The sequence below is a fragment of the Anastrepha obliqua genome, chromosome 3 (assembly GCF_027943255.1).
Source record: "Anastrepha obliqua isolate idAnaObli1 chromosome 3, idAnaObli1_1.0, whole genome shotgun sequence".
NCBI lineage: Eukaryota > Metazoa > Arthropoda > Insecta > Diptera > Tephritidae > Anastrepha > Anastrepha obliqua.
In genome coordinates, this window is record NC_072894.1 from 124,627,475 (window position 1) to 124,699,563 (window position 72,089).

Genomic DNA, 72,089 nt, shown 5'->3' on the forward strand with positions numbered 1-72,089 from the left:
AAAAACATAGCATTCGATCATACCCTACGAATCCCGCATGCATGGGCGACCGCTTTTTGTGCCGCCCTAACTTGATGTTGATTTCTAGCACCGAATGCGCTTTTAGCTCCTTCAATTTATCCCTTAGTGTAAGCACCGCTTTGCCCAACATTCGTCCCACAAATTCGAATAGGCGTCTCTAGGTCACTCAAAGCTTAGATGACACAAACATCTAAAAAGGCATTAATATAAAATAAAATTTTATTTTAATATTATAACATATTTCGCCCTCGCTCCATGATGATCCAAATGCGAGCTCCATACGTAAATTCTGATGGCGCTCCTTCTTTGCCGTGGTCCAAGGATTACTTGTGGGTGGCCCATCCACTAAATTGCCGTCACTGGTAACGCACACTTGTGGACTTTTTACGCACTTTTTATACAGCCTTTATTCACACGCAAAACCGGAATGCCAACAAACTACCACCTAACACTTGTGTAATTAATCTAAAGCCCGACCTGAAAATTTTTTTTTGCGCGACAATTTCTCACTGGGCAGAAGAACGACAAGTTCTAACACTACTCACTCGCACATTTGTCACTTTTTTTTCCTTTTCACATATATAATATTAATTTTCATTTACTTATCACTATGCATTTTGATCAATATTTATTTAATTTTATTATATTATGTGCCAGCTGCCTCCATGGGCCTCAAATTCTCTCCACCTTTTCGGCCACTCCGGTTACTTTAAAGCCTGGATGATCGCGTGCATTGTTGAGACACAACATATATGCGGCAAGAGGACGCTTTGGTTGGCCAGACATTTAAATTTTTTTCAATTTTTTTTAACAAACACCTTGTTAACTTGTCACTTAAAAAATTTTTTTTACACGCACGCACTTGTCACACGCCGTCGACACATGTGAAAAGGAAATGGGTCGAGGTCAGCCATTAAGGAAATTAGGGATTAAGAAACAAAAACAAAAATACCCTACAGGAATGATATAAATGGGTTCGACATTCCAGGGATAGTTTGCGTAAAGTAACGCAAACTATTAGTTTTTTCTAACATCATGCACTTATGTATGCAAATGCTACGAAAAATTATATCTAAATATACATATATTATAATTTTTTTTCTTCTTTTGCTTATCATTTTGTTCTTATTGTAGCCAAAATATAATAAGAACAAAAAAGAAAAAAAATATATATCATGCACACCACGGGAGGACACCTTGTACTTGGTTACGATCCACACATAGCCAAGACACGATCCTCCCATGCGGCGAATATTGCAATGACCATTAGTATGTACCCACCCCCTCGCGGTGAACATACATATTAAAATCACATTAATATGTGATTGTACCAAATTAGGTACATTTTTTGTTTTGGGTGGCAGGGTGTCTCATAGGGCTATGAAAATTCCTCATCGCCAAATAACAAAAAAAACTACTAAAATGCCTAGTGCATATATGCATAGTGCATAATAAAAATATATATATTATTTTCCTTTGTCTTCTCCTTCGCTGTGATCAGCACTGCACTGACCAGCCAAATGCACCACTACCAATACAATACACTAAAGCTAATTAAGCAACTATGTATAAAGCCGTGTACACACTACACATTTTCAGTTAAAAAAAAAAAACAAATTAAATTCAATTTCCTTTTGTTTGTAAAAAACAAAACAAAGGACTGAGTCTAGAGCGGAAACTAGGCCTTTTCGCCTAGACAAGCAGAGCGGAAACTAGGCCTTTCCGCCTGAACAAGCAGAGCGGAAATAAGGTCTTTTCGCCTCAATGAAGATAGGGGATTGGAGACGAGGCCTCTTCAACCCCAGCTGTAGCATGAACAGTGGCGTGCGCGTGGATCGGAAACCAGGCCTTTTCGACCACATGCGCAACCAACGATAATGCGCCAAAATAAAAGGACGGGCGACAATACACTGGCGACTAGGCCTCGCCAGGTATCACGGCCCTAAATGATTTGAACATAACGAATCAATAAATTTTAATATAATAAATTTTACCTTTTGTGTGCAATAATCCACGTACATAAAATTACATATCTTTGCAGCATTTCAGACGGCACCAGCAGCCTCCGATGTCTCACCAATACCGAACGTTGGCTGACACCTCCGTCCTAAAATAATCATTGCTTATCGCAAGGGGGCCGGCATGTTTAGGCCGCACCCTAATATTAAATATAAATTTTTAGCCACCCTAATGGTAACTGCGCCTACCGTTCCGACTGTTGCTAACCACCGTTTCCAGTCGCTGCAACGTGAAGGCCGTTAACCCTGGCATTTCCCCGCCGAACAGTTAAAACGTTTACCGTGTTAAACGTTGTTCGGCGAGGTTACTTTTACTTTAACTTTACCTATAACTTTCACTTGGATTGTACAACCAGGAGCCACCAGACGTGTCAGCCAACAAAGTAAGTAATACGTTGTAAAATATAAATTAATACTTAATATATTAATACTTAATATATTAATGCGCATCTATGCATATATCTATGTATATATATATTACTGAAATAAACTAAATGAATATATACTGACACTGTGCTTTTCATTTTTATAAAATATTTCATCGGAGCGACCGTGGAGGCCCACATTACAAACCGCCCATTGCGTCGCATCCGATCGATTTACAACAATTAATACAACGAAGTTGGGACTCACTTATGAAAATTTTTTAGTTAAACACTTTATTCATCGACCCATATTTTCACGTTGGGCATTTTAGGAAATATGTAAATTTTAGGATGAGCAGTTTGAAGTTGCAGTGATAACAGTTCTCATCCGAGGCTTTGCGTAATATTTCATTCGGGGAAATTTTTACGTGGCGGATCTCAAACCCAGCGCAAAACCAGCTCACTTTCAAATGGATGTTTGGGAGCTACCTAGAGGATACTTGAGCGAAGCCTGGAAATTGTGAGATGCTTAGACCTTATGCAGAAGAATCATCCGGAGCACGCTCAAGAGAATGGCAATCAAAGTCCGGTCTTACATCAAAGACCTTAACAACCACGCTGTAAGGTCTGCCTTTTTCAAACTGGCTAAAAAAGCAAAGCGAATGGGTCTGGTGGTGAACGAGGACAAAACGAAGTACCTCCAGTCATTGAACAAACAATGGACGCACTCGCGTATCGACACCCACTTCACTGTTGACAGTTATGATTTCGAGGTTGTAAGAGACTTCGTTTATCTTGGAACCAACATTAACACTGATAACAATGTCAGCCTGGAATCCCAACGGAGAATCTTTCTTGACAACAAGTGCTACTTTGGACAAAACTACTACTCTGAATGTATTCGATGCAGTACCAGCTGATGGAAGCAGAGGAAGAGGAAGGCCTGTTTCTGCGTTGTAAGGACCAAATAAAGAAGGACTTGTCTGGTCTGGTTCCCTTTGTTAAACTCGGCCAAAATCGCGTTAGCGGTTATCGCGCCAATCAAGAGAAAGAAGCATACGACATCCACGTCAGACATGTCTTAAGCGTAACCATAGTGGCGGTTTGCGTATGCCCAATATTGGACAGTGAGCTTATCACTTGCTCTTATGGCATGAGAAATGGCATTGCTAGAGTGTCCAGCTTTAAGCGCCAAACTGAATCCCATCAAGGACCTTTAGTTTTAACCAAGCTTTTCTCGACCTAATCCTTCCAATGTAAAGAAGGCCTTTTCCCTCTTCTGCTATTATCAGCAGGTACAGCCTCAAGCACTTTCAGATCCAGAAATTAAGAATCCTTTCTTTAGACAGCTGGAGATTGAAGTCGCCAATACGGAGTTATATGTTGTGCCGAGAATAGCGCTCATAAATACATTCCAAGTACTCATACAAGCGGATTTTAATCGCATCCTCTCCCTCTTACTGCAAAACGTGGGCACAACTAAATGAGATTTTGACGAAAGTACTTTGCGACCAAGTCTTTCTTCAACTACAAATACCGAATTCGCGCTCTTTTATATTGACAGCTGTAGTATACTTTCCACGTCCAAATGTTAATTTTACTTTGCCCAAAATGTATTTCTTGAATAGCTGGGCAGTGCTCTTCCCAAGGGATCGAGCATTCCAGATAGGTGCATAGTCATTTGTTAACGTTTCTCATAGTCCTGATCAAAAAGGATGGGCGGCCGATCCCGAGCATTTGCCGTTGTTTTCATGCGTAGCGGGACCCAATCTTACTCTGTGGGATTTGAATTTAGTAAACACATTTACATATACTCGTATAACGAGTCACTTGCTTTAAGATGCCAGCCTGCTACTGCAACTCCCGGTGGACAGACTCTGCTTAGATAATTTAGTGAAATACTTAAGATTAGCTTCACTAAAGCTCCCTCTCCATGCGGATTAGCTACCGCACCCATAGGTTGCTTACGTTGCCCAGGGTGCAAGTGCAAGGGCGCAGGAATCGGGACTGAATGCAACTGTAACGGCACACATATAATGGTGGGACCCATTGCACATATTAGGTGAAGTAGAAAGTACTCAACGTTTTTTTTTTTGTTTTTTTGCTTTCTCTAAAAAAATGTAACATTATTATTATTATATTTATACAAATGGCTTAAACAGTTTTCTGATTAGTCTTTAATTCCTGGAACAAGTGCTCACATATGATATTATACCTATTTTTTGCATTTATTTTGTGCTGTAACGCACAGCTGGCTCTACTAAACACAAAACTGTCGAAGAACGATTATGGAAGCGTAGGAGCACCTTTAAACCCCATTGAGTATGATCCGATAGAATACATACTTACATCGTGAGATATGATGCACTAAAAACATCTAGTGGAGAGTGTTAAGAATTTTAACTGCATTCAATATTTAGGAAACTGCAATCAAGATAATTTTTATTTACTGGTTTCCCCTGTTTTTCTATTAATTCATACTTAATTGAAATGATTAGTACTTAAACGAGTGTATTTTGTTAAACTTTTCTGTATATAAAGCTTAATTAACGTCCGAGTGGGCAAATAAATAGGCAAACACATTACTTGTTTGCACAACAGTTAAGTTACCAGCTCAATAGATTCGATGATGAGAAGTGAAATACTCGTACTCGATGGGATGTGGAAATGTGTATGAATGTGGTTGTGGCAACTGCTGATGAGTAAACTGCAAAGAATAAGAAGTTAGAAGTTAATGGGCATGGATGATAGTGAGGGGATGTCGGCGGTAGCATGGCAACTTATAGAGCCTCCCAAGCCGGAGCACCGAAGCTTAACCCAATCCACCTAGAAGCGTCTGCCCACAGGTTAGTTACGGCTACAGCTGACGTCTATTTTGCTAAAAAGCGGCTCACGATATAAACGTGTTACTAAGGTATGCCCAAATGCCTGGCAATTGCAGCGTGCCTGGCAAGATAGCAGTCTTACCCTTGGACTAGAAAACTTGGACTAATCTCCCATCTTTTCGAAGCAAACTGATTACAGGAACATTAAATTTGATGTGCATATAATTTTTTTTGTGCTATCAATGCATTTCTGCGGCAAATTTTTAATTTTTCAGAAATATAGGTAAAACATAAGCTAAAGATATTTTTTTGAAGCCTTTGTATATTAAGTTGCTACTTTTGCAAGGAAATTCCGGTGGTAACGCCATGAAAAAATAGGTCTTAGATCCGAAGTTAAAGCTGGTTATAATCCATATCAACCATACCATCTTCTCACTAGTACTGTACCACAAATACTTTCTGAGGTAAGCAACATGAAAAATACAGTTAGCATGGGAGGTGCCATGTCCCCTGGTCTAATCGAGATAAAAGCTATTCTATCGTTCAAGTTAAGGGGGAGCCTGGTTTATAAGGTCAAAAAAATCAATTTTTTTTTTTTCATTTTAAGCGATTCCTAATATATTTCAGAATATTCACACAAAGTTACAGAGCCTAATTCTCAATATTTCCGTAGATACAAAGTCAAAGGTAGGCGAGCGTTAGGTAGTTACGCTGTGACCGGACAGCTAAGGTACAAACTTTATCTTCTTTTCTCGACTTTTCATTTTTATGATTTTTTGAATTGGCGTACATGAATGAAAAAAAACTAATCAACCTTTTGAATGAATCATAGCTGGTTCCTTTCAGTATTAAATTCTCTTCTATTTGAACTAACAAAATAGAAAATGAAAAAATGAATTTTTTTTTTACAGAAAGGCATTTTTTTCTTTAAAACCTCCAAACAGTTGAAATTTTGGAATATCTCTCAGTTTTCTTAGTTCATCTAGAATAAAAAATCATGATAATTAGAAATCCATTTGAATTTTTTGCTTTAGATAAAATTACGAGCTGTATCTTGTACGCCAGTTGGAAACTCCAGCGTTGCAGCGCTCTACTAATTTCTATGTTAAACATTTTTTTCAACTTATTTTAACCAGTACAAAATTTTTTTATACTTTTTAAAAGTTCATTAAAAGAAAGAAAGAACTTTGCAGTGATAAATTAATTTTTTCCTTAAAAAAAAAATCGTAAAGAGATGCAATTTTTAGACCTCATAAACCAGGCTCCCCCCTTAAGTTTAACTACACCAGTGTGCAAGATGTCATGAATATCGGATGAGTAGTTAAAGCATGCAAGCGTAACAGGCAACCAAACTTACTTTCGCTCTTATAATACTAGTACTAGGGTGGATGGGCAAAACAAGTATCATAGACAATTTAGAAGTTAGAGTCTGAGTTATGGAAAATAAAGATATGGAAAATAAGCATCTAAGTTCGCGAGAGATATATAAATACATCGAAATCTTTGTGCTTGGGGATTACCCAATTTCTTTAGGAAATCCGCAATAATTCGAATAAACATTTAAAAAGTGAACTTGTATTTTTAATGCATCAGAAATTAGAAAGTTGTTCGTACCAGGAACTACGCGAAATTCGCTAAGCGAAATAGCCATTTTTTAACCCCTCCAAAAAAGTAGGCTCTGTCGAACTCTTCAATACACGCCTCTGTCTCGGCGATGAGTTCCTCATTTGAACTAATTTTTTTCCTGCGAGCCATTTCTTCATGTTAGGGAACAAGAAACAATCACAGGAAGCCAGATCGGGTGAATACGGAGAGTACGACAGCAGTTTTTAACGCAATTCACGCAGTTTGGCGACGAAAGCTCCGAATGAATGTGTTCGTGCGTTATTGTGGTGAAGCAGCACCTTCTTTTTCGCCAAATATCTCCTTCAATTTTTTGTGAAAGCGGTCCAATAACTCACTGTAGTATTGTCCAGTGATTGTTCTTCCTTTTTCTAAAAAATCCATGTGGATGACGCCTTTAGCGCGCCAAAAAATCAGGACATCCGGCCGGTGGGACTGTCTTCGCCTTCTGGGAGAAATCCATTGTTTTAATTGTTGCTTAGTTTCTGGTGTGTAATGATGAATCCAGGTTTCATCAACGGTGACAACTCGACGCAAAAATTCTCTCGTCGATCAGCGAGAATCATGTTGTGGACTTTTTGAATGATTGCCTCGCTAACCACGTCTGCGAGTGCCCTGGTCGCTCCTCATCAAACACGGATATTCACCCACATTTAAGTTCGTTGAACCAATATCTAACTGTGGTCATAGATGCCGAAGCGACCCCTTAGACAGCATCCAACTATGCTTTTATCTCCTCGCATTTTTCCCCCATCCATAAACAAAAAGCGAATTACCGAATTATAAATTACAATAATGTTTCCGTCTTAGCGAAAATCACGAAACTAACCATCAATCAGTCTGAAATTTTTTTTTTTTGCCGTCATTTGATAGATGGCAACACACGATGCTAATACCAACTTCTCCCAGGAACGCACTCTGTCATTAAACAAGGGTACTTATTGAATCGCCCTCGTAGTTATAAGGGACAAATGCTTTTTTAAGATTTTATTTCTTGTCGCAATTTAAAAGATTCCTTAAAGTGAATTCCTTTTCTTAGTGTTGCGAAGAGAAAAACACAGCAAATTTTGAGTGAAGATTCGATTTTAAAATATCAAGATAGATTGGCTAAATCGAAGCTTACACCACGTCACAAAGCAGCTAGACTCGAATTCGGCGATAACCATAAGATCTGGGACGACGAATGGTAGGGATGAAAACAAATATAACTCCATGGAGCTGATGGTTGTCAGTAAAATGGGAAAGATATTCGCGAGCCACTCCCGAAACTTCCACGGTGGCTCTCATATGACCTGGTCTTGAGATAATGAGATCTTGGATAACGTTTTATTGAATTTTGCCAAAGAATTTCTTTCGTGTCGAAAAATATTCCTGTGCTGAAGTGGCCCATAATTATAATTAGTGCAGACCTCATTGGATTTAGGCATACTTAGAAGCAATAAATAATAAAGGCAAGCCAGTTCATAGCCTTATTCTTACGTTTCTTTCTTCCCTTATTCCGAAAGATAGAAAGATTTAACCTGTGAACCTGTTTATTTTATTACAAAAAAGTGTCCAGTGTCCCATTTTATAAGGCTTAGTGTACTTATGCAAGCCATTGTAAGTTAAATTTTCCTTAAGACGACTCAAATATGATTTGAGTTATTCGTTGAGTTAACAGCCCGATGAACGGAAATCAAAATTTTATTTGCATTGGAGGTGGATATAGTTTTTACCTGATTTGGAAAATTTTCAAAATAGTAGATGATAAGGTCAAATATAGTGCATGTACTGAGTGTGGTACATATCTGGTGTCACCACTTTCAGTCGGCTTTACAAAGAATTTAGTTAAACTTGTTCTTGTGTTCTAGTAGTAAAACGCTATATCTGCGTAAAATTTCTACCTCCCGAATAATAATTAAGATTTAGTATAAGACGTATACAGATATTTCATGTAATTTGTCGCTATAGGTTGTTTTTCGACTGGTTATGGCATTTGGCCGATTTTTCCCATTTTTAGATTTAAATTTTTTTGTATCATAGGTGAGCTAGGGTTCAAAATGCACTTACAGCGGCCATCGCCTACTTCGTTCAGTGATGCGGCAACTAAAACAAACCCTCCTGCTCTTATGGGAAGACTCGCTTATCGGTACTATTTTCTGCACTACTTCAGGAGGACCCGGAACGGCGTAAATAAAATGAACCAGTTCAATTCACCCACTTCTAGGTCCAGCATATATGAGCCAGCTTCATGCTATAGGCTCGTCTTCTTTGTACTGTGTCAAGCTCTATCGCATTCCCATAATACATATTTAATGTAGCTTTTAACGGCATTCCAGCTGTCCTTGAGAGCAAGCATTTTGCTGATTGTATTGATCGGCGCGATGTCAACAAAACTGCTCCTGAAGAGCATCTCTTTCCACGAGCCACCCGTCGGAACTAAAGGATGTGTGTTCGGTGTCATCGCTCGTTCGCAGTATATGTACCTGGAATTGCTTACCTTACCCATGCTGCATAGGTTTTTCCGGATCCGAGAGAAACTGAGTCATGAAATACTTCACTTCCCCGAAATTGATTTCAACCCAATTGCCTATTGTTGGAATGAGTTTCGCCAAACATCTGCTACTTGGTTCAGGGTCCAATCGGCTTTGCCACCATTGCATGTTTTGACATCTCCATTCGGCGCCGCTAGAGGTGTCGTTTTTTTCCTGGCATCCATTCATTCCCGGGCCATGAAGTCGACCGGTATCTTCCCGCTGATCACAAACTCTGCTGCGCCTGAGACAGTACGGTAGGTTGAAGCAACTCTGAGTGCCGCTGCTCGTTGTACAGCCTCCTCTGCTTTGCGCTTGGTTTTGCAGTTTAGTGCATCTCTCCATATTTCGCTGCCGTACAAGAGTATTAAGTTTTTGGCCGTCATAATCAGCCTTCTTTTGTTCTGATTAAGAATTTCAAGATAGAACAAAGATAGAACAAAGTTACTCTAAACTTGAATAATTCTCTCTCTAAATTGAAAAAAAAAATCAAAATGTATTTATTTTTCATAAATCATCACAACAACACTTCAACTCTCGACAGAAGCGAACTATCTTGACGTCAGTCTTAAGAAAACGCTTACGTGGAACTCCCATATTGAGAGAGTTACTTCAAAAGCCACAAGGGCATTCTTTGCCTGCACAAGGCTTTTTGGTAAGACATGGGGACTAAACCCTAGAATGACCTTCTGGACATTTACCACAGTTGTGAAACGCATAGTCACTTATGCATCCTTAGCATGGTGGCCCAAGGTCAAGCAAAGAAAGGCAGCAAACGAATTAAACAAACTGCATCGCCTGATATGTGTTGGTATTAGGTACAGGGGCTATGAAAACATGTCCTACTGATGCTTTGGGTGTGCTCCTGAACATACCACCGCTTCCAATCTTGATTGAAAGGGAAGCTCGCTCGAGTGCCTTAAGATTGAAAGGTATATCTGAACTTAAAAGTGGAGATATGAAAGGACATTTAAAGATCTTAGAAGACTTCCTACATAGTCCCATTCTTCATAGGGATGATATACTATCACCCAAACCAATACTCTTCAGGAACTTCCAAGTTATAATCAATGAACGAACAGACTGGAGAACTAACTCTATCACTTTCAAACCAAGCTCCCAGCTATGGTTTACTGATGAATCCAAATTGGAAAATGGTAGAACAGGGGCAGAAATCAATGGGCCTAAATTCAAAAAATCGATTCCGATGGGACTCTACCCAACAATATTCCAGGCAGAAATACATGCCATTGAAATATGTGTGAGAGAATGCCTTAGCAGGAAAATGATAGGTACTCACATCTACATACTTTCAGATAGCCAAGCGGCTCTAAAAGCCCTTCTATCAACAACTATCACCTCTAAATTGGTAAATGATTGCCTAAACCTAAAGCGCGTTAGGAAACCTCAACATAGTAACACTATGCTGGATTCCGGGACATGAAGGACATAAAGGAAATGAAATGGCTGATGACCTTGCAAAACAAGGAGCAAATATGCAACTTACTGGTCCTGAGCCTTTCAGTGGACTCACAAAAGGCCACATTAATGAATTCCTTAGGAAATGGGAAGAAAGGAGTTTGCTGCACACTGGCTAAACTGTGCCGGTCAGCGTCAAGCCAAACTATTTCTAAGTCCCAACAAAGGAATATCTGACAAGCTACTCTCACTAAGCAGACTTTATCTGCGTCTTTTACAGGATATCTTACAGGTCACTGCAGCCTGAGGTATCATCTAAATAAGATTCGTCTATCTGAGACCAATGTCTGCCGCTTTGCGAAATGGACATGGAAAGCTCAGAACATGTGCTTTGTGAATGTCCTGCGTTGGGCAGACAGAGACTTCACCACCTTGGTGGTATCGTAGTATCTCCATGCAATCTTTGGAACAACAAACCCAAAATTGTGCTAAAATTTTTAAAAAGCCTAAAACTCTAGTTTTACAAAATAGGCTTTTTACAATAGATCAGCTCTGGTCCCAGTGCGTAATGGCCTTCTAATAATAATAAAAATAATATTTATCATATTTATTATTTATTATATTTATTTATAATATTAAGTAGTCTCAACAGTACTCACGGCTTCAACTGCTGATGACAGACACACAGTTAGCTAAGTACGTGGATTTGCTAAGCGATGCTGCTGTGTTGTACTTGACTCCTATAAAAACAAAGTCAAATAGAAATCCATTAAATTTTCTCTCACTCGAAAGTTACGCATTAGTGTAGTACACATAGACGAGGAATTGCTTAAAAACTTACATGCATACATACATATGTAATAAAGTATAATATAATGGAATACATGAATGGATTTACTTGCGCGTCCCCTTCGAGCAGTAAAATTATGCAACGAAGGCAAATATACTTATACTTATACTTAGGTTAAAAATAAATGAATGCTTTTGTGACAACAACAACAAGACGCACATCACAAACTTAAGGAAGAACTCGGCAAAATACCCAACAAAGGCTGCATCCTTTGCGCCAATAATAGATATATTTATTTATTTTTTTTTATTGACAATTGTATCTACAGTTAACTATAAAACACAATAAGCTTATAGCTATGGCTACTGTGGCCTTAAGCTAATATATATTTTTTTTTTTTGGTAAATGAGGTTGTGTCTGTAATACCCAGTTTGTTTTTATTACAAAAGGCTTTAAATTACAAAATTAAAAATCAAATTCTTAAATCTAAGTCTGAAAAGTATTTGAAATCGAAAGAATTAATTTAAAAATTTGTATTAAAACTTAAAATTAAATAAAAGATATTAATAGTCATTACATTTGATTTAACACAAAAACAAAACAGAAAGAAAATGTAACAGAAACAGTGTAAAGACAAAGTTAAATAATTATTTATTACTGCATCACTGCATTAAAGAAAAAACAGCCTTGGTGAGGATAAAAAACGATATTTAGATATAATCAGTAATTGGTGCCTAGAAGACTCAGTTAATTTTAATTTATCATAAAACTATTTCGGCGTTCTGAATTCTATGTACTTATGTATAAAGGGTTTTCCAATAACATGCGTTATTTTCAATACCCCGCTATTTCGTAGATGTCACTCTTGAAGCTGTCATTTTTTGATATTTGACCAGTAGAAACTACGCCATTAATAAAAATGGAACGATGGTTAATGGTTAATGGTTAATGGTAGTAAAGGGTTAAGCACTGCGACCATATTGACCTATTGTGCACCCTATGCTGTCTATTGACTGTTAAGTATGCTTATGAATTGTACCAGCTCCTTCTGAGGGAGTGATTGAAGGTCTTCATCTGTAAGCATGAACTTGTTTAAAAACCATTGCCTTCTATGCGTCAACCCCGGACATTCGATGATGAGATGTTCTATAGACTCCTCATCTTCGCAGCAAAATCTGCAGGTGCTGATGTTAGTTATGCCTAATTTATGTAGGTGTTTGTTGCAGGTGAAGTGACCCGTGAGGGCGCCTGTGAGAGTGCGAATGCTCTTTTTGTTTAACTGAGGGCCATGTTGGCTCTTTTAGCGTTGAAACTTAGGAACTTTTTGGAGTGTCTAAGACCCTCTACATTGTTCCAATGCTGATTTAATAGAGTTTTTTACTTTTTGTTTTAGGTTGTTTTTGTTGAATCCGAACATGGGACTAGGTCCGATGAAGTTTACATCTGCTCCTTTTTTGGCTTGAAAGTCTGCCTTTTCGTTGCCGTCATATCCCTCATGTCCTGGTACCCAAATTAATGAGACATTGTTTTTGGATGACAGGTTATTGAGTGCATTGTGGCATTCTAAGAGAGTTTTTGAGTTGTAGGTATAAGTATCTAAAGCTTTTAGAACTGATTGGCTGTCCGAGAGTATTCTAATCTTTACTCTCTTGTGATTTCTACGTTGCATGATGTTTGCTGCTTCCATTATTGCGTGTAATTCCGCTTGGAAGAAGATGGTGTCCCTGGTGAGAGTGAATGATTTGTGGATTATGGGCCCCACTACACCTGCTCCTACACCATAAGATGTTTTTGATCCATCAGTGTACCATTTTTGTGAATCATCATTCATCCATTTTGGGTTTGTTTTCCACTCAATCCTCTCAGGAAAGGTAACTGGTATCCTTTTGTGAAACAGAGAGTTGGGTCAATGTGGTCTGAGACTTGAGCCATGCTTATGGTGTTTTTGATTTTATTTAGGATACTTAGGTGACCGGTGAGGTTGCCTAATTTGAAATTTTTTTTCATGTGTAGCATGAGTGCTTGCGTAGCTGCTTCCTCTTGTATTGCTATATGAAGTGGTGGGAGATTAAGGAGTGCTTCCATGCAAGGAACGATACACGCTTAAACAACGCATTGAAATTATTAAAGTTCACTATAAAAATGGTGAAAATGTGGCAGAGACGGTTCGTAAAACTCGAACATTTTTGGGTCATCGTGAAGCACCTTATCGGACCGCAATACAGAAATCGGTGAAAAAATTCGAGCTGTTGTGACAAGTTAGTGATGTGGAGAATAACTCCCGTGCACGTCGCTCAAGAACAGCCGAAAATATTGATGTTGTAGCCGAAAGTATTGAAGAAAACCCAAGTTTATCCATTCCTCGTCGTTCCTTGGAATTAGGCATTCCACAAATGTCATTACACCGCATTTTGCATAAAGATTTAGGTCTTAAAGCCTATAAAGTTCAGTTAACACAAGAACCCAAACCGGCCGATCATCAACAACGTCATGTCTTTGCTGATTGGGTCGCTGAAATGCATGAAAATCATCCGGAATTCCATCGCAAAATCATCTTGAGTGATGAGGCCCATTTCCAGCTCGGTGGGTTCGGCAACAAGCAAAATTGTCGGATCTGGGGCTCAGAAAATAAAAGAGTTATTGTTGAAAAGCCTCACTATCCTCAACGTGTGACTGTTTGGTGCGGTTAATGGTCCGGCGGAGTCATTGGAACTTACTTTTTCGAAAATGAAGCTGGAGCAACAGTTACGGTGAATGGATTGCGCTATCGAGAGATGGTTAACGATTTTTTATGGCCTGAATTGGATGGTACTGAACTGTACAACGTTTATTTTCAACAAGATGGCACTACGTGCCACACAAGCAATAGCATTTTTCTTTGAATATCAAAATAACACCTCTTATTGGAATACCCTTTATATGGTATTAGCATGAGCCAAGTTTTATGAAACGACGTTTTTGACATGTATCCTAGCAGATTCAGATTTTGCAAAGAATTCTAGGAAAAAAAGTACATGATGCAGCAGATGTTTTTCATGGTAGAAATATAAGTACACTCGGAGGTTTGCCATTGCCTGCCGAGGGGCGACTGCTATTAGAAAAATCATTTTCTATTATTTGAAGTTTATGTACGGAGACTGGAACCTACGTACTCCCCAATGGTAGTCACGCACCAACCATTCGGCTGCGGAGAGGATAACTTAGACATTAAATCGCAAAATTCGAAGCTCTTGAAAAGCTGGTGGGCCAAATAGACGTATGCGATGAGATCTGACGTGGAGTGCCTGTATTGATGATTACATAATACAGAAATGAAGAATGGGAGAAGTGGCAATAATATCTGGTGTTTTTTAAAAGCTTTAGAGCACGAAACGATAACACAAAACGGTTATATTGTTGGAATGAATTTTGTTTATTATACTCTGATCGATAATTTTATGGCATTTATTTTATAAATATAGATAATTTTTTGAAAGAAAAATTCAGTCAGCATGATTCGATAGCGCTCACCATCCACCGTAACAGCAGCTATCTCCTCATGTTTGAAAGAAATAAGGTCAGAAGATGCTGCCAATGCTCTATGAACTTCGGAATGAGATTTATTATTTTTTCAAAGTAAGTTTCCAAAAAAGTAAGTTTCATGATTACTTACCAAACGTCAAACCCAAAACAGTTACTTTCGCGATTTTGACACGTTTGACGTCAGGTTGCTTACTAATATATTACAAAACAAAGGAGCAAAATAAACCGATGTGAAAATTCAGTGAATGGGTTGATAATATTGCGGTTTGTGGGATTTAAACTAAAGAAACTAATTAAAACGAAGTGCCGCGAGTTAAATTGTGAAACAACAAATTAATATAAAGCCGCCAAATGCAGTTGTTATGCGGAAGACGCCGTGGCAAATCTTGTGTTGGTTGTTGTTGTAGCACTAACTTTTTCATGTCAGTGTAGTGTAATCAACGGTCGTCTTCATCAAGCTCATCTAACGGTAGACCAGGAAACATGCTGTTTCGACGAGTTGGGTCCAGAGGGAGAGGACTGTTAGATGAGTGGGTTTGATGGAGCATGTGAAAAGGTGGTTAGTGTCGTGCGGGGTGCCTTCACATGCCGGACATATGTTTAGTATGCCGGGGTCGATTATGGATAAGTAAGAGTTTAACCTGTTACAGTATCCAGAACGTAGTTGTGCCAATGTTACGCGGCACTCTCGGGGAAGTTGGAGCTCTTCGCCTGCAATGGATGGTGGTTGGACTCCGATGAGGGCATTCGGGGGTCGGGAGCTTAAGAGGGTGGTAAGGGTCTCCCGACGAATGTCGTTGATTGTCTGTCTGTACACTCTCCGATCCAGTAGTTGACGGTATGTTTTGTCCTGGATCTCATCCGCGTAATTAAGGATGTACCTCCTCACATGCCTGGAAGGTGGCTCAGGCTCAAGCAGGTGTCTGCATGGGTGAGGCCTGCGGTAACACCCTAGCAGAAATTGCTTGCTGAGCAGTTTATTATGCTCCTTCACAGGTAGCATATGGGACTCGTCATGGAGATGTTGTATTGGGGACATCAGAAGAAATCCTGCCGCGGTCCTTATGGCAGTGTTTTGGCAGGTCTGCAGCTTCGTCCACTCCAAATCACTGGTTGCAGGCAACCAGACAGGGGCAGCATAGTATAGAACTGGCCGGCCTATTGCCTTGAAAGCAACATTTCTTTCTCTTTGCCCCATGGGCTGCCGGCAAGCGATTTGAGGACCTTGTTGCGATTCTGTATTTTGGTGGCAATAGCGGTTGTGTACGTTGAGAAGGAGAGCAAACTGTCGAAGGTAACTCCCAATATTCTGGGGTTGTTAACAGTTGGAGTTGGTGTGTCATCTACTTTCACCATACGTGGCAATTTGACCTCCTTTCTCCAGGTAGGTAAGAGGATCGCCGTGGATTTAGTGGGGGAAAGTTGTAGGTTCCTCGCAGGGAAGAAGCGAGAAAGCGTAGGAGACCTGACAAAATTCCTCTGGTAGCTGGGGGTGTTTCGAGATATAGAAGTTAAAAAGCAAGGGTAAAAGGACACAACACTCTGGAACTCCTTGCTTTATTTTCTTCTGTTTTGAGATTTGGTCTCGAAATAGCATCGACGAATACCGGCCACTCAGGTAGTTTACGGTCAATCTCTTCAGACTTGGCGGGAGTGTCATCTAGTAGCGTGGCATGGCTGACTGTATCAAAAGCCTTTTTTAGATCCAACGCTACTAGGACAGTCCTCCCGCAGGGGCGGTTTTGGGCTGGGATCAGATGTTTCGTAAAGAGTGGGAGTAAAAGGACTTCAAGAGTCTTCACTACTGGGGAATGGAGAGTTATCAAACGATAACTGGCGGGTTTCTTAGCTTGCAGTAGTGGGTCCACTATCCCTGATTTCCACTTGTCAGGAATTATGAGAGTGGCCATAGACATATTGAAAACCCTAGTAAGGTATCCTACCCCCAATGGACCCAGCTTTTTCAACATCAGCATGTTTAGTCCATCAAGGCCAATAGCTTTAGATGGTTTCATATGGTTGATGGCCCCTGAACCTCATCGCTGGAGAAGGCAAGTGGCGCACTGTTGTACGTCAGTTTGTACAGCCGTCTGGTGGCATCTATGCTTGGATCTGTCGGCCGGAGGATGCAGAATAAATTGCCCCCTAAAAAAGCTTGCGCTTCTCTTCGGATCCGACGAAGTACACCCGTTGAAGGTGATATCCACTTTCTAGTTGTGCTTCGTCGGGTTCGACAAGGACCTTATGGTGGACCAGAGCTTGGTCACACCAGAGGTGAAGTTGCAGGACGACAAGTGCTCTTCCTATTTGGTCCGCTTGTGTTGGGTTACCTGTTGCCATATTTCCAAATTGAGATCCTTTATGCGAGGATTAAAGTTGATGTATAACCGGTGATCCGCGGAAACAAAGTCAGCAGGCTCCTCCATCGAGATGATGATGGGCAAGTGGTCTGATGCAAGCGATAGCATAGGTCACCAGGTTATTCTATTTATCAGACCGGCGCTAGCAATTGTGATGTTAGGCTGAATGTTGAGTCGTCTATCTGCTCTGCTAATTGATGGCCCGGCAGCCGGCATTCCCATGACTCGGATTTTTCCCGACCAAGGGCTACCACCCCAGTAAACTGTCTAGTATACCGTACCCACCCCCAATCTATCTTCTATTGGTAGTTTATTTTGCTTTCGCCTTTGCTTTCCCAAAACGTGATTAATGAAATTCGATAAAAAGAGCCACAATGTTCCACGAAAATTTTAAACAGGCAATTTTACTGAGGGTCACCATAGATGAAAAACTCGAACTAAGATAATTGTCCAAGAAAGTTAATGCTGACACATTTGGTATAGATACATTGAAAATGCATACAACTATGAGCACTATATATGTATATATAATTGGTGCGTAAACCCTTTTTGGGTATTTGGCCGAGCTCCTTCTCCTTGATATTGTTCCACAAATGGAGGGGCCTACAGTTTCGAGCCGACTCCGATATTTTTTATGAGGAGCTTTTTCACAACAGAAATACACTGGGAGGTTTGCCATTGCCTGCCGAGGGGCGACCGCTATTAGAAAAAAATTTTCTTCATTTTGGTCTTTCACCGTGATTCGAACCTACGTTCTCTCTGAATTCCGAATTGTAGTCACGCACCAATCATTCGGCTACGACGGCCGCCACTATGAGCATTGGGAATAAATTATTAGAAATTATTATTTTATTTTATAACAAATTTTTTTACATAAGTTGATACACAAATTAATTTGAAGTGGGACATTTTAAGCCGACATTCGCTACCAATCAGAATAAAGGGCTCCCGATTCCATAATCTACTTTTGTACAGTGAAATACAGTTACGTAGGGGAGAAAGAATCGTTTCTTGTTCTTCATAGTTCTTACAGTATCTGCAGCATCTTCGAGAAAGTACGCCTAGTCTTTCAAAATTGCAACGTTCAGTCAAAGTTCCAGCCACAGTGGGTACATCCCTCATTCTCAAAGAGTGAATGCTTCGTAATCCTTGTAATCCAATCTCGGTAACGTTTGCGTGGATATTCAAGTAGTCGTACTTTTATTGCATATTTCAGCAGCTCGTCTAAATACATTCTCTGTTCTACAACTTTCCACTAGTATATTTCATACTAATGCAAAGAACGGGCGGTAGGCAGATAAAAACGATTAACCAAATTCAAAAGTATTTAGACTAATGGGGCAGCTTTGCAACAATCCCATGCTGAAATTATTTGATGGATTGTAGTTTAATTTAAGGTGTACGAAGTGGCGAAAATTTTTAATTAGAGTAGCCATAAATGTTAAACTGCTGAGCAACGGATGTTCAGCCAGCTAAGAACCACTTCGAATAAAAGTCTACAATAAGCCATGGTTTGGTTATTATCTCGTAAAACAATTTAGATGCGGGTAAACGTTTTTCACTTCTAAACGAGAGACCAAGACTGTACACTTCATTTAAGCGCTTTGTCGACTGGAAAGATGAGAAGCCACACACTTTTAAGTACCTTTTGATCTTTTAAAAGAGTTTGTGACAAATCTACCCAAAATCGTTCTTGCTAACTTTAGGTTGGTCAAGAAAACAATAAATGACGAAAAGGTGTCGACATTCAGCTTGGTGGTACTGTTAATGAATTGAGATGGATTAACTTCGTCTGAGCTTATAATACAGTATATTTGTAAGCAACATCAGGTCCCTGAGTTATATTTGAACTGATATGTTTCAAATATTTTAAAAGAACTTTCTATCGGAGCAACGAAGCAGTATAACACTAATGGATTCCCTATATTTGCAGAACCACAGCCCGTCACGCACTTTTTGTATTGAAACTCGTCTCTCCTTTCAATTGTTGATTTCGCCACGCTTTCATTATTTATCTCCTGAGTACCTCATCAGGCCACTACTGCCGATTTTGGATCAAATGTAGCACTGATTACGATTTTTTTTTTTTCAAGTTTAAAACTCTCTACCTTGATTTACTTAAATACACAATAGGGAACATCCACTAACACTTAGGTAGTACATCTCCGCATCCCAGCATACCATCAAACAACTTAAATTCTAAACTCACATTTACACCAATTTTCCCCAAGGTATTTTAACGTCTGCCTCGTAGCATTTTCATCAGCGATGAGTAGCTGCTGTTTGCTAGAATGGATGTAATAGTTGTGGAAATGACCAATAAGTAAACTTGAAAGGATAAAACGGAAATGAGCGCACAAATGTAAGAAAAGACTCTCACCGAAGCATTGAAGCAACGCAGGAACACGGAGCCAGCAACGACTAAGCGGGCAGAAGCAGCAACAGAACAAAAGGATAAACGAAGTAAAGCACACACAGTCAAGTGTTAGTAGGAAAAAAAAAGAACAAAAAAGAATAATTTCAGCTTCTGAGTGGCGAGCAGAACTCTGAAAGTGAAGTATGAGTATAAAACCAAAGCTAATGTAAAATTCAACACTTTGTTATTTATGCATGGGTATGCTGTGTGGCCATGGAAGCCAGTGAGAAATATTGTTGAGTCAGTGAATTAAAATAATGGTTTATACATATATGTATATGTATGTGCACACTTAAGGATGTAGTTGTGGCTGTTTACAAGGGACTTAGGCCAAGATGCTATTTCAATTTGTGGAATGCACTTTAAATGTTTCAATCCAAATGGAAATGGACAAAATTTAGGAGGACTTTCAGAAAGAAATACAAAAGTATTTTGAAAAGTCCGTGCAAAGTTAGACAGATGGCACTACTGGCGCATATCGAGGTCATGTTTAGAAGTAGTACCTCTTGGAAGAACATACACTAAGTCAGATCGATCTACATATTTCTTTATGTTTCGCATTCGCTTGAATCGAGGAAGTCGCACCAGCTCACACCTCAGCAGTTGTGGTCGCAAAATTAATGGAAGAAGAACTCCAACTCATGTCACATCCCCTCAGACTTGGCTGCTATTTGGACTACTATATGTGCCCCAAATTGAAGAAATGCAGAATGCAATGAATGGTATTTTTTCAGACTAGAACAGTGCTGTATTTTTTTTTTTTGTTTTACATACATTGCCGGCCGCCGTAGTCGAATGGGTTGGTGCGTGATTACCATTCGGAACTCAGAGAGAGAACGTCGGTTCGAATCTCGGGGAAAGTTCAAAATTAAGAAAAAGTTTTTTCTAATAGCGGTCGCCCCTCGTCAGGCAATGGCAAACCTCCGAGTGTATTTCTGTCATGGAAAAGCTCCTCATAAAAAATATCTGCCGTTCAGAGTCGGCTTGAAACTGTAGGTCCCTCCATTTGTGAAACAACATCAAGACGCACACCACAAATGTGAGGAGGAGCTCGACCAAACACCCAAAAAAAAGGATGTACGCGCCAATTATATATATACATATATACATTGACTCGACAGTATCGATAACACGAGTCTATTAATGGTGGAAACATTTCATTTTCATTTGATTGATGACTTGCCAGGTTTTTCATCCACCTCTGAGACTAACGAAAACATCAACAAAAAACCAAGGGACAGGTACTCGAAGATTATGTAGTGCACATCAATCAAATTACAACCGAAGATAATGCTTGGGGATGAAGCACAATGTTTTAGGGCAAAAACACTTTGAAACCTTGAGAACTCAGCTCTGATTATTTTACAAAAACACCATCACACTGCTTTCTGTTAGCAAAAATGTTGTCGAAGGCAACATTACCGGCAACGAGATGTTGGTTTCTGAATATGACATAGGAATGAACCAAAATTCATCAGAATGACATTCCTCAAAAAAGTCAAGATCGAAAAACTACAGCAAAGTCGATTCTAAGTCGAGGTTTTATTGACAGTTCTCTTTGTTTGTCGAGAAGTGCTCCCTACCAATTTTCTTTCCGCTTACCCCGTCTTTCTGCTTGAATAATCCTTATTTCTAATTATTTCAAGTATATCCCTTCTCAACGAATAATTCAAATCCTTTTTCTAATTTTCATGTAACAAAAAAAAGGCGCAAATATTGCAGTCAGAAGTAGATAACTGCCATCATTAGTATATACAAGTAATCCCACCACCACCACCCTTTCTCTACTCCGAAAAACTATACAGGGTGGCACAATCAGTTCATGGAGTAGCGCTGTTCTTAGGCAGCAACAAATTGCCACCCATCATGTAAGATCTACAACGGCATGTAAGATCTACACCTGCTTTATTAAAATATTTGCTTCGATTATAGTAACCCCTACAAGTAGCCTCGGACGTACGAAGCTTTGTAAAGGTCCGATGCTCCTCAAAGTAATAAAAAGAAAACATAGGAGATGCTTATGCCGCTACAGCTACGGGTGACTTCTGCTTACAACCGGGACCTATATTATCACTTCACATAAGGGGTTTTGCAATGAGTGGGATTATTAATGGGAATTCACAGAACGAACAGAAGTAATTTTCGAGAGAAGAGAAAGTAATAATTTTTTTTAAATAATTGGCGCTTACATCCTTTTTTGAGTATTTGGCCGAGCTCCTCCTCGTATTTGTGGCGTGCGTCTTGATGTTGTTCCACAAATGGAGGAGCCTTTAGTTTTAAGCCAACTCCGAATGGCAGGCTTGCCATTGCCTGCCGAGGGGCGACCGCTATTAGAAAAAAACAAAATAATGAAACAAATACGAGGGGTGCCTTTTATATTTCGGCATTTGGCAACCCTGGTGTTGCAATCTGGCAACTGACAGCTGTATCGCAAAGTTTGACATTTTTTGGCTTTTACGTACTCAGAACGTTTTGAAATACCAGCGCTATTTGTGTTGTTTACAGTAACTTAAATGATTCATCTCGGTCCAAAAATGGAATTAAATCGTAAACATTTTCGTGCGATTATTTTTTACAACTTCCGACGTGGATTAACTCAGCAACATTGCATGGATGAACTTAATTCATTTTTTGGCGATGAAGCTCCATCAAGGACCAGTGTTTATCGATGGTATGGTGAATTCAATCGTGGTCGTAGTTCACTCCAAGACGAATTTCGTGAAGGTCGTCCGAAATCAGTTGTTGTTCCGAAAACCATTGATGCTGTGCGCGAACTGATATTGCAAGATCGTCATGTGACCTCTCGTGAGATTGAGACAATCTTAGGCATTAGTGGCATTTGACTGTCAAAAAAATTTGTTCGCGTTGGATCCCACACAATTTGTCAATCGCTCAAAAAAAGGCTCGTGTCGATTGGTCGAAGGAAATGCTCGAAAAATACGATTGCGGGGCTTCGAAACACGTCTATGACATCGTGACAGGTGATGAATTATAGATTTACGCGTATAAGCCCCAAAGTAAATAGCAGTCGACTGTATGTGTGTTTCAAGATGAGCCAAATCCAACAAAAGTTGTTCGCGCACGAAGCACTTCCAAGCAAATGGTCGCCTGTTTTTTCGGAAAAACTGGACATGTCGCAACCGTACCACTGGAACAACGCAGAACAGTAAATTCTGAGTGGTACATAACCATTTGTTTGCCAGTTGTCTTCCAAGAAATTAGGAAAACCAATCGCCAAAGACGGATCACTCTTCACCAGGACAATGCGAGCTCTCACACATCGGCTCAAACAATTGCATTTGTGAGCACCCAAAACATCGAATTAATGGGTTATCCGCTGTATAGTCCTGACTTGGCACCGAATGACTTCTTTTTATTCCCGTACGTAAAAAACAAACTGAGAGGTCAACGTTTTTCGACACCTGAAGAAGCGGTTGCGACATTCAGAATGCATGTTTTGGAGGTACCTCATTCAGAGTGGCAGAAGTGCTTTGACAATTGGTTCAAACGCATGCAAAAGTGTATAGATCTTCATGGAGAATATTTTGAAAAACAATAAAGTGATTTTCGATGATTAAAATTTGTTTTTGCTCTCTAATCCCGACATATAAAAGGCACCCCTCGTAACAATGAATAATTCAACCGTTTTCGTTTACTTGACAAACTCTCAGCTACATTTGGTCATTTGTCCTCTATCATAAATTGTCATTTTACATGAGTTTTTGTTATTTTATGCTTAAAAAGTTGGCATCGAACCTACAGCCGATTTAGTAAATAGTTTCAGTTCTTGCTGCAAATATGGAATATCCAGGAGTTGAGTGCGCGCAAGCAGATACTCGTATTATTGGAATCTTTTGATTTTTCTCGTTTCTTGGACTTTCAATTGCAAACAAACAACTTAGCCACTTGCAAATTCTACTTCACCTTTAATATTAACATAAGAATAATATTCATATCACATCTTACAACTTTTCTCCTTCAACATGGTTTATGCATTACTTCTATGTTAATTTATTTATATCCTATTTCTCACGCACTCCAAGTGTGTATGTATGTATGTGCATACGTAAGCCTGCATACCTGGGAGACTATTTCGAATTATTTTATTGCTGCGCATTGTTCATTTTACTTATTTTCGGCAATTGCGGCTTCTTGGACGGAGTCATTAATATTCATTGTGTTTTACGGCAGCAACTACTGTCACTTAAGCAATATGGTATGTCACAAATACTCGTACATACCGGTCGTAATGCATATGCATAAGTCATGAGAGATAGTTTTGCTTGGTCGTTTAGGTGTAGATATACAGTAGAAACTCGATTCTTGCACATCTCGAAACTGCATTTGCGATACAAAGTTTTTTTCATTGCGTACTCAGTACTTGCATCATTAGAAAATGTTTACCTCGATACTTGCAACATTTTTGTTTCGTCTTTCACTTGTGCCCTTTTTGCGTTGTGTCTTTGAGAATAAAGCTGGGGGAGCACCATCGATGGTCGTTCAGGTGGTGACATTTTTTGAATTGAGTCAGCTGAATGAATTTAGGGGAAGTACCAACTAAATTAATCCGGTCCAGGTGAAAGGGAAAATTCATCCAAAAATGGCAAAGCCAATATTCAATTAGTTTTCAGATTAAAGAACCGAAAGCTTAGCAATTATTAATAGGACTATGAATAAGTTCGTGCGGTTTTTTTTTCGAAATTTGAAACTTTATTGACGTAAAATGGTTACAAATTTAATATTCAAAGTATTGTCCATCGCTTACTACTACTTTTTCCCATCTTTCTGGCAATTCACGGATTCCCTTTGTGAAAAATTCGGTCGGTTTTGCCGCAATCCACGAATCGATCCATTTTTTGACTTCATCGTAATTACGGAAGTGCTGGTCAGCCAGGCCATGTTGCATCGATCGGAAGAGATAGTAATCGGATGGCGCAAGGTCTGGACTATACGGCGGGTGGGGTAGGACATCCCATTTGAGCGTTTCTAAGTATGTTTTGACCACTTGTGCAACATGTGGCCGAGCATTGTCATGTTGCAAAATAACTTTGTCGTGTCTATCGGCGTATTGCGGCCGTTTTTCTCGCAGTGCTCGGCTCAAACGCATCAATTGTCGTCGGTAGACATCCCCCGTAATCGTTTCATTCGGTTTCAGTAGCTCATAATACACAACACCCAGCTGGTCCCACCAGATACACAGCATAACCTTCAGGCCATGAATATTCTGCGCCGACGTCGATGTTGAAGCATGGCCAGGGTATCCATACGTTGCCCGACGTTTTGGATTGTCGTAATGGACCCACTTTTCATCGCCAGTCACAATTCGATGCAAAAAACCCTTTCTTTTGTGCCGTTGAAGCAGTTGTTCGCATGCCATAAAACGGCGTTCAACGTCTCTTGGCTTCAATTCATACGGCACCCAATGGCCTACCTTTCGGATCATTCCCATGGCTTTTAAACGTTTGGAAATGGTTGATTGATCAACTCCCAAAGTTTTTGCAACCTCTTCTTGCGTTTGAGCCGGATCTTGATCGAGCAACTCCTCCAATTCGGTATCCATGAACTTTGGCGGCGCACCCTCGCGTTCTTCGTCTTCCAAGCCAAAATCACCACTTTTAAAGCGTGCAAACCACTTCTGGCACGTTCGCTCAGCTAAAGCATGCTCACCATAAACTTCCACCAAGATACGATGACTTTCGGCTGCTGTTTTCTTCATATTAAAAAATTCCCCGCAAAAACACATTATTTGGCACGAAATTCGACATTTTCAAGTGTGGTAAAAATATTGTTGTTTACGCTTCAAATAAAAAACTTATACTGACGTTTGTGCCTTACGACAGTAGCTCTCCAATGAATGTTTGGAAATGTGGATCGATGGAATAATAATCAAGTTACGCCATCTGTTGTAAAACCGCACGAACTTATTCATAGTCCTATTACTTGCCAAAATCCATGAAAAATTATCAAATAAGAGTGACAATGCGGTTTCCGACGCGGAAAATCAACCCTTGGCGCAATAGAGGAGGTAGTAAGTAGCGCTCAACGCAGACGGCACTACCCGAATCGCATCACAGTCTGGGCTACGCTTGATGTACAAAATGCCTTTAACAGCCCACGATGGGCAGACATTATAAAGGCACTACGAGAAAGGTTTCGAATACCTGCATACCTGATAAGGATTCTCCAGTGCTACTTGAGCGAGGCGCGAAATGCTGTAAAACACACCAGATGGTCAGAAAACAAAAGCAATAACGTCTGGCGCAGCTCAAGGATCTATACTCGGCCCCGATCTCTGGAATCTGAGCTACGATGAGATATTGAGCATAGAAATGCCAGAAGATACTTACCTAGTGGGATACGCGGACGATATAGCGGCGGTCATACCAGCTCGGGACACTGAGTCCCTACAAGGAAGCTGAACCAAGTCATGATAAGGATGCAAATATGGTTTGAGGACCACGGCCTGGAAGTCGCCAAACATAAAACCGAAGTCATCCTTATGACACGAGATCACATGCCACTCGAGGTCAGCATGCAAATAGGCGGCACGTCCATAGTGACCCAAAAAGTAGTAAAATACTTAGGTATTCAACTTGACTGCAGGCTTACTTTCTGGGCCCAGATATGGCATGCGGCTACCAAAGCAGCAAAGGTCACGGGTATGCTAAGTAGATTAATGGCAAACATCGGTGGGCCAACACAGAGTAAAAGAAAGCTAATTTTGGCGGCCACAAGCTTAATTCTCCTGTACGGCAGCGAAGTATGGGCGATTGTGCTAAATTGCAGAGCCAACCGCAAAGCACTGGAGGCTGTGCACCGAACAGCGGCACTCAGAGTTGCCTCAGCCTACCGCACTGTCTCAGGCGCTGCAATTTTCGTGATCAGCGGTCAGATACCCATCAGACTCATGGTCCAGGAATGAATGGATGCGTGGGACACCAAGAATAAACACGTAATCACTAGCTTCCCAGAACGGAGACGCTAAACCATGCTGCGGTAGCAGAGCCGATGGGACACTGAATCGAGTCTCAGATGGACGACGAAACTTATTCCATCAATTGACAAATGGGTCCAAAGGAGCTTCGGAGAAGTGAACTACTTCTTAATCCAGTTCCTCTCGGGCCACGGCTACTTCCGGAGTTACCTATACCGAATGGGCAAGGTAACCGATTCCGAGTGCATATACTGCGAAGCACCGAGCGATGACGCTGGACACACGTTTTTTAGTTGTGACAGATGACTGGCGGAGAGAAATGCTCTGAGGGAGAAAATCGGCGACATCGCACCGAGCAACATAATCAGCAAAATGCTCGAACGCGCGGACAACTGGAACGCGGTAAAGAAATACATCGAGAACGTACTACGAAAGAAAAAGATTGACCTCGACACAGTGCAACAAAGCGAAGCCGCACAGATAGAGACAAAAGAAGACGAGCTAGTAGCATGAAAGCTGGCTACAAATATGGTGGACGTCAGTGAATAGAATTGGTCCTTTATGGATGCCGTTCTGGGCCCTGCCGAAGTAATATAGAAAGCAGTTCCGGGAAGGGTGTCTCCCCAGAAGGAGAGGAGGGATCGTTTTGGTGTGCACACCACACGACGCAGTAGATGACGGTCGCTGTAAATGCGAAGGCATTTTGAACCCTACCTCACCCACCAAAAAAACAAAAAAAAAATGGAAAAATTCCGACGAGTCTGGCTTATTTTGGAAGCTCTTACCGGATAAAACTTAATGCGCTCCAGGATGTAAAATCAGTAGGAAGGGAATAAGCTTCGTTGCTTGTACAAATGCTGCTGAAAATCATAAGGTAAAAATAATGGTTATTGGGAAATCGGCGAATCCGCGCTCTATCTAAATATATCACTATATGCCTGTTGTATACAAAGGAAATAAAAGTGCTTGGGCGACCTTATCTTTATTTGAAGAATGATTTCACTGAAAATTTGTTCCGGAGATATGTTAATGTTTTTTCGAAACAAAGACTCCTGTTTTAATAAAAATTGCTTGAATAAACAAGGTGTTTTTATGCGCAAAATCTTCCACACACAAACAGCAGTTCTTCTTATTGATAAGGCTCCATGCCATTCCAAAGACGGCAAGTTAAGGAGCTATGGCGTCCAAATATCGGTACTGTGTTTCTCCCAACTGTACAGTCCTCTTTTCAACAACTGTTTGAAAAAGCGTCTGATGGGGTTGTACGATATCATTCCCCTTTCGGAGATACGATTCCATATAGCTGATGATGAATCCAATATTCAATTCATAGCACATATTCTTCGGGAAGTAGAACCATTTCAGCAAGTCTCCCAATCTGAAATCGAGCAATGGATTGTTGAACCTCATTAAACCCCCCCGCTTTAAATGAAGCCGACGAAACAGACGATGGAGCAACTACGATGTGATGCTAAATATGAATAAAATTACAAAATTACTTCAGACGAGGCATTCAGAACTCAATATATGTTTGGATTGGACAGAGCAAAACAATGCTAGCTTAAACGATGTTATGTTTCTGCAGAGGCTCAGAAACTGAGGTACTGAACAAACAAGTGCCCACAAAACAAACCTCAATAGAAAATTTCTTTAATTTCAAAGAATCGGTTTAAAGTGTATCTAATTAATGTATTAAAGACAAATGCACTTGGAATTCTGTTAATAAAAAAACTATTTTAATATGTATGGAAAAAAGCTCAGTACTTGCGACAACCTCGAAACTTGCACCGAGCCCGATTTTCATGACGTGCAAGCAGCGAGTTCCTACTGTACTTGTAATTATGATTGCCATGTGAATGCCTACATACTGGTGTATTTCATCTATGCACTCCAGGTATACCCATGCAAGTGTATATCGAGCAATTTGTATGAAAGATTTTCTGATTTATTTTGACTTGAAGTCACAAAGCTGTCTATTTTAATTTAATTTCACTATCACACGTTTTAGGAAATTTATGAGCGTGTATTGGCGATGTTAAACCCCGAATCTTGGTACTTTTAAGTATAGAAAATTGACTTCCAAATTTATTTGACAAAAATCCTCACTGGAGGCCAAGCAGCAGTTTTTCGCGACTTATAACATACTTAAGTATGTTCAAGGAACAGTCCCCTGCATGGTAAAAACCTCATAGCGCTATGAAAATTGGAACAAAAATGTTTCCCCAATATCAGCCTACGCTAAAAATATCAAAAATTTCAATTAGTCTCGCGTGAACACGCAGAATAAGCTATGATAAGTGTTGAGGACATGAGTAAAAACTTTAGCGACCTAAACGGCAATAGAACATTCTTTTTGTACAGCCGCTACTTCTTCAGCAGCAGTCTTAAAACAGCAGAAGGTTATATAAATTTTTTAATAAATTATTAATTTTTGATAAGTTAAGTTAAAAGTAGTAAACGCAATTGTGAGAATTTAGTTTCTATAGTTTTTCGCGCATCGTATTATCAAATATATGATATTGGTTTGTCTTTTAATTTAAACTTATAGTCTCCTTTTATATATACTCGTACACACATAAGCACAAATAAAATTATATAAAGCAATGGAAAAGTTGCACAATAAGCTGTTATGTGAAACAACTCTTTTGCACAAAAACGTGCGGCATGGCGCTGAACGTGTTAATGTGCGAAAAATTGATACGTGTTTACGTGCAAACTCATCTTTTAAATTACTATTAAAAGACTCAGCTTTAAGTGGCTTTGAAGTTTTTGCACATAAATTCTAAATCGAAAACCTTAAGTTTCCAATTTTTGGACTCCTATTAATGTTCTTAACAAAAATAGAAGTTTTCATATATCATCGCTCCTCGGCTGGCAATGGTAAGCCTCCAAGTGTATTTCTGTCATGTACATTCTGTATTGTTCCGCCTTAAAACCGCTAGTAAAAGAGAGTTCCTTACAATAGAATGCACTTTAAGGTCGTGGGGAGTCTCCGACTGTCACTCAAAGTGAGCGGTTGTCTTTTCTTTCGTGTGCTCTGTACTCTCTAGCCATTTATGGTGTAATCCACGTGCTTTGCCAGTACTGTGTTTGTATCCCTACATATTAATTTCATTTACCAAGTGTAATAAATTAAACTTTAAAGCCAATCGTTTTCAGTTATTGTGCAACTATGGCCCCCGGGCACCCCTCCCATGGGACTCTAGGGACTAATCGGTTTACAATGCTGGCCGATAGTTCCAAAATAAAAAAGAAAAAACAAAAGCAAAACAAACAAAAAATAGACATTACTGATATCTTTGACTTCCCAATTTTACCAACAATAATAAAAAATACTAGAGCAAAATAAACCAATTTCACAATTTTCCTGCTTTGCTGTACATAAAGCCATATGTGCAGTCAGTAGCGAAATCAATACAGTGAGTGAGCTTCGTGATGGTAAGATTTTGTTGCTAGTGAAGAATAAAAAAATAGCGGAACGCTTCATTGCTTTAAAACAACTCCCGGGTATTTGTAGCATAAAAGCCAAATATCATGATTATTTGAACTTCACCAAAGGTACAGTGTTTGCCCTTTCTTGAACAACGTCAGTGAAACTGAAATCGTGAGTGAGCTAGGTTCACAAGGCGTAGTTGCTGCCTACAAGTTTCAAAGGAAAAATGAAAGTAATCAACCTACTCCAAACGGAGTTGTGTTGCTAACATTTGACCTATACAATTCACCTGGACAACTCGATATCGCCTGGCGCAAGGTAAACGTCAGACAATACATCCCCAACCCCATGCGCTGCAAAAATTGTCAGGTGCTTGGGCATACCATCAAACATTGCAATCTCCCTAAGCTGCTCGTTTTCGCCAAGGAGAATTTCATAACTCTTTACCGAGCGAAAAGAGTCGTTGAAACTTTCCCTCCCTGGCTCATTAGCCCCAGATCATTCAAAGATGTCTTACTCAGCTTGTCTAAGCAAAACACACCAAACACGGTATATCGAGCTACATTCTCGGAGACATTTGAATGTTATAGAACATCTGGATGGAACTTCATTTTCATTGATGGATCTAAGACTCCGGACTACACCTCTCTGGCCGTAATCAACCAAGATGGAGCCGCAATATCCCAATGGCTTCTTTATCCAATGTGTACAATATTCACTGCTGAAGCCTTGACAATCGAACTAGCCGTTGAGTATACAAGGAAAAACAAAGGGAAATATACGATTTGTTCTGACAGCAAATCAAGTCCAAAGAGACAAACGCCATCCTATCGGGTGAGTCTGACCCCTAATTTTTTGAAGCAGTATACTCGTCTAAGACTGGGTCATACAGTTTTTACCCACTCACACCTTCTAACCAGGAAAAGTCACGGAAAAGTTTACGGGACTTAAATAAATTAACAATTTTTCTATTAAAAAGACGACTGAAAGCCTCGTAGCTAGTGTCGCTTTTCTTAATTTATACTGTAATTTATTATTGTTATAAATAAATATATGAATAAATAAGATCATAGGCGTGAAGTAAAAACTTGACATATGAAAACAGTTTTTTATGTCATTGGTAAACAAGACAAATAGCAAAGGACCCAAAAAAGGCATAAGTGCGTTGCAGTTGATGGGCAGTACTTTGAAGGCGATAATTTCACTTTTAAGGGATAAATTTGCATTTTGAATTTTCTGAATATATACTGGGGCCTTTTTGATCAAGGTGTTATAATTGCCGCGTACATCCTTTTAGAATGTTTAGCCGAGCTCTTCCTCCTATTTGCGGCGTGCGTCATGATATTATTCCACAAATGCTGAAACCTATAATTTTACTCCAACTTCCATTGGAAAGTGATTTATAAGATATGAATAATAAATAATATATATAACATGCGAAGCTTTTTTCATGCTTTTTTGGCACTCATGGGTTTGTCATCGCCTACTTAATTGAGACCGTTTTTAGATGAAACTTTTTCTGCCATTAAGATTTCACGCCCAGAGTTGGTTTCGAACTTGGGTCATGCGCAAGTGCACTCGGCTACGGCCATCCTCAAATTTTGAATATTTAAGGAAAATTTTTTTCATATCATCGATATTCCAAAACTTTAAATAAATGATTTAGAAAATGTATCTATCTGTAAGTCTATTCCTATTTTGATTTTTTTTTATGTTTTGATTTAAATATGCTATAGTTTATTTTAATACAATTACATAGTACACATTGTAAAATGCTTTTAGCTTTTACCAAAAACATGAAAATTTTATTGATATTTTTGCTGAATTGAAGAATTTTGTATTGCGAGACTTATACACAGAAGTTAGATCCTGTTATGGTTCTCGAGATTCCGAAGCTGCATTAAAAAGTTACACCCCGAGATGAGTTCCAAACATCGCTGTCCAAAAATGCACTAAACAAGTTGAATTCCGAGGAAAATCCCGAAATCCCTAAATGAACAATCACCGCTGGTATTTGCATCCCTGGTATGCACGTGTGCACCGAAATATGTATTTATGTACATAAATTTTAATTTTATGTAAAATACCACCATTAAGTATCTATCAACACAATAAGCTAAGGTAATTTAGTGCTTTTGTATAGCAAATATTTATTTAAACACTTGCATGCAATACATATACTGAAGATTTTAAAACACGGATATGCAATTCATATTTCCAATTCAATAAAAAAAAATATATTATAATATTTTACCAAACGCGGACTAGTACTCTTGTTACTAGCCGAAATAAATAAAATAAAGAAAACGTTTTTTCTAATAGCGGACGCCCCTTGTGAGGCAATGGCAAACCTCCGAATGTATTTCTGCCATGAAAAAGCTGCTCATAAAAACCAATTGCCGTGCGGGGTCAGCTTAAAACTGTAGGTCCCCCATTTGTGGAACAACGTCAAGACGCACTCCATAAATAGTAGGAGTAGATCGGGCAAACACCCAAAAAGGGTGTAAGTGCCAATTATATACATATATACATGCTAAGGCAGTTCAAAGCCAGTGAAAGAGGTGAGGAATTTTCATTCACTTGCCTTTATTGTCAACCGTTCTTTTGTACTAACTGCTTCTTCTTCTTCTTAGCTTCACAGTCTGTGGTGGACCATACATAGCTTCAATTTCCCACTTACCAACATGGGGTACAAAAGACCATGAGGTCAAAGTGCAAACCTCATAAAGAATCTAAGTCTGCTTCGACTTCATCAGGCCATCTCTTTCTTGGTCCGCTGCTCTTTCTGCCTATTCTATTGGGTGTAAGGTAACACTTTTTTTGAATTCTTTCATTTTGCATTCTTATAATGTGGCCAGTCCGTCTAATCCGCTGCGCTTTAATAAAACGAATTACATTCGCACCTCCAATAAGGTTTTCAATTTCGTTGCTTATATCATTCACTTCGGTTTATATCATTCACTTTCATTGCCCAGATTTCAGACCAATAAGTAAAAACCGGACGTATTAAAGTTTTATACATTTTAACTATGTTCACATAACAGTGAGGAATCGATATGCATTTAGACATATCTACAACAAAATGCTCAGAATGATGAGACAAGGCAACTTAGCCGTGTCTCTCCGCCCGTTCGTCCGTCCGTTTGACCGATAACTCGAACGAAAATTAATATATTTCAATGCAACGTGATACAGATATTGGAAAATGGGCTAAATCGGTCAATAACCACGCCCATCATACGACGGTTATTTTCAAAAAAACAAAAGCGGTATCTCTTTCATAAATAACAAATGTTGAGTGCCAAAAACGGAGTTCGACGCAAGTTTTGCAAAATGGGTGGTGCCACGCCTTGTTTTGGAAAGGCCGAGCAAAGAAGCACGGATAGATTTGGTAACTCATAAAACACTCAGGCTAAAAAGCCTATTGTATTTAATATTGCCACGCCTACTTTTGAGTAAATGCGTGTAACTCGACAACGACTTAGAAAAATTCGTGAAAACTTATAGCTGTTGTCAGCTAATTAGAAACGCTCCCTTTTGATAAACGCTTGATGAGCATAATATTAAACTGTTTAAATTTACCGTTATTTTTTCTCTTAAAATCATTTGCATTGCTTTTGTTACTCTATTTACTATCCAATGCGCCTAGTTTTGTAGTTGTGAAATTGAAGTACCGTTAATATTATCCAACGCAGTGCATGGGTTACTTGGTTCAAGGTAAATAAACTGAGACGAGTAATTAGAAACAGTTGTTCAATGGAAGCATATTCGGCGAGTTGTGTTATATTAATAGTAATATAATCGACTTTTTGGTATGTATATATTTTAAATTGGTTGTTTAAAAGCAACTAAAATATTCGTCTTCAAGATGTGTAATGGGAAAAAGCAGCAGCTGTACACCTGCCCTGCGCAGCTCCATTTTTGACCTTCGTAAGGCTGGAAAGTCGTACAGTGAAATTTCTAAGCAAGTCAAATGCTCAAAAAAATGGTTTTTAACGTCTTAAAGCATATCTAACTTCTTAAGACTGTTGACAATGTTCCACGTAAGAAAAGGCCCCGGAAAACTGCAACAGAAATTGACCGCAAGATAGCAATCATCTCCAAAAGAGACCCAAAAACGACTTCCACTGACATCCAACGGGAAATTCAGGACCAATATAATTTCGAAATATCCAAGAGGACAATTGCTCGGCGTCTGGTCGAATCTGGACTGCATGGCGGAGCAGCACGCTAGAAGCCCCTTCTAACCAAGATACAAAGGAGACGGCAAGTAGTCTTTGCGAGATCCCATTGGTCATGGACTCCAAATCAATGGAAATATATCGTTTGGAGCGATGAAACCAAGATAAATCGCATAGGCCCAGATGGTAAAAGGTATGTTCGACGGCCAATCAACCAAGAATTCAATCCTCGCTACGTTTCATGGGTAGTGAAGCATTGTGGAGGATCAATCATGGTGTGGGGATGTTTCTGGTGGAATGGTGTTGGCCCAATCCATAGAATTTATCGAATTTTAAATAAGGAGAAATACGTCGAAATACTAAAAAATGTAATGTTGCCGTGGGCTGAGGAGAATTTGCCTGTTATATGGAAGTTTCAACAGGATAATGATCCAAAGCACACGGCAAAGTTGACGAAACAGTTTTTCGACGAAAATTCCATCAATGTTTTGGAATGGCCATCATCCAGTGCGGACTTAAACTCAATAGAGCATCTCTGGGATGACGTTAAAAAAGCCGTGAGTGCCAAAAATATCCCAAATATGGATGTCCTTTTTGCCGAAGTAAAAACGGCATGGCAAGCAATACCTGTGGCGCGCTGTCAGAATCTCATAACATCAATGCGCAATCGATGTGAGGCAGTGTTGAAGCAAAAGGGTTGTGGAACCAAATACTAACATAATCTTTATGTAGATTTGATAATACATTACTGTTTCTAATTAGTTGTCCTATCCAAATCGTGCATTTCACATGCTTTAAAAAAATATATATATATATTTAATAAAGAATTGGTATTAAATTGTTTTCCACTAGTTTCTAAGTTGATCATATGTTTAAATAAAATTGGCAAAAAGTTATGAAAATACGTGTTTAAAAGGAAAATGGAAAATTTATTTTGAAATGAGTGTCGTTTCTAATTAGCTGTCAAGAGCTGTACGTATACGAATCTCTCCCCACCTCATTCCCCTTTTAGATCCCACATAAACATTATTGAGATCGGATAAAAGGCACGCTCACTTCTTATACGTAAACCCTCTGGGAATGCAAGTTATAACTCGAGAAAAAGTTTAGATATTTTTATTTTGCTGCAAGGTAGGTTTATGTTTAAAATGGTTGAAATCGGTCTATCCCCTGTGTAACGTTAATTTTGTTTCATTCACTCACTATTTTTAATGTTCCTCAAGTTATTGATTGACTGGTTGTAAAAGAACTGAAGGGTGTCAGTCTGAGCCAGTGAGTGAGCCTTTATTTATTTATTAAACACTCTGGCGTTAATATGCTTTTATTTGAAGGAAGAAGGTTAATGGCCACCCATATACCCCCTGTAAACAAGGTGAAAAGTATAATCGACAATATAGGTACCCTTCAATGCCTGCACCCACAGTTTAGTCTTCTTTCTCTCTCTATAAATCGCTTCGTTTGATTTGTGTCTTTGTTGCTTAGAAATATTGTATGAAAGTAAGTAACGCCTAGAATTATGCAACTAACTTGTTGACCAAACCACCCACCCTCTGGATTTGATGTGTTTGTGTAGGCCATTTGAAGCAATTTTACGATTGTTTACAATGCTGCTAGCGTATAGCAACTCCAGTCCATTGGCCGAACAACTATTACACACACATTTGTAAACATGTACACACATCCATTTGTGCTTAAGTCAGTGTGAAGTGGCAAAACAACAGCCGCGGCCACTCACTTGGCGAGTATTTGCAGTCCATTTGCGTTGAGTACGCAATAAATTGGTTGTTCTGTTAAATTCTTCGGGTTACCACTTCAATACTCGTAGCTCCTCCACTATAGCAAAAGCAAAAGCAACCCGTCATTGCTGGCATATCTTTTCGGCCGCTTGCTTTCGTCTGCCTTTGCTTTCTATTGCTAGTGTGTGGGAGATGAGGTAGGAGTTTTAACCACAAAGGTCATCATGCATGACTGTTGCTATTTTGTTCATACATATGTATGTATGGATGTATATCCCTACATACTTATATAAGCTGTTATGTATTTGCGCGCCCTGTTGTGGCTCTTTTATTTTCTCATATGACAAATCTTTTTAGCCTTCTACTACTTTTATTATTTGCAGTAGAGCTTTTTTGTTGTTTTCGAGAATTTTGTTTCTATTGTGAACACTTTTTTGCATAAAATATGTTTTGCCGACAGCATTGTGTTTTTCTATGCTTTGTTTGTTTTATTTTACTGGCTTTTTGGAACTTTTCCATTTAGCTTAGTTTGGCTTAGGTGCTCAGTTTCTACATACAAAAACATAAATGAATTTGATATTTTGTTTATTTTTCGTTAATGTATGAATAAATTGCTATTTTATTCATGCGGTTGTTGTTGACATAAAGAAACGGATTAAGTAGGCCTGATGGGATATTCTATTGATGTGAGCATATATTTACAGGGTGGCTTACGATACGCACTACCAATATTTTTGCAACTTATTGTTAATAAAACTTTTGAGCCATCTTTTACCCAGTAATTTTTATCTTAAAATTTATTGATCCCAAAAATTAATAATATATTTTTTAAAAATGCCCAAACTTAATAAAAAAAAATAAAGCAAATTTTTTATGTTACTGTTTCTTTACCCCAAGAGAGTAGCCAGAAGTAAAAAACAATATATATATTAGGGCGGGTCGATTTAAAAATCGCTCATTGCTCTGTGAAAATCGTATTCTAGGGATCAAAATAAGAAACTTTGCCGAAGGAACCATACTTCTAAAACGAATTCTGATGTCCCCCAATTTGGGTCGAACGAAAAATCTCACTTTGACCCATTTAGAGTGCTCCAATCGAGTGCAAATGTATGACCGACCCCACTAACTTTGGATGGCCGATCCACCCATGCCAGTGGCACACCCCCTGGAACTCCCCTGGGGGGTTCCCTATACAATCATTTCAAAATATCACCATTTTTGGCCTTTACATGAGAAAATAAACTAAAAAGTTCGACCCAAATTGGGGGACATCAGAATTCGTTTTAGAGGTATGGTTCCTTCGGCAAATTTTCTTATTTTGATCCCTAGAATATGATTTTCACAGAGCAATGGGCGATTTTTTTGCCTCCGCACAAATCGACCCGGCCTATTATACATATTTATATTTATTTACTAACCTTATACTCAACGTGTCTTTTATTACTCAAATTCCTTCTAAGCTATTGAAAAGTTCGAAATTAACTCTTGCTTTTTGGCTAAATTGCATTCCCATCACATCCACTATCATACGCTTAAAATCTTGCACCTTCTATAGTCTTCCATATTTTCAATAAATAGAACCTGAAACGGATATTTTTAGTGTTTTTTGTCGTACAATGGTTTCATGTGGTACACAATATATGATTTACTTTTCATGTGCATGTAATGAAATCGAGTGCCTTTATGTCAAAATCATAAGAAATGGTACAGTCCATAAATCCGCAAATACGGCAGTATTATTTTTTCCACAAAGTTGGATGTCAACATCATCAGCATACCCGGCAATTGTAGGCTCTTATAATAAATGATGCGTGAGCGATTACTTTCTGCAGCTCCCACAATCTTTACTTAATCTTAGGTGTCCAAAATGAGTTAATAGCGGTGAGTTAATAGCGGTCCCAGAACCCATTTTCTTTCAATTTCTCCTCTCTAGTTTCCAGTTTACTTTCTTGTATACCATATATTGCCCTTGGAGTAGAAGGAGGAGCGATTTGAATTGAGAGCAGAATGTTAATATGAGACTCCTTTTACTGATTTATTATTAACTATCATTCGGAATCAAGAGAGACCTTAGGTTCGAATCTCGATGGAACACCAAAATTAAGACAAAGTTTTTTCTAATAGCGGTCGCCCCTCAGCAGGCAATGGCAGACCTCCGAGTGTATTTCTGCAATGAAAAAGCTCCTCATAAAAGAAAATATCAGCCATTCGGAGTCAGCTTAACACTTTAAGTCCCTCCATTTGCGGAACAACATAAAGACGCAAGCGACAACTAAGAGGGGGAGCTCGGCCAAGCACCCAAAAAGGGTGTACGCGCCAAAGGGTTTTCCAATAAGAGGTGTTATTTTGATATTCAAAGAAAAATGCTATTTCTTGATATAAATGATCGGATGTTTATTTCATTATAAAGAAGAAGGTATGCCGTTAATAGTGGAAAATAACATCAGGCAAATTATCACCACGACTACGCTAACAGGACAATATCCTTATCCTTTTCATGAAATTTTCCATAACCGGATTGCAAAGTTTCTGCCCTACATCCTCGATAGCCTCACGAATTCCATCTTTGAGGTCTTGAATCGACCCTGGGCTATTGGCGTGGACCTTCTCTTTCACGTTTTCCCCCAAAATAAAAGTCACAAAGTGTTACATTGCAAGATCTCGGTGGCCAATTGTGATCACCTCTTCGTGAGATAACACGGTCCGGAAACTTTTCCCATAAAAGATCAATGGTTTTGTTGCTTGCGTGGCACGTGGCGCCGTCTTGTTGAAAATAAACGTTCTCCAGATCAATACCATCCACCTCCAGCCATAAAAAATCGTTAATCATCTATCGATAGGGCAATCCATTCACCAATAACACCTGTTATTGGAAAACCCTTTATATTTATAAGTAGCCTTCAAAGGTCTTGTGTAGCAGAGGGCTCTTGTTCCTGCTGAGAACGACTTTGTTTTTATTTACAAGCATAAAATTTTATCAAGACAGTTCGAAGATGTCAAGATTGGTTAAGTGGTTGAACGGTTTTTTAAATTTTGGATAATATACAATACAAGTCAATATCAAAGCGAATCCTTGCTCTCCTTGTGTTTGCGACTTGATTTTCAAATTGTTAAGTTAAACTGCTTTTAGTAACTTTTGAATTCACATTTCTGTTCCGACTTTTTTTACGTTACGTAAATTTAATTCAAATTATTTATTTGTATTTAGTTGAAAAACTGTCATACCTTTGTAATTTTCAAACACACTTCACCTGAAGTAGGAACAGGTTGACCTAAAAATCCGCTTGAATTAAAATCCTAGCTGATCCTTTTTTCGAGATAAGTGGATTTTAGCATTTTCGAAATTTTTTCAAAATTAAGCGATATCTTTCCTCACCATCTAACGAGATAATATCCTGGCGCGTTTTTTTTTTTATGTGGTATCCCCTGTAGGCCTAATCCACTTCAAAGTTACTAACTTCTCACTATAAAATTAATGTAGGAATGAAATTAATAATAACTTGGGCATGTTTCTATAAATGCTGTGAAGAAAAAGTAAGAACCGCTTTTTTTAATCGGCTGGAATATGAAGAATCATTTATTAAATTTATTTTGAATCTTTCCCAAAATTTTAAAAATTCTCTGTGAACAGATTCACCAGCCTGTTCTGACCACAAACCCAGACCATCGTTGTTTAATAATGGCATGCCCTCTTTCAAGTGATCAAGAATAATATGCAGTTTTAAAGTCTGAGATGTTCCTGTACTTTCTAGATCTTTGCGAAGTTGTTTTAAGTTCTCATCTAAATCGGTAATATTTGCACGTTGCGTGGAGAAACAGTCATGTACAATTTTGATCATTGTCCTAAAAGCAGCGACGTATGGCTGTAATTTCAAAGGACCAACATGCTCGCAAATTTCAGGATCAAGTAGTTTATCCGATTCTTGCAGAAGTTTTCGGTAGGCATTACCCTCGAAAATTTCACCCTGATAATTTTTTGCTACTAACTTCAATTTTGATGGCCAAAGCAGAGCCTTTTCACGCCCTACAGCAGGGACTATGCCGTTCCAGAATAGGTGTTTTGTAAATCCTTGTAAAAGATGAAGTTCAGGCAAAACACATTTCTGAAGAACGTACTTGTTGATGTCATCTTCTTCTTCATCAATAAGGACATCTTCATTCTCCGATTCTTTTTCATAAAAAAAGAGAGGCATATTTATTGTACTGTAGCATTCCTTAGCATACTTTTAATCTTTGCCAAAACATTTAAATTTATTGTAATCATCATTTAAATTTTTAAATGTTTTCAAAATTTTATTATCTAAGTCAAATTCCATCAATTCTTCTTTATCGGCACCACCACGCAATTTTCCAAAACTTTGCAGTTCACTCAAGGTGATGAAACAGTAAGGGCAAGGATACGTTGCTGTTGCAGTTTGCTATCCAGTAGTCGATTGGAATGTGTCTAACCCTTCAGTATTAGAAACAAATTCGTTTTCAATTTTTTTATTCAAAGTTACCCTCATTTTAGACCCTGTTGTATTTAATAAAATATCACCATCGTTCGTACTTGCTTCGGACCTTTTTCGTAAAATCGATGTTACTACTTGGTTTTGTTGCTTTTCCGGTAGTTTTTCTACTAAACTCAAGGCGTTTTCACGAGCACGAGATGAAGCAGGACCTGCGCCACAAGAATGACGCACACCTTTGCCAATTTTTTTAAAACATTTACTGCAAATGTTCATGGACGTTCTCTTTTCAGCAATACTATGTCCACTTGTAGAGGGAAGTTGAGCATTTGAAGCAGCTCCATAAAGACCACAACTTTCATCTATTAAAGTATGAAAAGTGCGTACATGACCATTTCCCTTAACTATTTTAGAGTGACCTTTGTATCGTGCCGTTAGACATATAAAACAATTACAATCATAAGTTGTTCTGGTTTCTTTTGCTAACTTCATGTCCTCGTAGTTAGGCATTGTTGGAAGTGGCCTCTTTGCATTACCCTTCTCTCGTTCCATTATAGTTTTTCGACAAGTACTACAAATGCTAATGGGAAATTTAGAATTGGAAAATTATCGTTGACATGCTGTTTAATTAAACCAGCAAGATTTTCAGTAATTAAAAATTCTGATCTTTGACGATTGCCAAAAACGATTTTTTTACCACATGTTGCACATAATTTCAACCTATTTTCTTCGTGATCGCATTTATGATCTAAGTGAGTTGAAAGAATATTTTTTTCCATGATCTTGCAGACCATAAATAACGAAATTTCTGAAGAGATTACTTGTTACTGATGAACAAGGTACAAATGAAAATGAGCGGCTATGAAAAGAATAGGCTTCTATTTTCTGTTGCCGGAGTGCCCGGTAACTAATTTTATTTGATTAATCGAAATAGCGAGTTTAGTGCTTTATCACGTATGTATATGGACACACACACAAACACATACACATACATAATAGCACCGCCAAGATACATTATCGCTTAATTATGAAAAAATTTTCGATAATGCTAAAATCCACTTATCTCGAAAAAAGGATCAGCTAGGATTTTAATTCAAGCGGATTTTTAATGTACTATTAATGAACAACAAATCGCCGCTTTCAGTTTTTATTGGCATTTTAGGTCAACCTGTTTCTACTTCAGGCGACGTGTGCAAATACAGCTTTTCAAATACTACTTATACTACTTGCAAATACTATTTTTTTCCGAACAGTTTTTTGGATTTTGCTGCAGCTTTAACGCAAAGAAATTTGTTTGTGGGTGTGTGCGCATGTTGTTGGTAGTTTATTGGGGATATCAACCAGTAAATTAACTTACATAAATAATTGCTCAATTTCAATTCTAAGATGTTTTGAATACTTTTCAAATTACTTCTATTGCCTAAGTTTTCTATCTTAAATGGAGTAAGATTATGGTTCTCAAGTAAATTTACCTACCCAACTACATATTTCATTAATGCGACAAATGTAATCCCTGCCATCTTATCGTTATCTTCATATGCCTTTATTGCCGAAACCAAATTGCATTTCAAACTCAGTCATAAACATTAAGAAATTTATTCTCTCTCATTAACACATTGGCGCTAAATTACTTCGAGGAATACGTTACACGCACTACTCCCGCTTCGCCGCCTCCACCGCGAATACAAATTACTCGTGGACCTGTTTTGTGGTAACCTTAGTGGCGGCGGCGGTGGTGACTACGATGCGTAGCGTTCCGTTAATTGCTGTGAAACTAATTTATGTGTCATCACACAGAATAATTACATGCTACCAGCTCACACACAGCACCTCGCTGTCCCCGTATTGCTCATGCAGACGCAAACAGCGGCTCATTATTGGCGCCACCGCCATTGCACGTATGCATAAAGTGGTTACCACAAATACATTTCCACTTTGGGATTCGTACAAGTTTATGTTTACAAGGCCATTACAGCTATCAGCATAGTCATGAAATTTACAAGAATTTTCATGCATGCATTCCTTCTCCGCCGACAAATTCTTGTTTTCTTTTTCATTTACGTTAAGTGTTAATCAATATTAGACGAGTTTATTCATAATATACAAGAAACACGTTATACACACACATGCATACGTATATGTAAAAGTGTGCAACACATCAGCGCACACAAGTAAAGGTGAGGCTGACGTGCCGCCACATCCATAAGCAGCGTCACATTTCACTTCTTAAAGTGCATCAACTCATATTGACGTCGTGGCATCATCAATTATCCTCCTCCCATCATTAAACTAGCAAAACTTTTTCATATATTTCCACGCTTTCTATACAGACTTGCTTTGACGCTTTCGAGTGGCTTAACACCAATAAAATCAAAAGTGTCTCACCGTTCTTGGCGCACAAAAAGTTCGACAGCGGTAATGAAGTAAATAAGTAAGTAAGTAGGTATGTATGTATGTGTAGTGTGGGGTAGTAGGCCCTCCGAGTCATCTTTAGAGTAATGCTCATCCGAATCCCTTTTTAACGTTAGCTTTGACGGCTGGCACAATTCGACAGCTCTGAAGTGAAATATTTTCAATTTACTAAAATATTATCGATCTTGCTGGGGAAGTGTATTCCAATAATTAAAACCCAATATGGAAACGATTTTTCGTACATTGGGAAATACTGGCCACAATTGATAACAAGGTTTCAAATTGCGGTACAGGAAGACGAAAGGCGATGACTTCTTATTTATTAAATGTATAGCCTGTCGCAAAATGCTTTATCTATAAGTAATTTAGATGAGTGGATCAAAATTCTGCAATACAAAATTCTTTTGGGTAAAATTCTGGAAAAGTGCGAACAAATTCTGAATAGCCTAAATTTCTTTGGGTCACAATTCTCTATTTTCAAAATTCTCTGAAGACAAAATAATGTACAATTACTCCTTTGGATCTTAAAATTCTGCGTGCAAATTAATTTTGGTCCTTAATTTTGTATTATTTAAGGTACTGCAAAGAAAAAAATGTATGCAATGCTTTCAATGAAAAAATGTTTTCTTTTAACTCAAAAAGAAGTGAAAACAATGGCAACTAAGCAATAATACATTGATTATGTATATCAACAAATTAATAAAAAAAAGATTTTTACTCTGACCCCACGGTATATTGTGCCTCTGCTCATCACAGTATCTCATCGAAACCCAGGTCCGGTAATAAACCTAAGGTAGAGTTGAGTTGCGCTGAGTGTACTTGTTTTTATTTCGGGATGTTTTGACCTTGAGTTGCCTGAACCTTCTTTTATTATACCCCAGTAAGGACTTCGGCCCCTAATATCTGGCACCAGCGTCTCTTTGCATTACCTCTTCACTTCTAAGCTTCTCCTTGTTGGTGTGTTATCCCATAGCTAGGAAAGGCTCAGGTCCTATTAATAACAAAGACGAAACCACTCTAGAAAATGCATCCTCTAATTCTAAGCCGAATGGGTTGGTGCGTGACTACTATTCGGAATTAAGAGAGAACGTAAGTTCGAATCTCGGTCAAACACCAAACTTTAGAAAAATTGTTTTCTAATAGCGGTCGCTCCTCGGCAGGCAATGGCAGGCCTCCGAGTGTATTTCTGCCATGAAAAACAATATATATCTGCCGTTCGGAGTTGGCTTGAAACTGTAGGTCCCTCCATTTGCGGAACAACATCAAATTGGAGAAGGAGCTCGCCCAAGCACCCAAAAGGGGTGTAAGCGAGTGTATATAATTTAAATGCTGCCTGAAAGATGGAGTAAAGTTGTAGCTTCCAGTGGCACATACTTCACATAATATCATGCATTGTTTAACTTTTTAAACTTATTCCCATATACAATATTTATGGGAAAAGCATGGGTGCTGTAGTTTGCTTATTATCAATGAAAAGAGTTTTTACAAAATCTTCCCAGTTTTTTTTTCTCACCACTTTTTTAAATAATCTCGTTGTATGAGTTTATACACACGGACCAACTTGTATTTCTACGAATCTCTGCAGTTTCTTTAACATTTTTTGTGAAGATTGAAGTCATAGTGAACATAGAGATCTTATAGTCTTTCTCTTTCATGACATTGGTTATCTAACCAATCTATTTTTGCTGAGTGAATTTTGATAGAGTATAATTTTGAATTTTTTTGCAAATTTCACTGTTCTGATTATTTCACTAACAACGTCCATCCATAAGCTGTAAGATTTTATTTGTCACCCAGTCATTCTGCGCTTGTTTCTTGCGTGTACCTAATGTACTTCTCGTAAGTTTCTATATCACGATTCTTAAATTCTTCCAGGTCAAGTCTGCGTTTTATATATTCCTATTTTGGTACTGAAATGAGTTTTATGCCCGTTTGAGCTAGTAAAAGGTTGTGATTAGAAGGGGAGTCAGCTCTAGGATAAGTTGAAATTTTGAATTGCTGATTCAACTTGCAAAACGCTTGTTAATTAAGCCGTAATTTATTTTATTGCACACAGCATTTTTCCTGTTTTCTACTGGCCGTTATAGAGATACCTCTCGCAACTTGTAAGCTTCTCATTAAGGACGCATTAATCAGGTCTGCAGATCAAAAATGGATTAGCGTTAAAACCTGTGAAATTGCTAGGCAAACATGGCCAAGGCTAAATTTACGTCTGTCCAAGAGTATTATAAAACTGAATAGACTTCAAATCTGGACCTTAGTAGGGGTCCTCACAGGACATTGTCTCATAGGAAATCATGCAAAGAGATTAGGCGTTTACACGTATGATTTCTGTCGTAGCTGCAGAAATGAGGAGGAGTTGGAAACAATTCAACACCTTTTTTGCACATGCCCAGCTCTAGCCAGAAGCAGGAACCGATTTTTAAAATCCTACTTCTTAACGAATATAGATAATCTATACATTTTAGGTATCAGCAACCTTTTACGCTTTGTCAAAAGCTCGGGATGGTTTAATATGGAGAGGGAAACGTAGCTCAACCCCCGCGATTCACAACGAACCCATTTCCCATTTCGTGGTCTAAAGGGGCATCGTTGTCTCTATGTGCGATGCGGCTGCCAAACCTAACCTAATCTTCTGGCCGTTTCGAAGTATAAAGCCTTCTTAGAGGTAAACAGAAGCATGTATTACTTTTTTATATCTATTTTACATTATTGACAAAGCTCAACAAGTCGTTCTCCTCTTTTCTTTCTTTCGCCTAAGCCAAAGTTTCGAATTAGACCACTCACTTTACTAATCAACTTCAGTCTCTTTGTACATTTTATTTGTAAAGGTTCTCTATTTCATTGTAAAATATCTCTATTTCATATCAGGGTCTTGGTATTCAATTGAAAAAAAAGTGTTCTGCCGGATTTCAGAACGTAATCAATAGTCCAATTGGCTATTTCTTCATTATACTGACACCATTTCCGTGGTTTGAGTGTTACTTTTCATAAAAGTATGCAACATGTTTCCTTTATATAATACTTAGAATGTCGATGTTGCATCGTTTCATATGTTGGATGGTATTTGCTAGTTTTCCAGCTAAAGACTACAAACGTTGCATCTACCTCTTTTAGAAGTAGTTTTTTTTGTTACCTCCAGCGATTCTTAGCACCTTCGAATTGACGGAAACTGAGACAGTTTGGCAAGGAAACAAATTTGGTGTCTACAGCTTTCTCTGTGACTCGTTTAATCACTAAAACGACATTTCTCTTCTGACTGTGCCTATATACAGTGTATCACTAAAGCAAGTATGCAGCGATGATTTCACCATGGTACAAAAGAAATAAAACTCAAAAGTAACACTACGAAAACAAAATACAATTTTATTTATTTTTCAAAGTCTTATATACATATTTACAACAAAAAATAATATAAAAGTAATTCTTGTTTTAGCCAGATTGGCTTAATAAGAAAAAAGTCTTAAAATCACATCACAAAAATAAGTATGCATTCAATCAAAAACCGAATTCAAGAAAAATTTTTAAAATTATTATATAATAAACTGTTAATATTTTGTTGGATAGCCTTTACTCTTTTTGACAGCTTTTAACCACGATGACATAGAGTTTACCAGGTTCTGAGTCACAGAAGTTGGAATCTTTCCCCATTCCTCCATAAGTGCTTTCTTTAGGTCATCTTTGCCATTTATTTTATGTTTCCTTATTTATCTGTCAAGATGTTTCCACAAATGTTCAATGACATTCAAATCTAGCGATTGAGGTGGTGTTTTTAATTGCTTTGGTGTGTTATACAGCAGCCATTCTCTCACAACTAGAGCAGTCCTGTTGGAAGACAAATGATCGCTCAAGCCCCAATTTTAATGCACTTTGCTTCAAATTATCCTTCAAAATGTTGAGAGAAATAGTTTTGTCCATTATCCCTTCAATCACAACCAGATTTCCTACAACCCCATACCATTATTGAACCGCCACCATGTTTAACTGTGTCGGTCATGTTTTGAGGATCAAACTCTGAATTTAATTTTCTCCATACTTTTTCTCGTCCGTCGGAACCAAAAATATTAAATTTACTCTCGTCAGAGAAAATAACGGTATTCCAAAAGTTTTGGTCTTTGGTTTCGCGCAGTTTTACAAATTCAAGTCTTTTCTTTCTGTTAGTACTATTTACAAACGGCTTTTTACGGATGTTCCGACCATGAAAACCAGCAGTATACAAAGCACGACGAATGGTTTGTTTCTTTTCCATTTCAGCCTGTATTTTAGGGGCACTTGTTTTGGGGTTTTTCTGTACCTTTCGTACAATTATCCTGCGTTCCTGCTCCGTGAAAATTTTCGGGCGACCAGTTCTTGGTTGGTTCTTAGTATTACCTTCTCTTTTAAATTTTTCAATAATTTTTGGACCGTGGCGTTGCTTTTATTATCTTTGTACAATTTTATTATTAAATCCTTCATATCTTGTGAAAGTTCTTTGCCTCGAAAAGCCATGACCAAAATTTTAGCTTGAATTCACTTTATAACTTTAAAAATAATTCGCGCTTACACAACGAAACAAATTTAATGGTTTTTGTCGCAAATAAATCACATAAAGACTAACGAAATACACAAATTTGCGAACTGCATACATACTTTTGTTATATGATTTTTACCGTTTCCTACGTAATGACGCCAGACAAGATAACGGAACAATATGTCGGCATCGTGTCTTTTATATTCTTGTTAGGGATTCTGCATAGCAATTACATACATACATTTGATAAAAATATGTCGAATTATTTTGGGAATAAATTCACATATTCGGCTGTTAATCATGGTGCATACTTACTTTAGTGATACACTGTATTTCTAGATTTGTCTAGTGGATTTGTCCTATTTTATATTCTGTGAAACACCATTTTCTCATGCCCGTGAAAGCATACTAATTCAAAAAAATATTTATATTGTAGATACTTGCACTTATACCGATATCGCTTTAACAATGAGTGTACAATGCAAAAGCTTTGAGAATTTTTAAGTTGTTGGTAAACCAAAAAATTATTTCCCATATTTTACATAAATTAAGCAAGTTTTAAATGCTGCATTAATCTCAGAACTCGAATTTGCATTTGAATGCAAAAACAAATAAATATCACAGAAGTACTAGAGTTACTAATCAATAAATATATGTATGCACGGCTGAAATGAGTTTAATGAAAAGCAAAAACATTCAATCATTTACAGTTTTTTTGTTTCTCATATGAGCTGAGTTACGATTAAATAAATGTTAAATGCGATAGCATGACTTAATTTGACCTCAATAGATATTTCTCACATGTTTACTTACTTCGCATTTGTGTATGCTTTTCTTCTTCGCTTGTCGTTTGCGTGTACTATTTTGTGGTTGACGGAGCGTATGAACAATCTTGGATATTTTCTTTGCGGTTGAGCAACGTTTATATGGAGAATTGCTCGTTTTTGGCTATGTTTATTAGGTGTTTGCTCATAATAACTGAAACAAGAACCAAATTTCCTAAATGTTATCTAGGCAATGATTTGGAAATAAATTTAAACGCACGAGGTGGGGGAAAGCATTTCTTCGCTTAATTTGCCGTATATGTAGAAACAATGTCTACCCACACACAAAAGTTTAACAAACATAGTTTAATTATTGGGTTGGGGAAAAATAAATGTCGTATTTGTGATTGAAATTTGACGCTTTATTTAACGTACTTTGAATTATCCGATTTAAGTCAAATATGCCACGGCTTGTTCGCAAACTTGTTGCCATTGAGAAGGCATCTTCATTATCCCTCCTTTTTAAAACACCCCTCCTTATTTGCAAAAAACACAGACAACCAGTTTACGCAAGCTTCTTTTGAGGCCAACTTGGTATCACCAAGGGCGTTTTGTATGGACCGGAAGAGATGATAGTCACTTGGTGCCAGGTCCGGACTATATGGTGGGTGCGATAGGACATCCCATCCGAGCTCCCGTAGCTTCTGGTGGGTCATCAAAGTTGTGTGAGGACGAGCGTTGTCCTGATGGAACACAGCACCATTCCTATCGACCAATTCTGGCCGCTTCTGGTCAATCGCCTGCTTCAAACGGTCAAGTTGCTCACAGTAGAGGACCGAGTTAAGGGTTTGGCCATAGTTGAGCAGCTCATAGTGGATACTTTCCTTCCAATCCCACGAAACACACAGCAAGACCTTCCTGGCGGTCAATCCGGGCTTGGCGATGGTTTGGGACGGCTCGTCGCTTCTCGACCACGATCTTTTTCGCTTGGCGTTGTCGTACGTGATCCACTTTTCATCGCCAGTCACCATCCGCTTCAAAAATGGGTCAAGTTCGTTCCGTTTTAGCAGAGAATCGCAAGCGTTGATTCGGTCCAAGAGATTTTTTTGCGTCAACACGTGTGGTACCCAAACATCCAGCTTTTTTTGGAATCTAATCTTCTGCAAATGGTTCCAAACGCTTTTGTAGTCTACACCTAGTTCCTGACTAATCGAGCGAATGCTCACATGCCGGTCTCTTTAGATAATTTCAACGATTTTATCAGCCTCTACGACGATTGGCCTACCAGTACGGGGTGCACCAGAACGAAATCGATCGAACCAACACTGTGCTATGCGAATCGTTACAGTATCAAGCCCATAAACTTCACAAATTTTTGCCTTCATGGCCTTAGACAGCCTCCGAACCATTTTAAGGGTAGTTGAGTCCTGTAAATCTAGGCTGAAATATGTCGATAGACCCAATAGCCTGATGCTAACATGGGTCCCGCGAAGCGTGGGTATCGTGGGTAAGAAGACTTCTGCAGCCATCAAAGTGACGGTTAGCAAACGGGTTACTCTAACCTACAAGCGAGTGATGTTGCCTCTCATATCCGACCGTCTGTCGTAGTTCCCCCTGTCACTAAGCAGAAGGGACTGTTAGCAGCTGATTGGACTGATGACGGCTACTTTCTATGGGCAAAGCACATCTCAGACAGTACACTCTGCCCATCATGTGAAGAGGAGGATGAGACAGCGGGCGACTTTCTGTGCGTCTGCCCGGCCTTTGCTCGAATCAGGCTTGAGGTCTTTGGCACTGATGTGTTAAGAAGCGACCGCCTTGGCTTCTTCGCACCACAAGATCTACTCAGATTTCTTCGGAAGTCGAGTAGATTTACAGAAAATTAAAAAGGGAACCCGAGTGCAGTACAATGGACTTAATTGTGTCTAGGTGCTGTACTTGCTAGTCTGTCCCGACGAAACAAAAAAAAGTAGTTTTCCATTGCAAAGATTTTGGGTTTACTAGTTTTAAAGCTGCGAATGCCAATTAATAGTTTCATGTACTTAAATGTTTCTTTGTAAGACATATGCCTTAAGCTACAAATTATTTGGGAATTTGTCAATGGAGATGTAAACTTTTATAACAGAAAACTATATAATAATTATGCTAGAACTAATTGAATTTGCTGTTGTCGCACAAAACTTAATCACCTATCGCTTTGTTTGTATAGCTGCCGCTTGAGCTGCGTTAAAATTGATTATTTTTAACATGCGACTGTTACTATTAACATAGCATTTTTGTGCTAGGCACAGCTGATTGGCCAGAGCTGTTAAAAGCACTTTTAGCTTCACTTGTAGTGAAACATATGTACTCAGATCTCATCGCTTTATAAATACGTCACACTAAAATATTTTAACTCCTTCCTTGAGAGAAGAGAGAGCACTCATTTCATAGAAGTTCCTTCCTTTAAATATTAACTCCGATAAAAAGGGAGCATGGGATCTGGCATATATTTAGAACACATTGTGAAAATCAATATATCTTTAAAGCCAATTAAGCTAGGGAACTGAAACTTGACATGAATAGTAGATATTGAAAAAGGAGCCATGGTACATACCTCCATTGTTAGCTGAAATTTCCAAATCGCTTTTTCCAGAGCCACAAAAACTGAGTTAATGAAATTTGATGCAGTTACCATTCAATAATAACTCGGGCAGAGGGAAGACGTGTTTTCGCACAGCTTATTGTCTTCTTTGAATTATAGGATGGTGAATAAGTTCATATGTATGTAGAGTTGTTTATTTTATTTTATTTTACAACAATTTGTTTGTTGTTTGGCAAAGGGTAAGCATTCAATACAACTCTTTCTGTTATACAAAACTAAGTTATTTGCATTTTTGATTAGTTTCGAGGCTTATAAATGGAATACCCAGGAGCCAAAATCAACATTTCCGACAACTGATCTTCTTTGCTTTTCATCGAGGTCAAAAAGCTGCCGAAACAGCCCGGGACATTTGCGATGTGTATGGAGAAGATGACATAGGCGAGTCTATAGCACGGAAATGGTTTGCAATGTTCCAAAATAGCGTCTTTGACTTCCATTACACGACCCGCAGCGGAAAGCCTTCTGAATTCGATGAAGAACGTCTCAAATCACTTTTGAAGAGAGCGGTTGTCAAACCGATTAAAATTCTCAGTCATGTTCAATTGAAGAGATTTACAGAAAATTTGGGACCCTGGGTGCCTCACGAGCTCAACGAAAAAAACAAAGAAAGTCGCCTTCAAATTGCTTCTCAGCATCTTGCCCGCCATTGAGCAACAAGCGATCATAAACATCGCTTTTTGTATCGAATCGTCACGGGAGATGAGAAATGGTGCCGGTACATTAATATGAAGCAAAGAAAGAATTGGATGGCTCCAGTAGTTACACCAAAGCCGGGAGTCAAGCCAGATATTCATCCAAAGAAGAAATTATGAACACTAAAAATTTATTTTGAAAATTCACAAAGAAGTTCATATTTTGTTAGAAAACAAGTGAACGGGAATGTAAACAAACGAATATAAAAGTGCTTTTATGTATAGAGAAATGAGTTAGTAAATAATGCAGATGAACGCTGCCGGAAAATTTAGCTCAAAAAAATAAAAACTTTGAAAAAAGTACTGTTTTTTTAAATACTTAATAAATTGCTTATGGTAACTACGCTCTTTCGGCTCTTATTTTGCTACAACGTAAGCGTTGGCAAACAACGTAGTGAATGCCAATGGTAAACGAAATCGGCTGAGACGATTCGCCCTTCTGACTTTTCGTTCGCAATAGAGAATGATGCATTTATCTCATTGTAACTAAAATGATACAGTTTGAGGAATTCGTTTTTAATTAGAAGAATTTCGTATGAATTTATGTATAGAGCGAAGAAGAAGTACTTTTTACGAGGCTTGCCTTTGCAAATTCTTAGAACAATACCATTTCATATGCAGCAGATTGTGTAGAAAAGAGCCACGGTATCTTTTCTAACCTTAGCTATTTTCGTCAGTTCCCTCTTCTTTGGTTGCATAGTATCACAAGACTTTTTTTCTGCCAGTAGCTTCTTTACGAGTTGCTTAACATTAGTTGTGAAAACATTATCTGTTGCTGTATTTATGCCACAAATTACATAGTATTTTACAAGATTCAAAGCCACAAGTTCATTCAAAAGTACTCCTGTGGTCTAAGTTCCTATCTGACCCTAAATAGGGAATGCCATTTAAAAGATATTCACGGCTGCCGAATATAATCAATACAATTTCATGTGGAAAATGTCATTCAATATTTTCTGTCCATTATTGCGTTATTATTTCTAATAACGGTCGCCCCTCGGCAGGCAATGGCAAACCTCCGAGTGTATTTCTACCATGAAAAAGCTCCTCATAAAAATATTTGCCGTTCGGAGTCGGCTTGAAACTGTAGGTCCCTCCATTTTTTGAACAACATCAAGGAGGAGGAGCTCGGCAAAACACCCAAAAAGAGTGTACGCGCCAATTATATATATATAAATAGATATATTGCATGAATAATCCATAAACTATTACAAACTGCTAAAGATGTAATTTTGGCGGGTCTTTGATTATAGATGTTAAAACTGCTAAATGGAAATTGAATAGTAGCATGTAACTTTTAATATATTTCATTAAAAGTCGTCCTATAGCCTTAGCAAAATACAGAAATTATATTAGAATTTTTAAGCACGAAATTTGAAAATCGTCAAGATGAACACACCAAAGCCAAATATAAATGTCACCTCAAAAGTATCTTAAAATACATAAGTACATGCATGTAAAGGGTGATCAGATTGGAGGTAATTTTTCCAATAGGGTTTTTATACAGATCACGCATGACCACTGTCAAATTAAATGCATAATTTTTTTCAGTATTCATTGACGTTTCATCATAGAAAGACTTGTGCCTCAAAAACGTTTGCAAATCGTACAAATGTATGGTGTTCACCGATGAGGCCCATTTTTTGTTCAATAGCTACGTCAGTAAGCATCATTGCGTATTTCGCTGAATAACAACTTGGCAGTCAAGAACAGCCATTACATTCATTGAAAACAATCGTTTGGTGCGAAAGAATCAAAGACAAGGCGGGTGCCAATGCAATTGGGAATGACTAACGCTATCGCGCCATGATAAACGACTTCTTGTTGCCCGAAGCCCGTGACCTCCATAACATTTGGCTACTTGCCATACAACCCGTAAAATAATGGCCGTGAACGACGCAGCGTCGTTTCGGTGAGCAATTTATCTCTCGTCTCGGACCAGTGGATAGGCCACCAAGATCGTGTGATACCAAATCAAATTATTTGTGAGGACATGCAAAGTCTAAATGTTTTGTGGATAAACCTGCTGTTATTGAGGCATTGGAAGCCTACATTACTAAAGATATTAAAGAGATACCGACTGAAGTTCTCCAGGAGTCATTCAAAATTGGTGTTTACTGATGACCGTATTACGGCATAACGGCATAATTGCGGCCAATATTTGAAAGAGGTTATCGTTAACAATAAACCGTTATTGTTCTCATCGAATGCCAAATACAGCTCCTGTTCGACCCCATTAACATCAGGCAGTGTAGAAACACCACAAATGCCAGTCCAGAGTCAATGCCTGAGCGGTCGCATAACGGCGCATACTATCTTCGATGCGCTCCCAATTTCCACCATTGAACATCTGCCATTGTGGTGCTGCATTCACAAAATAGAAAAAGGCCTTTTGTGGTGCACCAAAAATGAAGTCAGCTTTAGCGGCCATGTGTCCACGTGCCATGTACACATCGATGCTGTCATTGAAGTAAGGCGACGCATCCATGCCAAGTATCTGACTAATAGTTTCGTTCTGCTTCACCTTCGTGTAGAGATTATCAACGTTTTTGCCCGCATAGAAGTCGCCAGTAATGAAACTTGGACGCGTGACACCATGCTGGTAGCTGGCGCTGGCGGGATTTAGCACATGATGTACATAACGCGTCACTTCATTCACTTCATCGTGGCAAACATCCATTGTTTGTAGAAAACCCACTTCGAGCTCGAAGCCAACTTCTAGCAGATCAGTGCCACCATTGCAGAGCCGTCCGGTGCGACGTGCCGTATGCGCAGGCCAACTGGTGCAGCTAAAATTTGAGAACGGATAAATCAATCCATCTACTAGGAAGTATTGCTTTTGCAGGCACTGTGCTGTGACTTTGGTGCGATTGGTAAATGGTGCCATAAACGATACGCTGCAGTACATGTCGACGTAGGCACCATTGGACAATACGACTACACCAGCTGAATTAGGCTGTATCCACTCGAGGCGGTTAGGTGACATGAATATTGGTGCTGGATCGTTGAGATCTCCATTCACATCGAATGCGCAGTCGCCATGCACCACCACGCCCGTTGCATTTTCCGGTGGTGGCGCATCGGTGGTTGATGGTAATGCAGGTGGGGTTGTGTTTGGCGGAATGCTGCTAGTAATTGGTCCTTCGGTGGTGCCATTAATTGGACTTTCAGTCGTGGGTGTGGAATATGTGCCTGTAGTACCCAGTGTGGCTATGGTAACGGATTCTTCAGGTCTGCTGCGCGCCTTCGATTGCAGTAGGCCGGCCTGTACTGCGGCTAATAAACAAATTAGCGCGAAAAGAAGCGCTACCGTTCTTTTGGCCAACTCAATTTTAGCCTTTGCACTCGATTGCTAACTTTTCAATAAGGGTTTTTGCCATATAAATAGCAGCACGTGAAGTAAATCCTTATCAACTAAAGTAGTAAATATGCTTACGTTTAAGCAGTCATTTACGGTTATCTGGAATGCTGATAATTAGGAATCAATTTTTTTATAACTATGTGTTAAATACAGAATAATAATCCATTGATAAACACTATCATCGTTAAGCAAAAAACAGGTAAACGTTTATATTCATTTTGCGGTTTTTAAAGTTGTAAATTCAATCTGGCAATAAATTTTTATGTAGTTAAGTTACCGCAAGACATAAAAAAATAATTTGCTAATCTGGCTTAAATTGATTTTGAGGGCGAGCGCGAGGCATATAATATATTTTTTGTTTATTCCGACATCACAAAGGCGAATTAATCTTGCTGTAGGGTAAAAACATAACCTTAAAATTTAAATGTTTGAAACATGAAGTTGTTTTTATTTACCTTATTATATTGCTGTAGTGAATTAATTAGTTAAACGCGAAAGCACAATTTTATAATACATAAAAGGCCCAACGAATGTTGTTCAATTTTAAAGAAAGTTGTCATCTGCATGCGGTGGCATATAATATATATGTGTATTAGGCCGGGTCGATTTGTGGGGAGGCAAAAAAATCGCCCATTTCTCTGTGAAAATCATATTCTAGGGATCAAAATAAGAAACTTTGCCGAAGGAACCATACGTCTGAAACGAAGTCTGATGTCCCCCAATTTGGGTCGAACTTTTTAGTTTCTTTTCTCAAGGCCAAAAATGGTGATATTTTGAAATAATTGTATGGGGAACCCCCCAGGGGAGTTCCAGGGGGTGTGCCACTGGCATGGGTGGATCGGCCGTCCATAGTTAGTGGGGGTCGGTCATACATTTGGACTCGGAGCACTCTAAATGGGTCAAAGTGGGATTTTTCGTTCGACCCAAATTGGGGGACATCAGAATTCGTTTTAGAGGTATGGTTCCTTCGGCAAAGTTTCTTATTTCGATCCCTAGAATACGATTTTTACAGAGCAATGAGCGATTTTTAAATCGACCCGCCCTAATGTATATAGGTATTCTTCGTCTTTACGTATGCACATTGGTCCGCACCGCCTCCCAAGCGACCCAGACCCTTTGTCTAACCTATTTTTGCAAGGCAATTTCGAAAAAAAACCTTCTCACCCCTATCTCAAGTACTTTTGCTTGGCAACTTCGCAAAAATTATATTTATTTGGCCGAATGTAAGGGTCGCCTTTACATTTTTCCTCATATCTTTGACGTTTAAGATGGGCTCTTGGATATGCTGCATGATTTTTTTCCAGAAGCCAATTTTTGCTTTTCTAAAGCCCATTGGCCCCAAGTACCTCGTTCTAGTACTTACCCACCAGATCTTCTACCACCCTAACGTACGACCTTAATGCCAGTAAATTAAAGCTCGCCAAATATCATTCAACTTTTACTAATAAAGTAAAGGGTGATCAGATTTGAGGTACTTTTTCCAATAGTGTTTTTTGACAGATTTTGCGTGACTATTGTCAAACTAAATGCATACGTTTTTTCAGTATTAATTAACACTTCATCATGGAAAGACTAACGCCTCAACAGCGCTTGCAAATCGTATACTTGTATTACGAAAGTCGACGCTCTTTGAGAAGTGTTCATCGCGTTCTCAGACCAACTTATGGTGTTCAGTTATGAGGCCCATTTTTAGCTTAATAGCTACGTCAATAAGCAAAATTACCATATTCGGGCTAAAGAGCAACCCGAAGTCGTTCAACAATGGAATAATCATCGGCCAATACTTCTTCAAAGACTAGACTGGTGCCAATGTAACAGTGAAGGACGAACACTATTGCGCCATGATAATTGACTTTTTGATGGCGGGAATTGAAGCCCGTGATATTCACAAGATTTTGTTCCAACAAGACGGCGCTACTTGCCATATATTTCTCGCGCCTATTTATCTCTCGTTTGGAACCAGAGAATTGGCCATCAATAAGGTGTGATACCATTGGACTTTTATTCGTGGGAGTCTAAATGCTTTGTGTACAAACCAGCTTTGATTGAGGCAATGGAAGCCCACTTTACTAAATTTATTCATGAGATACCGACCAAAGTCCTCTAGCGTACAGTCATTCAAAATTCATGTTTACGAATGACCGAATTACGGTATTGTTGCCCAATCAATTTGAATTTTTGTTGTTTTATTTCAATTTAAAATCCGATACATCTAAATTGGTCACCCTTTACTTCAATTCGAAGCTAAGTGTGCTTTTTATCACATATTCGGCATTTACAGAGAATTTAAAAAAATTTCGTCTCGAGACAAAAAGCAAAACGTGCGACAAAAAAATTTTTGTTGCCAAAGTACTATGCAAAAAAAATCATGTGCAGCGTCGTACACGTGGTAGAAGTGAAACTTCCGTGTGTGAATGAGTGTGAATAAGAGAGAGAGAGAGAGAGAGAGAGAGAGAGAAAGAGCGAGAGAGCAAGAGAAGGAGACAGGGATAATTTCAAAAGAAATACAACAGTATAAAATTTGTAAAACCAAAATTCGATTTTATTAACTATATATGCATTATGCTATCATCTGTTGGTGGTTCAATTGGTAATACTGATATAATTGGTTTGTGATAGCTGAAATATGAAATATATGTACGTGATTCAATATTTTCTAGATAACGTGTGAAAATTGCATCTAGTGTAGTTCCGGATTTTGTTGTTGATTTTTTAGGGTTATTGTTTATCTGCAAACCGAATGTTTCTCGAAGAAATTGAATCAACGGCAAAGAATCATTGGATCCGAAATTTACGTTGAAATCTCCCCCGAGAATCAATGGAATTTTGTCTGCGCCTCTTCCAAGTGCATTTGCACCTGCGTGGCTGTAAACCAGTAGTGAGCGGTGAATGAAATATATTATGTCATCAAGATTTTGGTTCGGTGAGATATAGATCGAGGCTATGACAATAGTTTTTCCATTCAGCGTTTGACATTCTGCAATGCAAACGTCGCCAACTGGTGTGACTGTTGACGAATATGACTGAGACTGCCTTGCAGTCATTTCCATGTTTGGTGTGACGATATTTACGCAATCATCTTGATTGTGGTGGATTGCCACACCGCCAGCTCTAACATTTAGTCGCTTATATTTGATGACGCAATTGAAATTTGGTATACTAATATCCTCGTTATCGTTTAACCAAGTTTCGGACAAAAGTACTATACTCGATTTGCGGATGACAGAGTCTGTTAAATCTTCGGAATGTGCTCATAGGCTCTGACAATTAAGAGTATATACAGATAGCCCTCTTCTCTGAGTCATGAAATCGATTATTTGTTTATCTACAGTTTCCAGTCTATTTAACGATAGTCTCCGGAATTCATCTTGTAAATGAGACATACTGACTGATGCTCGTCGACCATGGTAGAATCTAAAATCATTTTCGTTCGTTATAATCCACAAGCCTTCAATACAAGTGACTCGTGATAAAGCAACGTAAACTAATGATTGCTAATATTTTTTATCATATTCGTAAACAACTTCAGAATACGTGCTTCCCTGAGACTTGTGAATGGCCGCGACGACTAATCTAATGGTTAATGAGATCATTAGCGTTAATCGTTTTGTTGTTGTTAAGTGGGATTGTTGATGTGCGTCGTCCGATTGGTACCGCTGTTTTACTGATATAATATTATGCGCTGCAACATGACCAGCAACTGTTTTTCTCTGTCGCGTAACATTATGATGTATAGCTCTCCTTCTCTTTCTCTCTATGTTATATATCTGTATACTCTGTCTTACAACGAAGCTATGTCTTAGGTAGAGAAAATGTATAGCTCTCTTTCTTCTTCTCTCTACGTTGTATCTTTTTTTCTCTCTCGAGTAACGAAATCTCTAAACGTTACATTTTTTCCAATTCACTCTCCATTCTCGCTCAAATATCAGACCGCCGCTAAAGAAGTTTCACTTCAAAGATAAAGATTGTCCAATCAATTAAAATTTTCGTTATTTTATTTCAATATAAAATCCGATACCTCTAAATTGATCGCCCTTTATACTATTTGAGTTTGGCCTACTTGCAAGCATGTTAATATTATTCAACCAGATACACATCCAACCCACTGTAACACAATTTCTACAGGAAATACAGGACGAAAAGAACCGCTTGTATGGTCACAGACTAACAGGAACATAAAATAATAATTTGTTCCTTCCTATTTTGTTCTTTTATATTTTTATCAATAAATTTTCACTGGCTTATTTACATTTTTATACACGGCCTAAATATATCTACGTGTATTACTAAACGACGATAAAATACTAAATTAAAATGTAATTTGCAATCCTGAAAAATACTACCCTAACATTGCCTCACCTCTTATGTTCACGGCTGTAAGTCAACGCTTAACCGAGTAGCATAAGGACGGAAGCGAAAAACGAAAATTATATAAACATTTATAACAGTTACGACTGCCACACAAGTCACCTACACCGCACCTACGAGAACTGCCCCAAAAAATTAGACCGGCAGCGCTATGAACAAAAGCGCAAGCGACAATATAACGTACCACACCGTGCACAACATGCCACACAATGCATAAATGAATTTTTATGATAGGGCTTCCGTTCGCTTCTGACCGCCTTTCAGCTCCAAATATTATACTTGTTTTTGAGTGGCTGGCACCTTTTTTGCATTTTAGAAAATAATAACCGGCACAGCAGGTGACAGCACGCGACGCTCTCTAAACACCAGTGAAACCAAACCAAAAAATGTACCGGGAAACAGTATCAGCGCTGGTGCGACGCGACGATAATGAATGCCGGAAGTTATTGTAAATAATTGTCGTAAAAATGTCGAGTTTAGTTGTGTTCAATAGAGAGAGCGAGGGTTGCATTAGACGGACGCAGCAAACTACAACTCCAATGCAGAATAATGAGGAGAACATAAAATGAATGCTGTGGTAACTTGAAGACAAAGAAAACATGATTTTGCTTTAAGGTGGATAGGTTTTTTCTAGAAAACTTTGGTACTAAAGCAAAACTCTAAAAAAAAAAATTATGATCGATGGGTATTTTCTACAAAATATTTATAAAATAAATATATTTCTTTATGTAGAATAAATGATAAAATCAAGTTGGTCAGGTCACAAGTATACCAAAGAAATAAATAACTGGTATTTTGCAAATGAAAAATGTGACGACGATGGCATCAAACACGAAAGCGACGAAATTAAAGCAAACCAAAACAGTCCAGTCACAAAATACTTACAAGAATTAGCAAATCAGCGAAAGACGAAATATTCACTGCGGAAATGTACAAAAAAAAAACCAAAACAACTGTCATTGCAGAACGCACTAATCAAGACAAATGACAATAAGTGAGCAAAAACAAATAAACAAAAGGAAAATATATTCGCAAACTACCTCAGGACACGTTCATGCCATATGAATAGGTAATGGGTCCTGATATGGAACACGACGGCGATTGTAATGCTGTTAAAAAAATACAAAACTGAAGATAAAAAATTGTCAGGTTACAACTTTATTACAACACTCTGAAACACTCAAGTAGCTCCCGAACAAAATAATTGGAATTTTGACGAATAGCATCAACACCACATTTAAGCTAAAATATCTTCCAATATATTGGAGAACAGCAGAAGTCATTATGTTTAATAAGCCAGACAAAGCCGCTCACGGCGTAAGATCATATAGACCTATCTCACTTCTTCCATTACCATCGAAAATGGTGGAAAAATTCAAATTTTATTATAATAAAAAATGAAAAAATTATACCGATGCACCAATTTAGATTCCGCACGAAACATTCAACATTCTGTGCATGAGATCTGTCACGAAATCCAAACTACGTTATAGCTACTTTTGCTGACGATGAAGCTATTCTTTCAATAGGAAACACGGAAAACGCATCTACATCACAATTACAATTAGCCTTAAATTAAATATACGACTGGACCAATAAGTGGCATATAAAATTAAACGAAAGACGCCAAGCTAAGAAGGAATGCCTATGTAAAGAAAAATAAATAAGAAATGGAATTATAGTATAGAATATGTATTGGCTTATGGAAAGGAAGCAGCGCTATTCACAATTTTTTTTTTTTGTTCTTTTTTCGGTTTTTTTTTTTTAGTCTCCGGCATTGCTCATCAGGATGGCAAGTTGCCGAGCCTTCGGGTTGCTGTGTTTTTCGTGCAGCAAAATGTTTGACAACCGATGACATCTTGAGGTCACGACGTAAATCAGAATTCCTCACAGCCATGGTGCGTTTACTGCGCTTTTTATGTAGTTGTTTTGAAATCGTGGAATTTTTTTAAGATGAGTTTGTTTGGCATTTTGAGATTTAATTCCGCTTGTTTTATTTTAACGCCCTCTTTCCAACAGAGTTTGGCATCTAGCGTCATTCCTAAGTATTATACTTCGCAGTATTGGAGTATGGAGTTTACGTGCCTGATATACAATATATACATATAGGACGATATAGAATTTTTTTATTCGTAAGAGCTACATGAAGTGCTTTGCTTTCTTATGTTTTATACGCCACTTTGTAGTCCTTTCGTTGATTTTGCTAACATCTTCCTGAAGTTTACGAGTGCACTGTGTCTCGTCGTCTTCGATTGCTAAAATGCACGTATCGCCAGCAAAGGTAGCTGTAGTGCTAGACTTAGAGATCGGTAGGTCAGATGTGAAATATGAAGATACTGCATTGTGGAACCCTGGCTTTGATTGGCTTTAGGCTTGAATGCAAGCTACCCTAAAATATCTGTTATTTAGATACGAAGTAAATATGCCCAAAAACTCCCTTCAAAGCAAGGTTTTAAGCTTATGGAGTAGTCCGTCATGCCATATTTTGTCGAAGGTCTGGGCAACATCGAGAAATATGGAAGAGCACACTTTCTTGTTGTTGTTGTTGTAGCAGCATAAACATTTCCCATACTTACATACGGGGAATGCTGCTGGAGTGGCAATCCTTGGCCGGATATAAATCCGGGTTGTTTCGGTAACAGAGAACCGACTGCCGTGGAAACACTTTCTTCTTTTCGATTGCTTCTCCTATCACGTTTGTGATCCTATGCACTTGCTCAATTGTTGAGTGCTTTGCTCCGAACTGGTGAGTCGGAATAAGGCGTTTGTTTTCAATCAAAGGCTTTAACCGCTGCAGAAATATTTATTTTTTTTATATACATATACAGGTAATGTATTTGCAGATTTAATAATTTCAACATTTAATAAAATGAAAAACCCAAATAAAATATCAACCACCACTACAGAATGATGACAATTCATGGGCCGTTACAAAAGAGGAAAAGGCGAAAGCTTTAGCAAAATACTTTCAAGAGGTTCTATCAAATGATGAAGAAAAGAAAATTGCCAACCAAAACAACTACCATTATGATTTTACAAAAATAAAAATGACGAATACACACAAAATAATAGCTTGCATCAAAAAAGGAATAAAACATAAAAAAGTACCCGGATATGACTTGATAACAGGAAAAGCATTAGTGCAGCTACCAACCAAGGCATATATATTTTTCCGAAACGTTTTCAATGCATTGTTTCGCTTACAATATTTTCCGAAACTCTGGAAAGAGGCAGAGATTATTGCATTTCCAAAACTGGGTAAACCGGGATCCAAATATCGTATCATCTCATAGACCAACGAGCTTACTACCGACAATATCTAAAATTGCTGAAAAATTACTTCATGATCGACTAAGCCAATTTCTGGAAGAAAACGTGTAATACCGGATCATCAATTTGGGTTTAGAAAAAAACTTTCGACTATCCAACAGATCCATAGAATTACAAATAAAATCCAATCACACCTTGAAACAATCGTTATTGTGCGGCAGTATTCTTGGTCGTAGCTAAAGCGTTTGACAAAGTGTGGCACAAAGGCTTACTCCACAAAATAAAAATAACGATACCTTTCGACTACTATCTCATCATAAAAATATACCTAACTGACCGAAGTTTCTATATTAAATATGACAATCAATGTTCAGATATTCTTCAACTAACAGCTGACGAAACTAATTCGCCAATCCCTACGTTCGCAGACGATACAATACTACTGGCATCGGACAAAAACTTAAATATCGCTACTGAAAAACTGCAGCGATACACAAACGCAGTTAACGAATGGTTCGATAAATGGTGCCTAAAAATAAATGAAGACAAAACTGTACAGTTTATATTTACTACCAAAACAAAATTTACTGCAGTTCCAATTAAAATAAATGGCAAAGCAATTACGATTAAACCAACTACTAAAAACCTTGGAAAATATTTGGATTCGAAACTAAAGAGGAATCACCACATAAAGCAAAAGATCAAACAAATAAAAGAAAAACTTCGACAACTTCATTGGTTAGTCAGCACAAAATCCAGACTTACTATACAGAACAAGCTATTAGTGTACAAAGCCATGATTAAACCAATCTGGCTATATCGGCTACAGGTGCGGGGACGACTAAAAAGTCTCATATAGTAAAAATTCAACGATAACAATCGAAGATTTTTCGAATTTTGACCATGTCTGACAGGTACACGAAAAATGATGACATCCACAGGACTTTTAATATAGCAAGAGTAGACGAAGAAACCAAAAAAATACCAAGAAGGCACTTTGAAAAAATACAAGAACACAATAATGCAGAAAACAACAAACTTCTGGAAAGGGGAAAAAACACAAAAAGACGCCTACAGAGAACTCGACCAAGCGTCTTAATGAATGCTAGAAAGAGTTCAATTAGAAATAAAATAAAATAGAGTAAAACTTGTATTGAATATGCTCATTAAGCGATGTATGTAAGTCCTGGCCAAATTGTTAAGCAACGTACTTAATGTCAATGGGCAGATGTATAAAATAAAGGGGAAAGAAAAAAAAATAATTTTATTGTGGAACTTTTGTATAATACAGGCTGGCTGATGAATTTTGCTACATTAAGAAACTCAAAAAAAATTTTTTTTAGTGTATGGAATTCATTTATTTTTTTTCAAGTTGAAGGTCGTTAAATTTTATTAAATGTAGCTTAAATAGTTTTAAAAATAATTGAATTTAAATGCCCCGCATGCTCGTTGACACAAGTGCGGCATCTTAGTAAAAAGTTGTTCATTGCTGCTTTGAGAGTTGCGACAGGAATAGCCGCAATTGTTGCCCGAATGGATTGTTTTAGTTCATCCAAATTTGTTTGCTTTGTTTTATAAACTTCTTGTTTACATAAACCCCACAAGAAAAAGTCAGGTGCAGTAAGATCAGGCGACCTGGAGGGCCAACGAAATTCGGAGTTTCTTGAAATCAGTTTATTGGGAAATTTTCGTCGCAACTCTGTCATAACAGTCTGGGCTATGTGAGACGTTGCCCCATCTTGTTGAAACCACACAGAGTTGAAAGGAATTCTCTTTCGGCGTAGTTCTGGATAGAAAAATTCTTTCAGCATTTTCAAATAACGGTCTCCAGTAACCGTAACGGTGTGACCATTTTCTTCAAAAAAATAAGGCCCGACAATACAGAGTGAAGAAACCGCACACCACACTGTCACGCGAAGAGGATGCAATTCTGTCTCGTGGAGTATCTGTGGGTTAGAAGTACTCCATATTCGACAATTTTGTTTGTTCACATTGCCGTTTAAATCGAAATGGGTCTCATCAGACATGAAAAGGCAGTTTAACATGTTTTGGTCTTCTTCCACCATTTGCAGGATCTTCAGGCAAAATTCCAAGCGAATCGGCAAGTCTGCTGCATTCAGTTTGTTAGCCATTTGAATTTTGTAGGGAAATAAGTCTAAATCTTTGTGCATTATTGTTTGCAAAGACTGTCGGCTGACACCAAGTTGAGCAGATAAGCTTCTTGTTGAAACCCTTGGATTGCTTTGTATAGCTGCAGCTACAGCAGCGATCGTTTCCTCCGTCCGAACTGGTGGGTTTCGATGATAAGGCCTTCTTGCGACTGTTCCTTGCTCAGCAAAATTATTCACCAGTCTCATTATGGTCCATCTGCTCGGGGGATCGCCGCCAAACATCGGCCTGTACTCTCTCTGTACCAAAACTACGGACTCCAGTGCGTGATAGCGGCGGACTATCCAAATTCTTGTTTGCGTGTCCCAGTTATCCATTTTAATAAATTTTAAAGATCAAGCTGCAAATTAAAACAAAAATGGAACAGATAACTTAAAAAGAAAAAAAAGTTATTCAATTTTTTTTTGGTAGCGGCTTTCATCAGCCATCCTGTATATAATAAAATCATTATAAATAAACTAATTGTGAAGTCTATATGGTCCTACGGCGCACAGTTATGGGGTTACTCCAGCCAAAGTAACATTCACCTTATACAAAAGTTCCAGAATAAAACTTTTAAATGTACAGCCGGTGCTTCTTGATTTATCCGTACCTCCGATCTCGAACGCGTCTGACTTGTTAGCAGACGCAATAAAAAGGCAGCAAAAGCCAACGATGAAAGATTGACAAATTACGTCAATACAGAGACCTCTATTCTTGTTAATCCAACTAATAGAGGGATCTGTCATGGGTAACATTCTTGCGGAATCGGTATTCACCGCACTGGGCACAATCAACAATCTACTCAAACTACATACGAATCGCGGATTGTAGATGAAAAGACCTGACACGATGAATATTCAGCAGAACGTTATGGCCCACCTACAACCACAAAAAGCGTACATGATGACAAATACGAAATGAAGGGATGCCTGCGAACTCACGACAGGCAGCCAAAATGGGCATTCCTCACAACACACACAGTCTCAGTTGTAAGCAGCCCGAGAAAAAGGAAACGATTTTCTATTTCCTCTGTGAATGCCCTGGAAGGACAGAATGTCAACCCTGTGTAACCAACTGTTCGAGAGTCTCGAACAACTGTCTCGCTTAGATATCAACAACCTAATAAACCGCATAGACTGTATAGTATATAGTCATGCTTTAAAATTGCGCCTAAACAAGTTGGTAGCGAGGATGTGGCAACAAAATGGCGCTGAAGCGCTAAATAGTTTCAACACAAATTGTTCTACATACATATGTAATAATAATATTTTTCTTTGTAACTAGTCGCAATGTAAACTTACTCAAAAAAAATAATTAATAATAAAAAAAAGAATTCTAGACTATTCCAATGTGAGCACATGAAAGAACCCTAGTTGTAACTTTTCGAATTTCAGATGCTAGTTCAGTGACACGTAAAACCTTTTGAAAAAAAATGGAAATTTCGAAATTTGAAATTCGTTCGACTTTCAAATTCATTCCCATCTCAAACACTCAAAACTTTAGAAATCAAGTTATCAAATCTATCAATTTGAAAAAACTGTCATCTGAAAGAGTTAAAATATATCGGCGAAATATATAGTAGGAGAAAAACTTTAAGAGCCTCTATACTAGGAAAATTCCTTTTAACTCACTAGTGCGTGCAAATTGGAATATGTTTCAATCATCAACTGTGCTACAGTTTATATTAGCCATATTTAGCAAATCAAACGGGTTCAAAGGAAACTCCATCGTTTTGCCCTTCAGCCTCTTAATTTTTCCAACCCTCTTCCATCTTAAACTACTGACTGTCAGCTAATAAACTTATAGTCTAGTACTAGTAAGAAAGGCAATAGTTATTGAGATAACAATACAGCACACACACATACTACATACACACGCGAATTCATAAAAAACGCAAACTTAAAATTCAGTTAATTGAGATGTTCCCAATCTACAATAGAATGAGTTTGCACAGATTGACAAGTATTTGCACACATTCGCATGCTAATATCTGCCCCACTTGTCTTCAGCTATTACCTGTGTGTCAACTTTTATTGTCGCTGCAAGTTGAGTTAAGGCTTTCGAAATGTTCGTTTGGAAACTTTAATTAAAATCTTACTGCTTTTGTTACCCCTGATACCCCTGGCACTTCTGACACTTTATTTCCTCGAAGCAAATTGCCGGCATAAGATGTCAGGATGACGACACTTGAGGCAATAGCGCTGTAGGGCTCAAACGCGATGTACATATGTTGCACACACATTCACACATAGTGAATAAGATAGTTTGCCTAATACAATTAGGCAACATAATATATTTTGTTGGCGTTTTAGTTCCAACTTTATGAAAAAGCTTCATGAGCTCACACATTGAATGAAGACAATTCCATTTAATCAAATCCCTTTGTCAATTGCGTTTTTACTCCTAACGCCTTTCAATATTGGATTTACCAGCTGCAACTTTTTCATGTGCAAGTTAGTTGTTGTAAATTGGCTTTTGTCTTTAAAACTTTTAAACAATCCGTCAACAACAAATACTTGTTGAAAAGTGGTTAAATTTCACTTAAACTGGCTCTGATCTGATTTGCCTGGCTTTTTCTCTTTTGCTGGATAATGAAGTTAGTTTAATTATAAAAGTCGTTACCACATCGAGAGGATTATTGCTTTTAAATGCAACACTTTGCGCCTGGCAAAATATTATATACGTCGAGAAAAAGATGTAATAATTTTACGAATATTTTTCATTCATATGAAGGTTGTAAAAACTACTCATTTCCACAATATACCAAGCGGCATAGAGTTTTTTTACAATTAAAAAAAAAAAAAAAAACTTAGTTATCTCACAAAAAATGGAACTGGTTTTCAACTCCTTCTAGAAAAATGCAGATGTGCAAAATATGTGACATACAAAAAAATATTTTCAGCAGATTAATTTAAGACCAAAGTAGATTATTGTGGTTTTTTATTAATATATTTTATATTTAAATATATACATGAATTTCGTTTTTTAGCTCAAGTTACGCGAAATAATAAAAAAATATTTATGAAATTAAGCATATTTTCTGAAAGGTTCGAATGTTTATGATATGATCCCATTATTTCTGTTTTCCCTTACCTTTGATGTATACCTTGCACGAACCGATACCACATCAATACGTTAGACAGTTTTGTTTAGTTTTCTTTGAATTTTTTTTTTAATATTATTTATTTTTTATAAAAGCATAGCTTATTGTCTAATAATAATATTACATATTTTTTATAAAAGCATAGCTTATTGTCTAACAAAAACCATGCATATAAATCAAATTTTAACACTTCACAAAAATCAGAAAAATCAGCACAAAATCCACGGCTTTTATTTATAATCTCTGGAAAAATTTTTGGTATGTAGTTTCGTAGCTTATTAAATTTTAGTGCAATAAATTGCAATCTTGAAGTTGCTAAATAATCGCGTCGATTTTCATTATTTTTCCTTGACAGTGGCGACAAAAGCTCTACTCTTTTTCATATAAAAACCAACGGGATTTCTTAGGAACCTTAAACTTGCACTTTATTGTACCAAAATTAAAAATACAGTCATGCATCAGCATATGAGTAAAGGAAAAAGCATGCCCAATGATTTGGAATCTCAGTGACCTTTGTCCTGCATTGAAGAAAGACAGCCCTACTATATGCGCCAACTACAGGGGGAACAGTTTTATCGCCATCTTATATAAGGTTCTGTCGAGCGTATTGTGTGAAATACTAAAACCATATACGAGCTCACTGATTGGACCTTATCAGTGTGGTTTTAGACCTGGAAAGCTCGCCATCGACAAAATCAACACACTACGCCAAAGCCAAAGAAAAATCAATGAAAAAAATAACGACATCACCCATTATCTCTTTGTCGATTATAATTCTGCTTTTGATATACCGAAAAGAGATCGTCTATATGCAACACTGTCCGAGTTCAGTATTCCCTCAGGACTGATTCGGCTTTGCAAAGTAACATTGAACAACACGTCCAGCTCTGTCAAGGTAGGAAAAGACCTCTCCGAATATTTCAATACCGAGCGAGGTATCACACAAGGCGTTGCATAATCGCGCGACCTCTTCAACTTCCTCATGACGGAGTACTGCAGCGAGCCGGTCTTCATCGAAATGGCACTATTTTCACCAAAAGTGTTCAGCTTCTTGCATATGCTGATGGCATCGACATCATAGAGCACTACAAGCGAGATGTTACCGCAGCATTTTCAGCTATCGAAATAGAGTCAACGAGAGTGAGTCTGACGGTTAATGAGAGCAGACGAGGTATATGCTGTCCACTTGAAAAGGTACACGGCGTTTTGGACCCAGCATTTCAGCGGACAACTATACTTTTGAAATTGTCAAGGAATTTATATATCTTGGCACCGCCGTCACAACAACAAACGATGTCAGCCTGGAGATAGGTGTTACTACAATATTTGTCTCAGTTAGCAAATGTCCAGCAGAGACCTCTCTCGCCCTACAAAACTAACACTCTACAAGACGCCCATCTTGCCCGTACTATTCTGTCGAGCTCATTTGCCATTAACATCATAACCCTATTGACTGCCTTTTTCTTTTAGAAAAAATTGCTTTTAATATACCATCTAGAATACTTCGCCATTCGGAAATGTTTAAAATTGATTTTTCTAGAAGTATAAGTAAGTTGGCTGAATTAAACTTAGTCTTCAATCACGCAAGCAAGAGCGTCTTAGTTAAATATTCGCGAATTTTTTTCTCTACGCCGCATCACTAGTGTTTTATTTTTGTCCTAATTTTAAGATTGATCAACACTTCGATTAATGTTACCTGTGTGGTCTGCATATTTTGTATTCCATGGCTTCAAATAAATACAAGTAAGTCTGTAAGGTTCTTATTGTCATTGGTTAAATAAATAAATAATCAAATAAATAAATATATAAAGCGATTTGAGTTTATATTTACGACTTTATAACCTAAACTACAAGAAAAAAATTTGTACAAAATGTTATTTTTATTTTCAAAACTAGAAGAAATTTAAAAGGCTTAAAAATCCTAGATAAACTCAGAGTTTTTCAAAACGCCTCAGCGTGAATATTCACTTGAATATTATAGTCCAAAGGGAAAGTCAGCTTCAATTGAAAAAAATTGTATTCATATGTGCGCATATATAAAAAGTTACTCATACGCCCCGTACGGACCAGCACAAAACAATCAGCAACACAACTGTTTATCTACTAAACTATCAATAAAGCATGCCATCTCTGCTTATCAGCTCTTTCTCATTACATTGATTGCTATTCCCCATTGTTGCATGCCTCTGATGGCATCAAATAGAAATTAACAACAGAAATGCAGCTATTGTCTTTGAGCAGCGCAAAGTTTCCCCCAGAGGTTTATGTTACAAAATACCTTTGTTAATCGAACGCACTTATATAAAACCTAAAGAATAACAAACGCAACATGCGACGTAATCAACTTCCGTGAAGTGAAAATGTGAAGAGCGGCAGTGTTTGAAAACTGGTCGAATATTACTCTTGAATTCTATTAATGTCGACGCAGGCGCAGTGATTTGTTAAGAGAGCGCGTCGCTCTGTATTCACATCTGTCGCAAATATTTTCTACTTTGCTTTACTTTGGTTTGTGATAAAATTGTGTTGTTGAGGGTCAATTGCATGTAATAAGGTTTGTTGTGCGCCGAAATGCAACAGGCTACTTTGTTGGGTGTTGCATTTTTAATTTAGATTTTGTAACCATTAAATTATTGTCTTGTTGTTTACTCACCAAACAATAAAAAAATTTTTGATTATTTGATAAAATGAAACACTCTATTAACTTTTTATGTTGCAGAAAAATTGTAACTTAGTTTAGATTTAACTTATTTTCACTTAATTATTTACCTTTTATTAGTCAAACCAATTTTACAAAGTACTCACACCAAGTTTTTTGGATCAATTTTTGATGCAATACTAAAGCAACTAACACCGGAACACATGCGAGAGAACTGACAAAAAGTAAGTAAATTTTTGATATTTCATATGATTTTGAAAAATCCAACAATGGCACTTGGTTTGTAAGAATCTTATGATATTTGATTTAAATATAATAAAAATAAAATAAATATAAAATAAAATAATAAATAAAAAAATATATAAGAAAAATCAGTGAGAATTGGTAAAAATGGCATTGCTGCAAACATTTACGAAAATGCAGGAATGATATGAGAAATGATATTTAATGAATGGTGCATGAATGCAAAAGCAGTATCGCGAATATAACGAAATAATCTACAGTACACAAGGAAATCTGCGTGATGAGTGCTTCGAATTCGGAATGAAAGTCAGAAAAAAGCTCAAGTTCGATTTACTCAATATTTCCTAAGAAAGTGCATAAATGGAGAGTCTAACAAATTTATAATGATCGTAGCTGATAAAGAAACTTGGTTTTAAAAGCATAATGCACGCACTCAAAACAGGTCAATGGTATGGAGCTCCCAAGGAACAAAATTCGTCTGTTAGAATCAGGCAACAAAAGTCAGCAACAGAAGTGATGATCTCTGTTTACTTCACCAGAGCAAAAGTTGTTGATGTTATTCCCAAAGATATTTTTCAGACTGAAACTGCAAATAGTAAACCGAAAACTGATTTCCAGAACTGTTGCACGACTTGTAGGCAATTAGAAAAACAGAGAAATACAAGGTGGCGCAAAAGTAACCTTGCGATGTTTTTTGGCTGTAATTTAAAAAAAAAATGAAAAACTTTTATTCTTCTTGTTGATTATTTTTATTTGGTCTTTCAATTTTTTTTACATCAAGTCGAGAATATGATGTCATGTAAATGGCCGCCGCCACAGTTGATTGCCATTTGAGCCCTTTTTATGGCATTTCCCATCACTTTGGCCAAAACTTCCGGCGATAGGTCCTCACATTCTTGACGGATATTGTCTTTAAGAGTTGCAAGAGTCTGAGGCTTGTTGACATAAGCCCGCGACTTCAAAAAGCCCCACAAAAAGAAGTCTGGAGCGGTCAAATCAGGCGATCTTACTGGCCAGTGTAAATCGCCAAAACGGGAGATTAGGCGCCCGGGAAATGCATCCTTCAGCATATCGGTTGTGGCACGTGTAGTGTGTGCCGTTGCACCGTCCTGTTGGAACCACATGCTTTCCAATCCCAATTCATCAAGTTGCGGCAAAAAGAACTCGTTGATCATTGCTCTGTAGCGCTCACCATTCACAGTAACCGTTTGGCCCGCGACGTCCTCGAAGAAAAAAGGTCCGATGACTCCTCCAGCGAAAACAGCACACCATATAGTGACTTTGAGCGGGTGTAGTGGCTCTTCGTGGGTT

The 72,089-nt window shown here is 38.2% G+C and overlaps 1 pseudogene; it reads right to left on the reverse strand.

The window, feature by feature from the left end:
• Positions 1-39,706: 39,706 nt before the first annotated feature.
• LOC129242197 (uncharacterized) lies at positions 39,707-59,057 on the reverse strand (annotated as a pseudogene).
• Between the last annotated feature and the right edge of the window lie 13,032 nt (positions 59,058-72,089).